The sequence below is a fragment of the Diospyros lotus genome, chromosome 2 (genome assembly GCF_014633365.1).
Source record: "Diospyros lotus cultivar Yz01 chromosome 2, ASM1463336v1, whole genome shotgun sequence".
Lineage (NCBI taxonomy): Eukaryota > Viridiplantae > Streptophyta > Magnoliopsida > Ericales > Ebenaceae > Diospyros > Diospyros lotus.
The window spans coordinates 36,631,536-36,687,133 of record NC_068339.1 but is presented as its reverse complement, the minus strand read 5'-3'; the positions used below and the strand labels follow the sequence as shown (position 1 = coordinate 36,687,133).

The following is a 55,598-nucleotide window of genomic DNA, read 5'->3' as shown; positions in this document are numbered from 1 at the left end:
CATCTAATCATACTTAAATAAGATAGCATGCTCTAATCATGTAAAATGATCCATAAAATACCTCATATAATTCTCCTGCATTTATATAAATCATACGTGTAATGCATAGTCAAATCTGGAGATTTTCGTGAAGCATATTCGGATATGGGGGCATTACTTAAAAAAAAAGAAGTTGGACAGTTTTGACATCCCTCAGTATTTTGGGCATAACTCTCTCATCTGAACTCCAATTGAGCTAATTCAAGATGATATGAAAATAAAATAGGAATATATACAACTTTCATGTTTTAAGTTTTGAGATATTCGGACTATAAAAAGGTCAACATTGAGCTGCAAAGTGAAAATAGAGTGTTGGAATTAACTGTAATTTTACTGTTCATCATCCTCTTGGCGGAACGGAATTTAAAACTCCGCTAACTTTGAAACCCTATCAAAAATAGTATCATCCCCAATGAAATAGGGGTAAACAAGACCCCTTGGACTGGTTACAACGAAGTTTAACCACAAAACGAGATCAAACAAAGCTTTTGATACAAAATGATATATTTATATATACATATGTATAACTGGAAAAACATAGCTATATGGATGAGGATACTTTCCTTTTCTTTCTTCTAATTTGCTGATAAACCACCTAAGCTTGCTTTTCCACCACATTTGCTTGCTAACTCTTGAAGAGACAAAGAAACAAAGACGCCCAAAAACTCTCTGTTTCCTACGCGTATTGCTTCCTCATCTCTATCTTAGATGAATACATACACATGGGCTCTTTGGGTGTAAATAATTCACATGCAATGATTCCAAAAGCAACAATCTCACGTGCTTAAAAGCATTCAGAAGCTGGAAGAAGGAACTTGACTGCCAACTCACGTGTACTACTCTCTGCCTCCACACAATTAAGCCAAATCACTTATATAATATAGCACTTACACCACATTGCCATCCAAATACATACACCACATAATTAACTCAATAACATAATTTATTTATTTAACAATCTCCACATATTACATAAATCACCATATACTCTTACACTAGATATCACAATATCTCTGTGGCATTACAGACCCTTTGATGGAAAAAGGAAGAATGTGATGCCTCAATAAGCACTTTAGCATGCAAGTGCCTTCACCTTTCCCAAGACAAGGTAAGTGTCCCTACTCTCCCTCCGGTAGTTGAAGAGGAATTTTCTCAACCTCTAACAGTAGGTGCTTCATATAACAGGGTGGTCTTGTAATTTCTCAATCAAGCCCCCCGTTAGCTTAGGTGTGGCCAAGCTAATTAGGGCAGTCCCCTAATTACTTGGTCAATCCCACTGTTAGCTTGGTTGTTAGTCATGATCTGAGTTAATCAAGATGCCCTTTGATTGTTTGGTTGGCCCCATCAACTTAGGTATGGTTAAGCTGATAGGGCTAGTCCCCTTATTGCTTGGTTGGCCCCTCGTTAGCTCGAGTCTGGTCAAGCTGATAGGGGTGGTCCCCTAATTACTCCATTGACCCTTCAGTAGCTTCAGTGCTAGACTTTAGTTGTTTGGTTTTATTTCCCCTCATTACTTCCTTTGTGTTAATATAGTTATGCACTCGACTCTAAATTTTTGCATTTATCTTTAAGGTGTCTTAGCCGAAGACTAGGTATACAGTCCTGGCCTCAGGCCATTCTAGAAAGTGATCATGGCTATACCTTACTCCAAGTCCTAGTTGCTCAAAGCTTTCTCATTGATAGTGACTACGGTCATTGTGGAATTGCAGGTGGTGCCTTAAATGGCATGAAAGTGCGCAAGGAACCTACTCTTCAACTACTCAAAATTAACATCCAAATGGTGAGTGAGGTTTGGATACCACCATGCCCAAGCATGCCCTTCCAAGGTGGTCTAGAAGGCCCTAGACTTCATATTTTTCAAAGAAGTCTAGATGAGCATGTGGGACATGAAGAGTTCCACATGGTCGATGGGATCAAAAGTTCCATTATAGGTTTGATTAATGGGATGTAGAATCATTTGGGAGGAACCTTTGGCTATGATAGCTTGGCTTAGAGGTTGGCTCGAGCTTTAAGCTCAAGGTTTTTCCTTACCCTTGTTTAGCTCTACAATCTCTCTTTCTAAAAGACAAAGCTCCCTCTCTTGGGGAGTCTCACCTTCTCAGGTGGGCATGAGCTAGAGTTCTTTCTTTTTGAGTGGTGTTGCTCTCGTTCTTTGTGATATGAGTGATTCTTTTGCTAGAAAGAATGATGTTCATCACATTAGGATGGATGACCGTCTTATCGATTGTGATCTTATTAGTGACATTCACCTTGTTAGCAAAGGAACTTGGTTAATAGATTGATAAGGTGTCACACTTGTCTTTTTATAGCTGGGTAAGATGATCAAGAGGTGGGTGGGTCTTCCAGGTTTTTCTAGCTTTGATTGTTGGGCTTAGGGTTATCTCCACCTTACTGGCTACTAGTAAGTTCATGCTTTGGTGCCATGACTACAAGTGAGTTGAGCTATTCAAAAACTAAACAATTTATGAGATTAAGAGATGAGTAATGGACCTTACAATGGATACTAAATTATGATGTTGGGATTGATCACCATAGTTTAACCTCGACTTAGATACCTGCATAAAGAGGCAAGGTTGGATCCCTTGGCGTAGCCTTTCATGTTCAACTTAATTAACCAAAAAGGCAAGTATGTAGAGTGATAGATGAGTTGAATAACTTTGCGTATAAGACTGAAACATTTATATAGGCTAGGTTGAGGGTTAGCTAAGTAGATATGGGTTGGGTGGGGACACATGTCCCTTCCCTACAGACTGTTAGTGTAGACACTTGTTAAGGAGAGATTGGGCTATTCTTAAGTGTAAATGGATAATTTTGCATCCCTTTAAGTGTTTTCTCAAATGGGTTCTAGCACAGGACATTGTTGAAACCTAACATTTTTATTATTTATTTTTTTGGGTAAAATGTACCCAAACTCCCTATGGTTTAACTTAATGATTGAGACACCTCCTATAGTTTGGAAATACTTCTAGAAGTCTCTATGGTTTACTTTTGTTACAAAGATACCTCTTCTGTTAGTTTTAAGTAGAGATGACATTAATGGAGGTATATTTTATCAATTTTTTTGCTAATCTATTTCCAATTATAATGAATAAAAATAAAAAAACAAAAGAGAAAATAAGTAAAAAGATGTAGCATTTGCTAGCAGCAAGAAGGGTTACTATTGACAATGCTGTTGTTTTGCCTTTTATGTTGTTTTGATGATGAAAAACATTTGTATTTTTATGGTAAAAATACTTTCTCACTTGGTGCTCCTAAATCTATTTATAAGTTCTATAAGCACCAACATGAAAATGAATTTCATCCAATGCCAAAAAACTTGTGTTAAATATCTTGACTGACATTTGGAAAATCAAGTTTTTTTGTTAAAAGAATTGTTTACTTTCGATGTATCAAAAATGGTTTTGAAGCCTTGAAAAATCAGAGCATTATTTTTCAAAAGCAAGGCCAAACTGTCAACCGCATTTAGCATTCAGTCAATTGTTTTGGGCCAAGCTATTGACCGGCCTTCTTAGGTTGTCGACCGACAAAAAGCATGCTCTCGGTAGTTTTTACTATACTGTCGACTGTTGACTATTTTAAGCTTCCTATTGACTGTTTCCTTGTTTTTATCTAACAGGTCAATTGTTTCATAGAACCTGTCGACCGTTTGTGTCGCACATCTCTCTGATGCCTAGTTTTGTAGGCTCCAACGGCTCTATAGTATGCCTATAAATACAACCAAATGGAGAACTTGAGAAGGCTAATGGATCTAGGAGCAAATTATCTTGAGCTTAAATTTGTATTCACAATTTGTTCTTTCATTTTTCTCTCAAAGAGTTAGATTATCATTTGTATTACTTTGTTTAAGATTTGTGTTTATTTTGAGAGATCTTATAACTAAAAGATTCATCTCTTATATTCTCTCTATTGTACATCTCTTATATTTCATAGCTTGATTTGCTAGAGAGCCTACTTGTATAAGTAAGAGGTTGATTTCTTAGTTTGTAAGCTAGAGAGCTTACTTGTGTAAGTAGGAGATTGTAATTCTTAATAATTTATGCTAGAGGGCCTACCAATTTTGGTAGGAGGTTTTAGTGAAGTGTTTGAAATCCTTAGTGAGGAGTTAAGGGAGTGGATTAGGCTTGGTTGAACTGAACCACTATAAATTCTTTGTGTCTTTTATCTTTCTTGATTTATATTCTTTAAGCATTGCATTTGTCATTTTATATGTCTTATGTTCTAACTCACTAAAACCTCATCTCAAACAAAAGATTTCAAGTTTAATAAAAATTTTCAAATATCTCAATTCACCCCCCTTCTTGGGTTGTGGTGCCATTCTTTGCTATATCTTTACCAACAACAAATGCTACGAGGGAGGTCTAGGACGAAAGACAAAGATTGTTTCTAGTGCCATTTTTGAAAACATTGATTATAGCTAAAAATTTCTTATCATTGTTATTATTGCTTTTTCATATTCTTCTCTCTCTCTCTCTCTCTCTCTCTCTCTCTCTCTCTCTCTCTCTCTCTCATTTAGTTTCTCCCTAGAACTTATCATTTTCGATGATGGGCAACAGAGACGATGGATTCCCAAGATTGATTTTGAAAACCCATTGATAGGTTTTGGAATCTAGTTCTAGATTTGAAAAATCAAAACCATCAATGGGTCATTTTTGGAGATGATGTTGGGTTTTGAGTAGGAACAAAATTGAAATCTAAATTGTTAAGGAAAACAAAGAAGATGAAATATAGTCATCGTATCGGTTAGTCCTCTTTCTTGTTTTTCTTTCCCATCATCATCTTCTCTCTCTCTTTCTCCAAACTAGAATCCACCAGAAATGGTCCCATTGCCAATAGGTATTACACCCATTGTCAAATAGGTTATAGAGTTTGGAAGCTATTCAAGGGTGGGTTATCGTTGGAACCTACCACTAAAGTGTTGTCGATGGTTGGTTATAACCATCATTGGCAACAGGTTGCAACTGACAATTAATTTTTATTATTATTGTTTTTATTTTGATTTAACTAAGGTTTATTTTAATTTTTTTAATCTAACGAAGTTAGTGACAGAAGGGGTCTCTTCGCCAAAAAATTAAACTAAATGAACTAGTACAAGCATTCCCAAGCCATAAGGGGTGTATTGGCTAATGACCCAAACTATAGGAGGTTTGGGTGCAGTTTACCCTTATTATATTGGTTTTTGTAATTGAATAGACGATTTAGTAAAATGTTAGTTAAATCTAACTTAATTTCAATTTAATTAATGTCATTTGTACCAAAACCTAATGAAGAGGGGTGCCTTGATAATAAAAATGTGTTGTGTAGCAGCCTATTCCCGAAAATCCCACTAGCATAGGAATCCGAGAGGAGGCCGCCAAAAGCATTAGCACAGATAAGAACTCAATTAAGGACATTTATATGATTTCATTCCCAATTTACTCACTAACAATAGGAGCCAAAATAACTCCTTTAACATGATTATTAGGGGTTAACTACCTAAACACTTCAAAATAAAAGGATAACAAAATAAAATACAGACTAAATCCTTTTCTATTTGCCCTCAAAACACACTCCATGAATCTTTTGGTTGGAACTACTCTATACACATAGGCATCCACAAGACTTAAACATCGCTAGGCTCACCACTTTCCTTGGCCTTACCTTTAATTATCTGGAATGACGCAAAATAAAACGGTGAGCCACAAGGCTTAGCAAGTATAAAATAAACTAAATGAAAATTATTGAGAATCGAGGGTATGAATAATAATAAATGAAATAGAATAGACTACTCACAACAAATACATAAATTCCATATCATGCCTCAACATATCATGTATTAATGCGATAACAATATCATATCATTCACTTGTGAACCATTGTCCACCTACGTATTGGTTTTTTCACTAGGTGAGCATTCTAAGCTGAAACCCCCTTGTGCTATGCAAGTGCCTACCGAGCTTGGTTTTGAATATCCTTTTCCCTTGCAAACTTAGTCCACCACACAAAATAATATGTTAGAGTTATGCCCCACAAGCCAATTATATTTACATGTAATTGATCGTACTTTACATTTTGATTCTTTAGGAACAATCAATTATTATTGCAAGACATTTATGTTTTTATTTATCATTGATGGTTGTCATTATTTATTGTAATCCATTCTTGACAAAGTCCATAGATCAAATAGGCTCATGAAATTTGGTCGTGCATTAAGATGACGATCACGAAACATATTTCTTACAAGCCTTGATCTTAAATGTTTCTAGTCATAAAGTTATTAGGATTGGACACTAATAACTCGGATAGACTAGCACATATGATGCATGCTCAATTAGGAGAATGTCTCATTTCATGGACATTGGTGTGGGGACACTAGTGCATATATGTGGGTACTTTTTATAAAAATAAGTACACTGAACTGACCTGCTACAGAATTTCTAATGGTTATTTTAATGTCGAATTGGAATTTCTGTGTTGCAATAGTGCAGATTGATCCTTAGACTTGAGACATCATGGTAGTCTTATATTTGACTGGTTACGCTTTGGTTCTTTTTGGATTCCAATGGAGTCATTAACAAATTATCATTGGGCGTAACCTTATCACATATGAAGGCTTATGAATGTCGAAATAGGATTAATCACTTATCGATAAGATGAGAAGATGTCCTATGTATTCCGATGATTTCATGACTGAGGAAATCCTTGGCCAAGGTAAGGTGGAAATCAAAACGTGTTTTGATTTCACCTATTAAGTCATAAATCTGGAATGGATACATAGTTATTGAACGATTAGGGTTCGTCATAAAACCATACCCTAAATTCAATCGGGACATAGATTAATGAAAGGATTTTACTGCACGGTATTTGCAATTGAAAAGGTCCATGTTTTTTTCATCATTGGCTAGGTATTCATGGCATGTTGCTAGACGTTAATCATGATATGTAGGGTTTTAGAATTAATTTGATTAATTCTAAAACTATTAATTAAAGAGTTTAATTAAAAAGCCCATAAGATGTGCTAATTAAGAAGCCCATAAGTTTAATTAAAGAGTTTAATTAATCTAATGAGTTGGGCCTTCATATAGCCCAATAGAGTTGGCCTACATCTAGCCCAATGGTGGACCTAAGAGGTCACACACTTAGGTCAAGCCCGTTCCACAATTTAAAAGAGAGATTCGGTCTAATATGATTATGGGCCAGGCCTAAATCGTTTAGGGGTTTTCCAAAGGCACAATTAGGATTTTTTAACTCTATAAATAAGCCACTTAAGAAGCTAGAAAAGAAGAAGAAAAAATTCGGATCTCTCAAAGGCGCCTAAGGTTACTAGCATTACTCGTGGCGTTCGTGGAAACGGCCGATCGTGTGGACTGACTTGGAGGAGTTCGTGTTTGCGACTCTACGGATCAATCAAGGCAGAATCGAAGCTTCACAGTTGCCCGGTTCCTAACATAATAGTCATGCTAAATCAATATCATGGACATGTGATCAACTTAATAGATACATATAAGATCATGCACTTATCAATTTCTCTAAGCTAACGCTCAACATGGTTCTAAATAATTCCATCACCATTTGGCAATAAGCAAATTCAACATGTATATATATATATATATAAAATCATGCACATCATAAGTATTACTCGCTTTATACTCATGGATTAATTTCCCCTCCCAAGACGACAATCAAAGTTATAATCAATGAGTGGACTTAACAATAATTAATATGAAGAGTGGAGAGTAGAATACAAGCATTTCAAGAAACAATGGTCGAACAATAGGTAGAATCAGTCAACAGATTGGGCGCCTCTGTTGACTGCTAAATCTCGCTTCAAGGATAGTTAATAGCCTTACCTTCAACGGTCAACAGGCAAGGCTATTTTTCCCCAAACGGTCAGTAGATGAGGAGCAATGATCGACAAATGAAGGCAACTATCGACAAATAGAACTAAAACCACCACATCAGTTGACAATTCAAGGCCTAACTATCGACCGACATAAGCTTATTCCCCACAACCCACTCAACGAGCCAAAATAGTCAACAGGCCCGACCCCAACTATCGACTGGTAGAGACTTGAAACGCAAAGAATGAGAACAAACCGAAGAGAATGCATACAAGAAACACCAACTCTTGCATTGCTCTAACCCTAATCAAGAAAACGACATTCCTTTGAAAATATAAGGTGAATCAAAACCCTATTAGGACTTCCAATAAGACTCATCAACACTTCTAAAAAAACCATAAGGTTTACTCAATATGAAAATGTAACCCACTTTGAGAGAAAGTAGGGTTTCAAAAACTAAAGCCCACAAATAAAGAAACTAAGATCACTTAATTGAAAAAAGAAAAAGAAAGGGTTTTGGACTTGCAGCTGAAAATGAGAGAGAAGAAGAACTTGCCTACGAAAAGAAGAAGGAGAAATGAACTTGCCTTGAGATTTTCCTTGGATGAATGATTCGAAGAAACAACCCGCTTGAGATCTGAAAATCCCCACCTTCTTGAAGCTCCAAAATCAGAAACAAAAATAAGGAAGAAAGAAAGAATGAGAGAAGAGTAAGAAGGAGAAGATGAAGAATGGAGGAGGAAGCTTGCACGCCAAGCTCAATTTGGCCACCTACTCCCCTATTTTTTTTCCTTTCCCATTTTACCCCCCACATTATACATTCTCATATATATGAATATATATATCCATATCCATTTATATAATTACAATTAATATAATATAAATGCATATATAATACATATATATATATATATACGGCAGCCCATATCCCAATTCCATCTTCCAAATTTTGACTTTTCCACCATTTCTCACAACCCCATTCTTTGACTTTTCAACCCACACACACACCATACTTTAGCTATTCAACACAACACTTCTCAATTATTTTGACTTTTCAACTTTATTCTACTTGACTTACACACACATAATTTTCCCTTCATACTTTTAACTCCCTTTAACATCACATAAAATATTTCAACACATTACTCAATTAATGACACAATATAACACACATGAAAATAATAACAAAATATTCTAGACTTGTTAACGAGTTGTTACAATTCCCCCCCCCCCCCAATCGAATTTCATCACCCAAATTCATACCTGATCAATCAAACAATTGAGGATAAAGGCACCTCATTTCTTCTTCTGACTCCCAAGTAACCTCATCTGAAGAATAACACTGTCGTTGGACCTTTACAAAATAAATAGATTGATTCCTCAACACCTTTTCTTTTCACTCCAAAATTCCAATGGGCAACTCCTCATACGATGCATCTTCCCCAACCTCAATAGTTTGATAATCAATGATATGCTGAGGATCCGGCACATACTTTCTTAACATTGATACATGGAAGACATTATGGACATTGTCGAGCTAAGAAGGCAAAGTTAATCGATAGGCTAAAGACCCAATCCGGTCTAATATCTCAAAAGGTCTAACATAATGTGGGCTAAGCTATCCTAGGACTCCAAATCTGCGTATGCCTTTCATAGGCATCACTCTTAACCACACATGGTCTCCAACGACAAACTTTAAGTCACGCCACTGTTTATCTGATTAACTTTTATGTCTATCTTGGGTTGCCTTCATTCAAGCCCTAATGGTTTGAATTTTCTTCGATGTTTGCTCAATGAATTTAGGTCCTAATAATACCCTGTCTCCATTCTCCTCCTAGCACATAGGCGATCTACACGGCCTACCATAAAGTGCCTCATAAGGTGGCATCCCAATGTTAGAATGTTAACTATTATTATATGCGAATTCCACTAATGGCAAATGATCATCCCAGTTGCCATGAAAGTCTAGGACGCACGCCCTCAACATATCCTCCAAAGTCTGAATGGTCCTCTCTATCTACCCATCAATCCGTGGATGAAATGCAGTGTTGAATTTCAATTTAGTCCCCAAGGTATCGCGTAACGTCTCCCAAAAATATGAAGTGAACCGGGGGTTACGATCTGATACAATGCTAAATGGAATGCCATGTAGCCTCACGATCTCTTCAATGTCTATCTTAGCCAGGTGATTCAGAGGAAAAGTCTTCTTGATTGGAAAAAAGTGGGCTGATTTCGTCAGCCTGTCCATTATGACCCATATTGCATCATAACCTTTAAGTGTTCTGGGCAAGCTCATCACAAAACCTATAGAAATATTATCCCATTTCCATTCTGGAATTGACAACGATTGCAATAAACCGGCTGGCTTCTAATATTTCGCCTTTACTTGCCAACACACCAAACCACGAGAAACAAATCTAGCCACATCTTTCTTCATGCCATCCCACCAAAACTGACGTCGAAGATCCTAATACATCTTCACTGTACCTGGATGAATAGTGCAACATGCCTTATGAGCTTCAACAAGAATCTCTTGCCTTATTCCCCCATCATCCGACACACAAATCCGTATCAATTAAATTCGATTACACCTTCATGTATGCATAGTACACAACAGGCCTTTTTTCAAAAGTAGAAATAGATAATGCACTCATATGCTCCAGTAGCATCCATTCATGCACTATCATAGTTGCGATTGATGCTTTTCGCCAACTCAACGCATCGGCCACATTAGCTTTCCCAAGGTGGTAAAGGATTTCACAATCATAATCTTTGAATAACTCCACCCATCATTGTTGCCTCATATTTAACTCCTTTTGGGAGAAGAGGTACTTCAAACTTTTGTGATCGATATAAATCTCTACTTTCTCACCATACAGATAATGCCTCTAGATCTTGAGTGCAAATACCACCACCGCCAACTCCAAGTCATAAATGGGGTAATTCATCTCATGTTTCTTCAACTATCTCGAGACATAGGCATTTACATGCTTGTCCTGCATTAATACACTTCCCAATCCTGTATAAGAGGCATTGTTGTATATTGTAAACTTCTTCCCAGTCCTCGAAATAGCCAACACATGGGTTGTAGTCAGCCTTTGCTACAATTCCTAGAAAGAATTTTCACATGCCTTATTGTACTCAAACTTTACCCCTTTTCGTCTCAATTTAGTCATGTGTGAAGATAAACACGCGAAACCCTCTATGAATTTTCAATAGTAGCTAGCAAGTCCTAGAAAGCTTCAGATACCAATCACTATAGTAGGCCTTAACCAGTCAACTACGACCTTGATCTTCTTGGGGTCAACTAAAATACTCTAACCAAAAACTGCATGTCCAAGGTTCTGCGTTCTACATTCTACACACTTATTTGAAAACTGACTTGAGCATTAAAGAGTCCACATGGGAGGTCACCCGCCCCTCTAACTAATTTCTTCCTCACAAGTCACTTGCTCCTTGCAAGTCACTAGCTCCTCACAAGTCATTCGTAGATCTTGATTGAGATACTCTCCTACACACAAAAAAAAAAAAAAAGATTGTTTTATAATGTATTTTGGTAACAACACTCTGTTAGGGTAACTTATATGATATAACCCCCATCGTGGCTTGGGGCTTGTGGCTTGTGGGACTGACAATTTGTGCGATTGTGTTATTAGCTAGTAATGTAGCCTCTTTATTTATATGACTCATTCTGTATCTCATAAGTTAACATGTCATAGTGAGGTGTGGATGTTTAACCACATTAGCTGCAAGTATGAGAAAAGGACAGGCTATAGTTGAGTAGTCAGCTCAAGAGGATCATAAACTTGATGAGGATAAGACTTCTCCATAAGGTAAATAATGCTTTAAGGACTACCATGGTGGAGTGGCTTATTCTACTTGTTTCTAGTTTCGATGTTCACAATTAAGGAAAACGATTATTTACAAACTTAATTTTTCAATCATTCCCATACTATTGGCTCAATGAAAGTAACGAGTCCTTAGTGATGGTTAGTCACTCGAATGAGCAAACCTCTATCGGCCAATGTACTAGAGTCATGGGCATGTCATATGATATAGCTTCCGTGGGTGATGGCTACTTTTTTATGAGTGAAAATATAAGTAATAATTTAAAATATTAGTATATATAATGCATATAATCTATATGCATACAAATTTGAACACGAGACGAAGAGTATTTTTATCATCATGTCTCAAATCTAATATTTGCACCAACTTAAATTGGATAAGTAAAATAGTATTAATCAAAATGAGTTGAGAACAAGAGCAAGGACTCGCGCATTGGGAACAAATTGTCACCTTTATAAAAGGTGAACAAGAATTTTGTTTTAAATTTTGGAAAAATCACAAAAGACCAACATGTTATTCATTATTTTCAACATGCACCATCATCCATCATCAATATCTATCTATCTGTCTTCTTTTTTCGTTTTCTACGTCTTCTTGGTCTCCGTATAACAATGATCTTCTTTTATCCTTTTCTTTTTCTTCCTGGGACCCACAACTAGAAATTATTGACGTTGGGGGCTGATTACGTGGCTTTAGTCCACGTGGTCATCCATGGTGTCAATGTCTAAAATATATATTTTAATCTTTATATTTATATATATATTTTTTAAATATTTAATTTTATTATTATTTTAATTACACTCAAAATTATATAATTTCAAATTAATTATACTTTTATATTTTTTATTATTTCAATTATATCCTTAAATTATATATTTGTCGAGGTGTGTAATTAAATCGAAATAATTAAAATAATAAAAAGTTTAATAGTGAAATTGATTCAAAATTATATAATTTAGTAATATAATGAAAATAAAAAATATTTAAATATTTAAATAAGAAAATAAAATATGTATTTGCCTATCACTTTTGCTTGGCATCATCAAGACGGATTCACACAACCCTTCGCAACGATGAAAAAGAAGCGAAGAAAGAAGACGCCACCAGGAAGAAGAGGAGGAGGAGGAGGTCATAAACAACCATTGGATTAAGTGGTTGGACAAAGAAGATAATTGTGTACACACTCAATAAAAAATATACTTTACATAGGTATTTTAAATAATATTTTTTCAATTAAAAAAATAATACGAAACACAAAAATAAATACAAAATATGACAACGAAGTCAAATGAAACATAATCAAACGAAGAATTATTTTAGCCCCTAGGCATTACTTAGCCTTTGTCTCGAAGAGAGAGAGAGAGAGAGAGTTGTGAAATTAAATCATTAAATTTGAATGTAAATTGATTTTTCATTAATTTTTTGGGAGAGTTTGTATCCGACTCAACTTTGTACAAATTATTATTTACTATTGTTGTGTCTAAAAAAATGAGTCTAAATACAAAATAAGTCCAAAAAGAAAAAGTCTAATAAAGGAAGTTTAGAAAACCTTTCTGACAAAAAAAGTTCCAAAGAGGTCACTCTCGAGGGCCTCTTGTGTACCTTCAAGAGACCCTCTTGTATGTGAGAATATGTCAATTCACTGTCTATATATTACTTAAACTATATTTCTCCTAATCCTATATATATATATATATATATTTATAAAAATTAACTTAGGAGGGCCAGAACAGAAGACACCCCATATCTCTAATCGTCTTCTATTTTAGAGATATTCTGGATACTAAAGGTTGATGTAAAACATAAGATTGAAAGAGTAAAATTTGTGCTTTTTTTCTTTTTTTCTCCTTTTATAATGCCATTAGGTTCTTTAACCTAACTGAAGAAAAGTCGGAACGAGTAAAATAGTACTAAGACACAAAAATAAGTGCAAAAATCACCAAAATCACAGGAAGCTTCAATAAAATACCATCAATGAAAGTTCCTTCCATGAAAAGTATTCAAAATGATTCCAACAAATGGAAAGCCGCCCAATTTTAGAGATCAATCACCCAGCAACCGTCCACGACACGTCATTCTCAAAGATCCAATGGCACACCTCTATGAGCCCAGGCCTGGACCCCAGCGCCGCGAATGCCCCATGACCTGGACTCCATGCTGACGTGTCAAGATGACATACGGCAACCCCTTCATTTATCTTCAACTTCGTCTCCACATCATCAATTTCCGCCACGTAGACCCGGACTTTTGGTACAGAGTGGCAGTAATAAAGTAGGGACGGGTACAAGCTCTGATGACACGACACTGATTTTGTCACTTCCCCACCGTTGATCTTCTCCACTTTCCCGATCATCACATCTCGGGTTGACCCGTTGACGCTTTGGGTTGTTCTAGCGATCACGTTGCTACCCAAGACGGAGGTGGCGAAGTCCATCATGTCCTCTGCCGAGCTGACGCACCGCTTGGTCTCTCCCCGGCTCGGCTGCCGCTCGCACTCCTGCAGCGCGTTCACTATCACGCGCTCCGCGGCCGAGTTGTTCGGGGCGTGGAAGATCCGCTTCAGCTCAGGTAGTTCCCGGGTTGAAAAAGGTAATTTGGACGAGATAGCCCGGGGCAGAAACGACCTTCTGGGCAATCTGTCCCGAATGTCGGGCATTTTCATAACGGTCCCTGTCTTCAGCATGGACTCCCGGAAGAATTTGCCCGGTTCCACCCAACTATTTACGGAAATGCCACTCGTGCTCGAGTTGCTGTACTGAGCAAAAGTGACGCCTTTACGGGCGTAGTCTTTGAATGTGTGGTTGAAGGCATAGATTTTAAATCCGATCGAGTGTCCAACCGATCCTTTGCCGTATTCTTTGAATGAATCGGTGCCTCCGTTGAATGTTTTTCCATAATTCGCGAAACTCTCCTTGGCCGAGTTTGAGTTCTTCGCATACGATTGGAAGGAATCACTACCGACATTGCCTCCATTTCTGTAGCTTGTGAAGCTGTCAATGGCAGAATTTCCTCCAACGCTATAGCCCTTGAAATTGTTGACAGGATTGTTTGCATTCGAAGTGTAAGCCTTGAATGTATCGTTTGCCGCGTTACCCATCTCGCCGTAGCCGGTGAATGTCGACCCCATAATGTTCGAAGTATCGCCATAGCTTCTGAACTCTGCCGGCACGCCATTGCCGTTCTTTCCGTAGTTTGTAAACCCTTGGCTTCCTGAGTTCGTGTCGTCCGTGTAGCTTGAGAACGAAAGCTTGTGATTGTTGCCGTCGGAATCATAGGAAGTGAACTGAAGGTTCGGGACGTTCACTCGAGGATGGTAGTTCGTGAACTCGCCGGAGCCGCCAGAGGCGCTGGACGCGTAGGAGGTGAAGTTGGCGGTAGCCAAATTGCCGTCATCGGCGTAGCTTGAGAACTTCTCGGCGTGGTCGGTGGAGCTCCGGCTGTAGCGGGTGAACGACCCGGCGGCGAAGTTGAGGCCATTGGAGTAGTTCTTGAAAGCGTCGACCCCGCCGAGGCGGGACGTTCCGTAGCCAGAAAAGTTCTTGTTGGAATAAAGAGCGAAGTCGGCGTCTCGGCCATGTGGGGACGAGTCAAAGAGGCAGAACAAGTTTGCGGCGGAGCAGAAGGAGGAGAGGCGGGAGGAGAGCGATTTCCGAGAGGCGAGGCCGGCGAAGAACGCCGCGTCCACGGCGGAGAGCGGGGAGGCTTTGGAAAGAAGGAAAGGCGGCGGTGGAAGGCCAGTGGAGATGCGTTTGTTCCAATACCGAAGGAGTGATGCTTTGGCTGTAAATGGGTTTTCTTTGCTGCCCAATAATGGAACCTGAAGCATCCATGCATTTACATATAAATGACAAATTAAGCAAACAAGTACATAAGCAGACAAATAACAATAGAAAGATCGATGGTGATAAATATCACTATAGGCCAAAGGAAACCAGAAGGAGGGGTTGTTATATATATGTTCTTACAGTTACACTGTTGGAAGATGAGAGGAATAAGAAGAACAAGACGATGAAGAGAATATTGACAACAATGGGCTTCATTTTCCCCCACAATATTCACCAGTACTAGTGGTTTAGGTTTTGAGTTTTGTCTCCGACTGTCTTGGCTATTTCAGGACTGGAGGCCATATATCATAATATATATATATATACATACATGTATGTATGTATGTATTGGGATGGGAGAAGGAAAAGCAATCTTCCTTGTTCTTTATCAATTCATGAAGCACTTAATTGGTCAAAAAGGTGAAATTGCTTACCCCGGGTGCTTTACACTCAGCCTGACAAGACGTGAGAGGAGGTTAATCATGGTGACCCAGCCGGCAGTGGCTAGACCTTAGCTCACCGCACACAAGGAGCCCCCCTCACTTTGAAGAGAGGTACCCCATATTGTTGCTTGCGAGACTCGATTCTTGGTCTTGATCCAAAATTCACTATGGAATACACTTTGTGCCTCCTTTCTTGACCAGCTGGGCTGCCCATGCAGGCGTGAAACACTTAATTGCCTTTGACAATTTGCATTTTCAAAAATAAATAAATAAAAATTCTAATGATGTTCAACCTTAATCAACATTTTTATTATTATTATTATTATTTTTGCTAGATTCCCTTAATCAACAATGTCTGGATATTGTAGTAGTACCAGCCCTGAAAGTTCCACTTTTGTGCATTGGATGAACCAAGTCTATGACATATGTTACATTTACAAAAGCCCCACTAATATATATTTTTAGTTTTTCAAGGATGGAGATTGTTATAATCATATTTCAGAAAAATTATTTTGGCCGGTTAGTTAAAAATGAAAAATAAACGGTTCACATATATATATATATATAACAAGTTGGGATGATAGCACTTCTTCTCCAGCAACAGCAGCACTCCTCCAATATGACAACCACACTTTATTTGTTTATCTCTCTTTAGAAATTTATAAAATGTTTATTATATATATGACCCGTGATATTTTTCATGTATAAAAACTAAAGTTGTGTGAAGTTATCATGTCCCAGAGAAGAACAGAACAAAATATAAACCAAGAACTTAGCCCAATATTTATTCCAAAATTTGATGTTGAAGGTTTTGGATTTGCGAACAGATTATTAGTGGAATTAAGGTTTTAAATCAAACACTTCAAATTTGTCAAGGTTTTGTTTGTCCTTTTCATCTTCAGAGGGTGGAAACCCAAAAATGCTGTCATTGCAGCCAAACAAGTCTTCTATCAGTGCGCAGCAAGAGAGGGTGGTTTCTTTTGTCCACAGGTTTACCCAATCCATGCAGCAGAAGACAAGGCGCAGAGCAGACCACTGCTGTGGAATAGATTCCAACAAGACACGAAGATCGAAGACCAAAAGCAGACAAAAATAAGGTAGAAATTCATTGGGTTCGAACATATTCTCATATACATATATATATATAACCAGCAGTATATTAAAGTACAAAACCCTAAGATATGCTTCTTTTTTAACTCTATTATATGGGCCTCCAACTCCAAGATACAGACGGACACTTGTCTAATAGTGCGTGTACATATATGTGTGCGCGCGCGTTAATTTTATACACAGCATTCTGCAAAGTGTAATAATGCATCTGAATTAAGTTCCTGGCTAGCTAGCAAACTGGTCCCAGTTCACCTGTTTATGGCCCATGCATCAAGTTCCAAGCTAGCGGTTAACTCATGATCCACAACATTTGCAGTTAATGGAACATTGGCAAAGTGACTGCAGAGTTTTCGATCGATGATGCACAATCGTGCATTTTTAAAAATATAATGATTTAGAATAATGGGGAGTCCAGAGTTAATGCAAAGTAGCTAGGGTGGTGAATTATAATTTATTCTTTGTCAATTTGTGGAAAGTGGGAAGAGTTGTCTTAGATGTCTCCAAGAACAAATAATAGTCGTAGAAACAGAGATAATTAAGAGTTAAACAGATATCAACTTGTGTTGGGTGTATCCTACACTTAGGATATTCTTTATACCCCAAGAACTCAATCATGCTAGGTTGTTTACTATTGTCTGATTTTGTTAGAGGTCTCTAATTTTTCAATTTTTCAAGAGAATGTTAATATGTGCAAGATTTTTTTTTTTTTTCTTTTAGCAATTTTGATCAAGCTTGACCCCATTCTATATCTCTTAAGATGTATTCTAGACAATCGACTCTTTATGAGAATTACTAAAGATGGTGTGGAGAATAAAAATATGGTCGTAATTTGTTTAAGTTAAAATAACATGAGTGAAGTGGAACTAATAATTATATTAGGAGTCTCATATTTTTTATGCTTAAATAACCTACTATCATAAAGAATCATACAACTCATATATGTACCTATTATATGCTTTTAAGTTATATTTTTTTGTGCAATGAGTGATACAATACTTGACATTTTAAAAGAAATTTTGAATATTTTTAAAGATATGAGAAAAGGGTAATTTTTTTTAATAATTTTGAAGAAAGCATAATCCATCAGAGATGTTTGATATTTTTAAAGAGTGTTGAGGTGAGAAAACCCTAAACCTTGGGGTTATAGTACAATTGTTCAAAATTTTAGAGGTAATAATGAAATCTTTCCAAACTTTAGGGGTTGAAATTCACAAACAAAACTGGAAGGGTTTTCATTCCATTTTTAGAAGTTTAAGGATTGGTCTGTAAAAAGGAATGAGAAAATGTTGGAGAAGTGCAATTTTTAGAACTTTCTTAAAATTACACAAGGGGTGATTAACTGCCACACTATCACATCGGTGATGGGACAACCAGCTAAGGCTAGGCCTAAGGTCAAATGTCATCATAGGCCAAGGGAGAGGCTTGGACTTGGGGGAGCAAAGGAAAAGGATTGGATGGTTCCAATGGTGTGACCGCCGCACACTACAAGAGAGAAATTTTGATCTATAAAAAAATGATTGGGTTGGCTGGGGCTGACCACGATAGGTTCAAATTGAATTTTTTTTAAAAAAAATAAATTAAAATCGTTTTATAGTTTTAATTTAAAAATGAAAATCAAAACTAAAAATTTACGATCTAATTTTAATTTTTAAAAATAAAAAATTAGAACTAGAATAGAAATCAAAATCAAAATCAAAATGGGTTCAAACGGTTAAAAAATAAATTAAATAAATATAAAATATATAATATAATGCATAATAATTAATATTTTTAAAAATAATTCTAATTAAAATAAGAAGATTACAAATTTAAATTATAAGTGAATTATGTAAAATTTAATTTTTTTAAAACTTTAAAAAGATACGTAAATAACTTAATTTATATAAATTAAGTTCAAGTTTTTCTTCCTTTTTTTTTATTTTATTAAAATGATTAGAATGGAAACTAGAAATGAAATAGTTGAGAATGAGAACCAAACCATTAAGGAAATGGTTTCAATTCCGATTCTAATTTTATCAAAAAGTGGAATCAGAATCTTCAATTTCAGAACTCTAACCAGATTTAGTTTTGACATAATTGAATTAAAATATGAAAAAAAATTAGGAAATAAATCTTGAGAAAATTTGTACATATGGAGGAATTTTGACACGATGGGCATTTTGAGCACAATTTTCAAGACACCACATTTCACCTAAAATTTATACAAAAATAGAGGTGAGTGGTTGACCTTAAAATCCTAATTTTTTCCACCTAAAATTTATACAAAAATAGAGGTGAGTGGTTGACCTTAAAATCCTAATTTTTTCCATAAATGTCGATAGGGGCATTATGGGATGCATTTACATAGAAAGAAAGAATGTGATGTGATTCATTCTTTTGATGTACGCTACATGTTGAGTCAGTGACACATCACATCACATCAACCCTAGCGTAAGAGGTTGTATAGTAAGGTGTCCTTACCATTAATTGCATCCCTAAACACCAAGGAAAAATGAAAGCCCATCATTTTGCATCCCCAACCATGAAAATCCTTTTACTAAATAATTCTAAACTTAATTCAGTATATTTCTAATATACTTTTGCAATTAAAAATATACCCATACAATTATGTTTCAAATTTAGACCTATTTTAATAACTTGAAACCATACTATTCTATTCATTCACAATCACAATTGTATTTAAAATCAAACTTTAATTAGATAAAGCAAACAAGTATATAACATAACATCTGATAAATTATCATCTCTTAATTCAAATCAAGTACTACATAACATTCACAATAGAGAAACCAAACACATTTATCAAAATGGTTTAGAGGTGTATCTCGTACATGCTATGCATGCAAACAAAAAATTGCATTTTAAATCTTGTTTCCCTAAGTTTTTTTTTTTAATTAAAATAAAAAAGAGTATTTTGAAATCCGCATTATTGACAGAGTTTCTCATAACTTTAAAATGATCTATTTTCCTAACTAAAGAATAGAAAAATATTTATATATAATTAAATATATATATATATATATATTACTAGGGCGAGAATGCTATATGCCATCCTTACCTCAGTTAATTAGGTTAAGGCTAATTTTTCCTGAATCCAAAGAGATCGCCCTAGTTGGGTTAAGGCTAATTAGGTTAATTAGGCTAATTAGCCTTAACCTAGTTGGGGCAAGGGTCAATATATAGTTGTTAACAGGATTAAGGCTAATTAGGTTAACAACTATTGACCCTTGCCCCAACTAGGGCGGTCTCTTTGGATTAAGGCTAATTAGGTTAATTCACCTAAAAAGAACGCCTAATTGAGCACTAAAGATTAAGGCTAATTAGGTTAAGCTAACAATTTGGTTCTACCACCCACCAAGCTAAAGATAGAATGCAGTAGAAATGTAAGATCCTTACTCTATTCACATGTGTCACTTTAGGAAAAGGTGAGTTTTTACTTGTTCTACACTTGTAAATGATTTGGGATGGCTTGTTCCCTTATCAATTGAAAAAAATGACATTTGATCTTTGAAATTTAATAGTTAATTTTGTATCTTAATTATTAAAAATTGTTAATTTAAGTTTTTATCATAGAAGAATATTGTTAATCCCTTAAGCTATGGTTACTCGAGAGGAAGGTGAATTGAGTGACAAATTTTTTTTTTAATTTTAATAAATATTCTTGATTAATGATTTTATTGGAGAATATATATATATCTGATAAATATAATAAATGATATTTGAGATTAATAATAAATATAAATCATAAAATATAATAAGAATAAATAAAATGAGATAGTAGGCAAATTTAAGTGGTTCGATAAGCTCAATAAGCCTATTTGATGATTAAAGCTTTGATTTTAGTTTCGAGATGGGGAAAATTCATTCGCAAGGGTAAATTGAGTAAATTTTATAATAATGCACGATTATATGATTGTGTTAATATGGCTTATGAGAATATGATACAAAAATTATTAATCAATTACGTGCGAGCATCCATGATCTTATGCGTATATTAAATGGGTTTCACGATTGTGATATTGAGTTAATGTATCACCATGGGTGAATAGTGGTAAGGAGATCTTTTATGCATATGATTATTTTTGTATGGAAATGTATGTGTTTTAAAACCTTGGGTTGAGCTATTTGAATGGGCCCCAAAGACCATGTTGGTCTTGGATTGAGGTAATCTTGAATGGACCCCAAGAATCACATGATAAGTATATGAGTGCATAGCTTTAGGTTGAGCTATTGAATGAGCCCCAAGGATTGGGCTGGTACTTGGGTTGAGCTAAAAATAGAATGGGCGTCAAGTGCCATAATGAGCTTTGTTGAGTGCATAGGCTTTAAGTAAAACTAAGTTTGAATGGGCCCCAAAGACTATGGTTTGTGTGACCTATGTATGTGTTCATAATTGTTGAAGTTCAAAAATGTGATTGTATGCTCACAATTGCATGTATGTGTTGCAATATGAAAGGGTAACGCATGATATAGTTTATGAATTGTTATATGTCTAGATGTATAATGTTTTTATTGCTTTATATTATACTTGTTAAGTTTTATGACTCACATTTACTTTTACATCATTTCAAATAAAGACAAAACCGTAATTGCGGACGAGGCACGCAAGGCCATAGTTGAAGGCAAGGCAAGTGGCGCCTGAGCCTGTGGTTTAGCGTGTGCGCCCGTCCAAAAACATCTTTGTCAAAATATATTTGAGTCCGTTTTGAGGGCATTTATTTTTCCATTAGAGATTTTGTTGCCCTTTATTTTGAATTATATGGACAGTAGAGCCCTAAATAGATTATTAAATACAAGATAATGTATTTATTTATTTGGTTCCTGTTGTTAATGAGCAAGATTGAAATTAAAATCATTTTGAATCATATTTGTATCAATTTTGTACTCTTTAATTTAATCACTTCCAATATGTGGATTTTTTTTTATTATTATTTAACAGATGAGGGAAGAAGGTCCGAGTGTCCCATAAAAAGCTTACCGTGGCATTTGACATCTCCATGGGATTTCCGAGAAATCTGCTCCATTTTCTATGTATATCTGCTCCACGTCCTATATGCCTGTGATTGTTGTCTATTTATGTACGGTTCATGATTTTAAGTGATGCTCTTGAGGACTAGTAAAAACAAAGCGGGTTTGTGCTGATCACTACATCAAAACTTGGACAAAATTCAGAATCCATCGCTTCACACAGCGTCTTGAGAATGCCAGCAATCAGAACAGAAGTTTCACGGAACTATCACCATAAGTTCGGAGGGCCAAACATACCTACAGAAAGGAACTATCGTGTTCTAATGTTATAGGCAGCTCTTCTTTGGATACATCTTACGACTCCTCGAGTTTATGCAGCCTGGTGCTTTCACTCTGGAATCATTTGCTCGCTGTCAACATCGCCTTCTTGCTCGATTGTCGGTTTTGATGGAGTTTGACCTGCCCCTGGAGCTTGCTTCTTCTTGATTCCGCTAACAATATCATCAATCCTAAGAAGCATGGAAGCAGCCTCAATGGCCGTTTTGAATGTCTGTGCTTTCACATTATAAGGATCCCAGATCTGAAAAGGCACATAATCACACTTTATAGGTGATACATGCTCCATTCTACTATGGCAAATGTATAAGCTTGAAAGAGAGAGAGAATTACCTTGCTCTCTTTCATGTCTGAAATTGCACCAGTGTTTCCATCTATACCAATCCACGCATTCTCCCCATTTGCATGCTAGGGTAGATCAGAAAATGTATTTTTCCATGAGTAATGAAGGAAGATACAAGCATAAAGACATATATAATCATACTTTAAAGGTGGTTCTGGTGGACAAAGGACCATTGTTTGGTCCATTTATGATCAGGAGATGATGAGTTCATAACCTTGACTATAGCAATGAGTGCGCTAAAATAACAGTAAACATCATTCCAGCAATATAAAGAAATAAGAAAATAAGGTGATGTCTCACCTTTCCCTGCAGCGCAGTCATTGTCCTGATCACGTTGACACCACAATTCTGTGCCAATGTCCGTGGAATAGCCTCAAAAGCTATTGCAGCGGCTTCATAAGGCCACTGTTTCAAGAAACAAGATGTTTTAAAGAAAATGATCAATCAGTATCAATACCTAGATATCTTGGAAGACAATTAGATTACTAGACTTACAAACCAAAATAAGTGACCAATTAAACTGATAATGCAAGCCAGGAAAACAATTACCTTTTCAATGCCTTCAATAGATTGACTCTTCTGCTTCAACGTAGCAGACACAGTTAACTCTGTAGCACCACCCCCTGGAACAAGTTTTGGATTCTTTATGATGTTTCTAGCAACAGACATAGCATCCTGTCAAAAATAGAAGATGTCTTCAGACCCCAAATTCCATACATAATAAGTGCATTGAGAATTGAATCAACATTGTACCTGCAAATTTCTTTCAACTTCATTTAAAAGATCCTTACTAGCACCCCGTAAAAGAACTGTGCATGCTTTTGGGTCTTTGCATTCAACAATAAATGCAAAGAACTCATCTCCAATCTTCTTCACCTCAAAAAGTCCAGCCCCAGTTCCCACATCTGATTCTTGAAGTTCATCCGGTCTATTTACAATGACCGCACCACAAGATTTAGCAATTCTGTTGTTGTCTGTTTTCCTTAATCTCCTTATTGCACTTACTCCAGCTTTACACAAATAATGGCAAGCCAGGTCACTAAGCCCTTTTTCAGTTATGACCAAGTCAGGTTTGAACTTCAGAATTTGCATGCAGAGATTCTCAATGTACTCTTCCTCTATCTTCAGGAGGACTCCCCAATCTTCTTCTCTGACCAGCTCTGCATTAGTTTGATTTTCCCCTTTCTTATACTCAAGAGGGCAATCAAGTAAAATAATGCGGGGGTTGATAATTTTTCTTCTCATTTTTCCAGGGGCAACAACATCTTTGTTAAACATAACACCTCTAAGGACCTTGGAATCCTCCAACTGGCCCCCAGGAACTTTCTCAACCTTTATGTACTTTTTGATGTCTACTTCACGGAATCCTTGACCAAGATCCACACCAACTGTTGTGGTGGCATCTAGTGCCAAATCCTAGAAGTTTCAACAGAAACAAAAGAACTGGTATTGAAAAAACTAATCATAATATAAAACGAACATAGAACATGGAAACTAGTAAAAAAGATACATATGCTATATGCCGATTGAAATAGACTAGCAACATTGTAGAAAGTAGGCAAATGATTGTAGAATAAATGAGAATGAGCCTCTTAACTTTCATAGTTATGCACAGTATTACACTCCCTATTAATAGGGATGAGAATTACACTTTAGGAAAACAACAAATAATGGAAAGATACACTATACACTGTAGAAGGAAACAAAAGATACAACACAAAAATTAAGAAATCTCTAAAACTGAACAGCTTTCTAAATATGGAGTATAGGATCAAGGCCGATTTCAGAAAGCTGACTTATCTCATTCCATACTTACTATCAATTATTCAACACTCCATCTCAAGCTGGTGAATGAATATCCATCATTCTCAACTTACTTGTAAGTTCTTGAAATTTTTTGATAGGCAATTCTTTTCTTAGTAAATCAGCTAGCTGATTTTCTGAAGAGACAAAAAGTATACAGATCACCTTAGCTTCTATCTTTTATTTGATAAAGTGACGATTAATCTCAACATGTTTAGTGAGATCATGTTGCACCGGATCATGTGCAATGCTGATTACTGATTGATTACCATGGATAGAAACCTTTAGATCATCTAGCACAATCTTCAACCAAAGTAACTCACATAAGCCAAGTTCCATTGCCCAAAACCCCGCCTCAGCACTAGACCTGACTACTACACTTTGTTTTTTACTCCTCCAAGACACCAAATTTCCTCCCCAAAACACACAGTAACCTATAGTAGACCTTCTATCCATAAGGGAGCCTCCATAATCAGCATCAATGTAGCCTAGGACCTCCAATTCCTTCCTTGATTTGAATAATAGACCCTTTCTCGGAGTTGCTTTAAAATAACACAGAATTCTTCTAACAGCTAGCATGTGTTCTTCAGTAGAATGATGCATGAATTGACGCACAAGGCTGACAACAAATGCTATGTCAAACTGGGTGTGAGATAGGTAGATTAATCTACCTACTAACCTTTGGTATCTCCCTCAATCAACCACTAGACTGTCAATGTGTCTGTCACCAAGCATCCTGATCTCTTCCAACAAATCCATGATGTATTTTCTTTGGGAAAGAAATATACCTTCCTTAGAGTAGGCAAGCTTTATCCCCAAGAAGCACCTAAGTCTGCCAAGGTCCTTAATGTACACACGGGCCAAATGCTCCTTTAATAATTTATGTTCACCACAATCATTTCTAGTGATAATTATGTCATCTACAAACACAAGTGAGGCTGTTAGTACCTTTCTTGAAATGCTTAATGAATAGAGTGTGATCCCTTCTTCTTTGCCAATACCCCATTTCTTTCATAGCTCTTGAGAACCGATCAAACCAAGCCATTGGAGATTGCTTTAGCCCATAAAGGGCTTTCTTTAATCTGCATCACCTCCATTAGTAAATCTTGGTAAAGGTTCCATAAAAACCTCTTCCTCTGGGTCACCATGCAAGAAGGCAGTTTTGACATCTAGCTACATCAATTCCCATCCATAACAGCTAGCCAAGGAGTAGAATCCTCACTGTAGTCATCTTAGCCACGGGTGCAAAAGTTTTCAAATAATCTATACCATAAGTTTGAGTGTAGCCATTGGCTACCAATCGAGCTTTGTACATTTCTAATGTTCCATCAGCATTACATTTCACATTAAACACCCTTCTGCACCCTACCGGTTGAACCCCCTTTGGTTTAGGCACCATTTCTCAAGTTTTATTCTTTTTCAAAGCCCTCATCTCTTCATGCATAGCTTGTACCCAATTTTGATCTTGTAATGCCTCTTCTATAGTTTTAGGAATAGCTATGGAATCAAGAGAGGTCAGAAAACTCTTGTGATTTGAGGACAGCCCGTGATAGAAAATGAATTGGGCTTAAAATAGGCTGTTGTGTGCAGCTCTTAAGCCCTTTTCTAATAGCAATTAGCAGATCCAAATCAGAATGTATAGGATTAGAATAATTAATGGATTGAGAACCATCAAAGAGCTAAGTGTGTTCCAAACCTGACTGAGGAATAGATGATGGGCCCTACTTAGCACATGGATTGGGTTGTTCCTTCCTCTTGTATACGAATGGTGAGCCCTTGAACCTAACAGGAGACATTTTGGTATAAATAGAGGGTGGAGAACCAAGAGATGTTTGTTGGTCTCCTATTTCTACTGTCTTTGATTTTAAGAGTAGGTAATGTTGAGAGATTAGGAGGAGAATGTGGCTGATATGGCTGAGACACTTCCATGATAGGTAAATCACGATCACCACTAGCTATAATCTCCCCCTTAGGACTAGAAGTAGAAGACGGGAAAAAAGACTGATTCTCCACAAATGTGACATCTTTAGACACAAGAATTTTCCAAGCAAGAAGGTGGTAGCACTTGTACCCTTTTTTGGTAGGAGAAGACCCCAAAAATACACATCTAAGGGCTCGGGGATCAAACTTGTCCCTATGATGTTTAGAGACATGAACAAAAGCTACAAACCCGAATACCTTAAGAGTAAGGGAGGTATGAAGATCAATTTCTAGGAAGTAGGAAGAAAGACACTAAAATGGGATAAGCTGGTTTAGGACTCTTAAGGGAACCTTATTGATTAAGTAGGTTGCAATCAACACTGCCTCACTCCAAAAAGATTTAGCAACTGAATGTTGATGCAAAAGTGCCCGAGCAACATTTAGGAGATGCCTCATCTTCCTCTCAACAACTCCATTTTGCTAAGGGGTTTCAACATACGAGGATTTATGAATAATTCTCTTGTTGGAAAAAGTGATTGAGAAGATGATTAAAATAGTCTTTTGCATTATCAATTCTGAATTTTTTGATAGAAACCCCAAATTGAGTGAAAATCATCCTATGAAACAAGGGTAGGATGGTGCTGATGGCTGCTTTGTCTTTGAGTAAATATACCCATGTCATTTTAGTGCAATCATCAATAAATGATACAAACCACTTAGCCCCAAAACAATTGGGAACTCTAGAAGGCCCCCATACATCAGAATGTACTAAGGAGAAAGGGAAAGTTTATTGCTAACAACATAAGGTACTCCATTGTGTTTAGATAACTCACACACATCACAATGAAAAGAATTGACATCAACACCTTTAAATAGATTTGGGAACATAGCCTTCAATAAAGTAAAAGGTGGGTGCCCTAATCTAAAATGCTAAAGCCATGCATGGGAGTGAGTAGAGGTGATCATACAGGAGTAAGGCCGGAATGGTCTCCTGCAGGTAGCTCTCTGCTTCTTTGTGGGTAGTATAACCCATTCAATGGCTTAGCAACACCAATCATCTTCCCTGTTATTAGATTCTAAAACACACAGCCATTAGGTGAGAAATTCACACTGCAATTAAGGCTTTGGGTAAGCTTGTCAACAAAAAGATTGGTGGAAAGGCTTGGTACATACAGGACATGTTGCGTAGGTAGAGATGGGTTCAAATGAACATTTCCTTGCCCAACTATAGGAATAGTTTGGCCATTAGCAACAATAATTTTTCTGGAGTCAGTTATTGGTTCATAGATTTCAAAAAATTTCAAATTACTTGGCATGTGTCAGTTGCTCCAGAATCTAAAATCCATAGTTCGTCCCTAGCTGTATATGAGGCAAGTGAAAGCTCAGAATTAAAGCACATACCTGCTTGAGTTAAGGAACATTCACCTTGGGGAGTTTTTAAGGAAATATTTCAGCTTCCAAATCTCTTTTGCATTCATACCTCCTAGGTCTAAGGAGGCTGTAGAGTCAACCATTTCAATTGTCTCATCTGTTTCTTTAGTGGAGAGAGAGGCTCTCCCCTGATTCTTTGGCTGCAAGTTCTTGAAGCCTCCAAGTTTGCTTAGTACTGCCTCCTTACCATGCAATTTGAAGCATGTATCTCTTGTATGTCTAGGCTTTTTGCAGTACAAGCACCAAAGCCCCTCATTTGCCTACTTTGATGAAGACTATTCTCTGCCTTGCAGAGGCTTCATCCATGTCCCCTGCACCTTATTAGTTACCATAGCTGATCCCTCAATGCCATGATCAGAAGACATGGCCGCCCTTCTATGTTCTTCACTTCTCACTATACAAAAGACCTCATGCAGTGATGGCATTTTTTCCTTGCTAAGTATTTAAGCCCTTGATTTGTACTATTGATTTTAGTCTTAATCTCATACACAACCGATGCATCTTGCACTTTGGAATAGGCCCTCTTCACGGTTTCACAGATTTCTCTAGCAGTAGATAAAAACATATAGTTTTTACTTACCTTTGGAAGCATGGCACTCCACAACCAAGACATCAACATCGAATCCTGCACATCCCAGGTAGCAAAGCTTGGATCCGTCGCCTTAGGGGCTGGTCCAGTGAGATGGGCTATCTTCCCTTGGTCCTTTAGAAAAGTCCTCACCAATTGGGGGACCACTGAAGATAGTTTCCACCATCCAATTTGTAGGAGTGGTGCATCCTTGGTAGTTCGTTGGTTAGAGCTCCACCGGCAGTCTGTTCAATAGGCGTTGCTTCTCTTGTAGACATAGGAGGGGCGGTTCCAGATATCTCTGACATTACAAGAGAGATATGGCACAAGAAAAGAACAAGGAAAAAACAGAGGAGGGATCGTGGCAATGAAGGCTCACAAGAGGAGGAAAAAAAAAACTGGTGCAATGAAGGCACACTAATAATTGGGGGTTTTAGGCTCTAATACCGTGTAGAAAGTAGGCTGATGATTGTAGAATAAACGAGAATACACCTCTAACTTTCATAGCTATGCACGGTATTACACTCCCTATTAATAGGGATGAGAATTACACTTTAGGAAAACAACAAAGAATAAAAAGATACACTATACACTGTACAAGAAAACAAAAGATACAACACAAAAATTAGGAAATCTCTAAAACTGAACAGCTTTCTAAATATGGAGAATAGGATCAAGGCTGATTTTAGAAAGCTGATTTATCTCATTCCATACTTCCGTGAATTATTCAACGAACATAAATCTCAAATGTGTTGCACAAGAAAAGAAGTGCAATTGCAAAAAGAAAACCTTGTGTGTAACTACTGATCAAAAAGAATTTTCTATTTAAACGATAAGAACTGGAATTTAAGCAACCCCAGACAAAAAACAAAACTTGTAGCTGATTGACAAAATACTCACAGCAATTAGATCCCCAAATCGACTAGTAAACTTCGTACCAATACAACTCTTCACTAACCCCAGCATTTTAGCACCTGCCAAATGAAGTGTTGTTATTTTGACAACAATTAGCAAATAACAAGAATGAAAGTTGAAAAAAAGACACCATCTTGTTTCTTAAACCATGCATAACACATTCTCTGGAGTTATATAGCATACTTGCATTTCAGCATTAAATATTTCATCTATAGCAATCCAAAATTATTGGTTTAAATTCGGGGGCCAAAAAAAAAAAAAATTTAAGAAGCAAAAATATTACTAGCAAAATCAAGAATGGGAAAAAAGCATAGAGATCTGTTGAATTGTTAACCACCCCATCTCATTTAAGAGCTTAAGCTGTTAGATATAGACTTAACTTTATATCTTTTTATATTATCATTTCATACTCTCAACAAGATCAAATGAAAGAAGCTTAAAACACCGCTGCAACTTACGATCATTCACATCCATAGGCATAGAAATCTTGTCAAGCACTGCAATAGCATCCTCAAGGGCTTTACTATAAGCTGCAAAAGCACATTAACATGGAGCTTATATATATATATATATACAGAGAGAGAGAGAGAGAACACAAATTTCACCAATTAAAAAAATACATTCAAATCAGAGTCATAATACCTCGGCAAATGACTGTAGGATGATACTTCTTGTCAATGAAAGCTTCAGCAACATGAAGCATCTCACCAGCTAGAACAAATTTCCACTTCAACAATCAGTTAAGGAATACAAGGATATGATCAAACACACAAAAATGAGTCAGACAAAATGTTCAAGACATCAGCAAAATCCTATATATAATTGTAGAGAAGCACGACTATATATGCAATGATGATTAAAATCAATCTGGGAATCTCGCTGTTAATGATTATATTTATCATCTGAATCCATTTAGGGAATAATTCATCTCAAGGGTACCTATACCTAACATGAAACTAACATATAAAGCAATACAGAATTATATCTCATTGAAAACATAAACTGGAGAACAAGTTCTAGACAGTGGGATACCAAGAACAATGACTGAGGTTGTTCCATCTCCTACTTCTTCATCTTGTGTACGGCTTAGTTCAATCATGGACTGTCATGTCACAGAAAAGAACAACAGTTAGATAATTAAAAATCTTCAAGCCAAAGAGAGAAGTAAAATAAATACAATTGTTGCGAGCACCAATACATTAGTCAGAACCTTAAGGTGGAAATAGTTTTTCCAGTGATCAGTTATTGAATTACACAAATTGGCAAAAGATAAAAAAAACAAATAGAAGAAACAAAACCAAATGAGCCCACAGTAACAAAGAAATGTGAAGTCGCATCATGAAAAGCTGGTTCAGTGAGCTCATTTAGCCAGCTTCCTTACAGAAGCTCACTCAACTAGAAGTGTGCTAGACAGAAGCATATTGGTGCAAATTCTCATGCTCACATAATGTCTGTCAGAAATTTAACAAATCCCTATGTGGCAAAATTGCTCCTATACTTCGTAATAGACCACTCGGATTTCCTTAACATCTTAAGAAGTGCAAATCTAAAACATGCAGAAAGGAGTTGGTATGGGGAACTAAGATCAATCTCCCTGTTGTGGAAATGAATGAGAGAATCTGCAGATGGTTACTCAAATTACTTTGAAGAGAGATTATCAAAAGAATTCTTGTTCAAATTCAGAGATAGTTTAACTATACATACATATTTATAACAGGGAGATTAATCAGATCAATTTGTTTTATCAATCAGCATAGAAGGAGGAGCTCAAATGGTTTGTTAAGAAAATTGAAGGCATGTGCAAAAGCCACCACAAGAATTGCTAAATAATAACATGGCCGTAGGTGTTTCTTTCTTGATGCTACCACCTGTGAGTTCAAGTGTTCAAGGAAGAGGCAAGCTCATCATACACAAACGTTAAATTCATCATATGGGTTTACACAAACGTTAAACTTTTTCTCACAGACACTGGTTTTGTGTATCTGTTGGAAGGAAAATCAGCTGATATAGGGAGGATGAAGAAAAAGCAATAATTGAGGAAAAAGTTTTCATTTATGTCAACTCATTGAGCAACTCTCCATTTCATGGTAAGGAATAACAAAACCAGTAGTGGAGATGAACATAGGTGGTTATTGGAGATGGTACTTAGAATGGATTAAGTTTTTTAAGTCAAAAACCAGGTAGGCCAATAAAAAGTTAAGTCCATTGTAGCATTAGCCCGCAGATTCAAGTTTGGAAAAAAGACGTTTAACTAGCAAAATAGCAACTACCAAATATGATTTATTTTATAGGGCCGTTCATTGAACAAGTTCTTGGAAACCCCATCCGTAGGAATTCCTGCATTCTAGAGAAGATGCGGTAGACAAGTTCAAAATTATAACATTTTTCAAAGGGCAATATGCACGCCATACCTTTGCAGCTGGATGAGCAAGATCCAACTCTCGCAGAATGGCATTCCCATCATTAGTAACTACAATACCTGCAGCCAACCAAACAGAAATTGAATGACAAATGAATAAAAGACAATTAATTAGAAAAAAGAAAAGAAAGAGTTATAAAATCTCATCAACTATGAAAATGGAAAGTATCTATATACAAATATATTACCATCCATGACAATCTGCAATTAGAAAATTTACTCAGAAACTACCCCCAAGAAAGGTATGAGATATGCATAGATTACAACAGGCCCAATACTTGAAAGTTCACTTTGGCAGAAGAGAATACAAATTTTCTGCCACTACAATCTAGCTTTCATGGAAGAATATTTTGACTATTGAACACTTGTAACTTGTGGAAGTTGCAACTTGAAACATGTGCGACACATTTAACATTTGAACCATTTTTGAAACTAAATATCCATTTGAATGTATAACAGTATATGGTTTGTCAGACAAGTATCTGAATGCAGAAATCCTTGGTAATAGGCACCTTAAAAGTAGCACCCAAGGTTGTTTGATGAAATCAGACGGAAGTACTTTGCTCTACTTGGATATTGTAGGATAATTGAGATGTGTTTTAAAACAATAACAACATGCCAAACCCTTATTATTGTCATGACCCAAAGAACAATAAAGGGGCAATATGGTAATAGACTAATAATAGTTGTTAGGAGATATTTTAGCAATTGATTAGGAGCACATGGGTGAGTTGTGTATGCTGTTAGGAGTCAGATATGCCTATATAAGGCTGCTGTAACCAGATGGGATTTTTCGTGCTTGAATTGATAAATGAAACTGAACAAACTTGGTTCCTAAGGTTATGGAACCTGAAGCGAGAGACTGATTTGGTGGAAATTAACTCATACTTGATTTCTCATGAAAGAGGAATTATATACAACTTTCTATGCTATCACTTCCTAACTTTTAGCAGATGATAAATAACATAATTGGAAAATATTTACAGGATAATCTACAAATTCTATCCCTATAATTTATCCTTCTCAGTTAGGAGTCTTATCTTGTTTTTCTCTTTTATTTCTTCTCCTTTATCTTGATGTGCCAGCCCACAATCGAAGCCCATATCTCCTGCAAATTTCTTCTTTGCTTTGTACTCTTTTCTACGTTGAGGTCCCCTCGGACCCTAGGACTCTCCAACATAAACTCTTATTTTTCTCTCTAAAATTCTCTCCCAATCTCCTTCTCGTATCTCTCTGTAACTCTCCCTCATTTATCTCTAATTTCTTCCCCCATTTCTGCCCAATTTCCCTCTCCAATCATTCTGTTCTTGGTTCTATTCAATTGAATCCTTTCGATTGCCAATCCAACCCTAGGCTAAACCCTAGTCCATGACAGTGGGGTGAACTACAAGAATTCTCTGGCTTTCCATTCATTTCAATCTATACTCATAGCTTCTATAACGCACATTTAATTTCAAACATAAGTGTCTATGACCAAGTTTGTTTTTGGTTTTCTCCTATCTCTTTAGATAAATTCTTGTTCCATTTCATCCACTCTCCTCCAACAAACCTCCATTGGTCTTCTCCTCACATGACCAATCCATCTTAATTGTATCTCACGCATCTTATTGTCAATTGGAACCACTCTGACTTTATTACAAATAACCTCATTTCTAATTTTATCTTTTCTTGTATGGCTGCACGTCCATCTTAGCCATCCTCATCTTTGTTACACTCATATGTTGCACACATTAGTGCTTTATAGCCACTATATGTGCTTTATTTGTAAAATTTTCCTTTTAGCTTTACTGGAATCTTACTATTACATAAAACATTATATGCATTTTCCCATTTTAATCACCCTAGCTTAATTCTATGAATACCATTCTAATTATCTGCCTATCTTTTTGGATGATTGATCCAAGATATCTAAGTTAACCTTTTCTTAGTATTAGTTGATCTTCCAGTTTTCTTATAGCATCATCTAGAATTGTATTTTTACTAAACTTACATTCCATATATCCAATTTTCATCTACGTAATATAAAACCTTTATATTCTAAAGTGTTTCTTCATATCTCAAGCTTAGCTTTCACGCATTCTTTTGTCCAATCCACCAACACAATGTTATCTGCAAATAATATACACCATTATACTCATGTATCTTTAGGTCAATTTTACCACTCATGTATCTCTAGATAAACCACCTAACATACTATTTTTTCTTCACTTTGTCTCAAATATATGAAGTTTGGTCTTGAGGAAAGCATTATAAAAACAGGACACTAACTGGGACCAAACGTTTGTAGTCATGAAGCTACCCTATTAAGTTCTCATTTCGTCTAATTTATTAGTTTCACTGAAATAAAGAACAAAGATCACTTAACAAAAAAGAAAAGAAAGAAAGAAAGAAAGAAATAACAAGGATCCACTCTGGGGAGAACGAGAAAGCACCTCCTGCAGCATCAAGTAGCATCTTCAACATGGATCGTGGACCCAAGGTAGTGCGAATTATGTCAGCCACAGCCTGCAATTGAGAGAATAAAAACAAAAAACAAACAGTGAAGTAGTGTATTCAACCAGAAAATCCAGAGATATAACAGAAATAAGCACTTAAAAAATTTAAAGCTTGTTGACACAACACAATCCTGCTATTACTAAATCCACATCTTGATTAAAAATAATCCAACACATCAAACTTGGAGATTTCAGGTCTCTGACAATTTATTGCACAGAATTTCTAAACGAGAACATAAGAAAAATCATGAATTGATAGGGATAGAGACTATGAGAAGATATCTATCTGCATGTCAAACAGAAGTCTTCTTTGGATTTTTGTTTAAAATTTTGAAAAAGAAACATAATTCAAAGACTAGTACGGCACATAATCCGTTAACCTATGTGTACATATACCATGATGCATCACCACAAAAATCAAATAAACAAAACTCCTCAGTGAATCCTTTTTCATATGGATCTCCACCATGTACTTTCCATCTCTTGCACTTTGGAGCTAAATGAAAAACAGTGTCAGGTATCTGGACTTAGCCTAGGGTTTTGTTATGGAATTTGGAAGAAATTGGAGGAGAAAGAGAATAGAAAGGGAGGGAGAAAGCAGAAGAACAGAGGGAGAATTCAGAGAGAACAGAGGGAGAGAGAGAATTTAAGAGGGAAAGAATCTATTATCATTCAACAATTGATGACAATCCTCTAACTGATAGCCTATTTATAGCTCTCTATCTTTCTTTCAGTTTTAGTTGTAATTGAAAGGTACAATATGAACTGCTACACTAGAGTACAATGCAGTAAATACATTAAACAACAACTACTATTATATTTACTATTATATCCTTGGGGTTGTGACAATATCCCCCCACTTTGAGAGATTTCTTGTCCCCAAGAATTACAACTATGTTGTTGTTTCTTCATCCAATCCCTATTTTCACTATCTGGTTCTTTTTTTTTTTTTTTTTTTTTTTTTAAGTATTTTCACTATCTGGTTCAGCCTTGGCCTTCTCTTATTCCCTTCTCTTTTCTCTTTCATTCTCTACCACAGCCTATATGGATAAATCTTGAAAAACCTCTGCAAGCATACCAATTTGTCATTAGCTCTCATGTGCTCATCAACTGGAGTATGAACAAATAAAGCAACAAGAGTTTTGTTCGTGACAGCAAAACTTTTAAGTTCTTCAGTTATTTCCCTTAGCTTTCCACCAATTACATATCTCCAAGTTTCCTTAAAACTTTGAATCTCTGCTAAAACCAAAACCAAAAACCGGTCTACATTATCTAAAACGACATATTATTCAGGATAAAAAAAATTCAAAAACAATAGTAAGATATTCTCCTACTGTAATTGTCTTAACCTTCTTGATGCCTAATTTAACCAAAGCTATGGACTCCTCAGCCTTCTCCGGGGCCAAAGGCAAAGGAACAATATTCTTAGGACCTTCTTTCTCAAAACCATTCCTCCCAAGGTTCCAATCCTGGACATCAGTCGGTCCTTCAGACAAGGGACTAGGCACTGGGGGTAATGCAATGGACTTTGCTTTCTCTGTCAATCCATTGAATAGTTTCTCATTTTCTCCAGTAACCTCTCAATAGATACATCATGATTTATTAGCTCTTCTTCTGGTTTCTTGCCAACTGTAATAGAATTCATTTCAACACTGCTTGTTTAGAAATTAATTGAGCAAGTTTCTCATTGCGAAAGGCAAGATCAATTTCAATCCCAAGAGAAACATTTACCTTTTTCTCAATCTCAAGAAGTTCTTAGTTAACTTCTTTCAATCCTAATGATTGATTGTCTGAATCAATCATCTCATGATCAAAACTTCTGAGATAGGCATCTTCTTCAAAAACTTCTCTTTTTATGAAATCGGGCTGTTTCTTTAGATCTACTTTTTGAGCATCCTAGACCTTATTGTTTTTATTTGAAGAATGAATTTCACTGCCAATATCATCACTGTTATTGTTGTCATCCTCGTTATCAGTACTTTCCGAATCAAAACACTCCTCCTGATCAAGATCGGAAGTAATCAAAGAATCATTTCTCCGCAATTTTGACTTATCCTGGTACTGCTTCACTTGAAAAAACTCCTGAAGCTGAATAACATCGTTCACAACATCCTTAATTTATTACTTCTTTCTTCCTTAGTTGAACTCTTTAGTTTATTAATGGAATACTGATTCCTTGGACAAGTAATGTATGGATCTCCAATTGTCACAGGGAGTCAGGGACTGGTCTTTTTCTTTGAATAATTGGATCAAAATATTCCTTAGAAAGTAATTCGACTGGAAGACTAAATTGATATCGTTTGGCCATCGTAATCATGAGTTTGTCCAGCTTTTGGTTGAGGTTAGCGAATTTTTCCTTGATTCATATATCCATCTCCATAGTTCAACTTCTTTGAAATTCACTTTGCTCGCCTTTAATAAGAATCGCCGGAATCACAACTGAAAATCGATCGACTCTAATACCAAATGTCAGGTATCTAGACTTAACCTAGGGTTTGTTATGGAATTTGGAAGAAATCAAGGGAGAAAGAATAGAAAGGGAGGGAGAAATCAAAAGCACAAAGGGAGAATTTAGAGAGAATAGAGAGGGGGAGAGAATTTGAGAGGGGAAGAATATGTTATCATTCAACAATTGATGACAATCCTCTAAGTGATTGCTTATTTATAGTTTCAATATCTTTTAGTTTTAGTTGTCACTAAAAGGTACAATATGAACTGCTACACTAGAGTACAATGCAGTAAATGCATTAAACTACAACTACTATTATATTTACTATTATATCCTTGGGGTCGTGACAAACAGATGACTGAAAGCCAGAGGTCATCAACTGTAATTTTTACCCACTAGAAGAAAATAGCCAAAACAGAAGATACTTATGCTTGGGAAGGTCGAGATGGATATGGACATCGTATTGGGAGGCCTACTATAACAACCCATAATTTTATCTCCTAATTTGGGAATAATTGAACAAATTTGGAGAAAACTTGGGTTGGAAGAAATAAGAAAATAGCTTGGGACTAGAAAATCCTTGAAATGGGCTTAAAACGAGTAAAAGTAACCCATTAGGTCAATTATGGGTTGAGGGAAGGCCTTGGTGAGTCATGGTTGGAAAAAGAGGGTAAAAGTGAAATTTTGGGGGAAATTTGGGCATGAAAAACCAAAATTTCGAATTTAAAGTGTAAAGGTTTCAAAACTGAATGGAATAGTTTCAAAACCGATATGGACAGGCAAGAAGTAAGTTTCGAAACCAAGGCTCCTAGCTTTGAAACTAATTTTTTGGAAGGGTCAGTTTTGAAACTAAGTCCCCCGAAACTGAAAAATCAGGTCACGTGGTCTAGACCGAAAACACAAGTGGAGGGTTGTTTCTTGGAATTTGGCCACAAAATTTAAACTAGCTCTACTATAATATTACCCACACCAGGTGGTGGATTGAAATTAATTGATCATTGATGAGCCAAAACTGGGATTAGCATGATTAAGCATTAGGATGAAATTTTGGGGCCAGGGTAAGTTGAAATCCAAACCTTGGGTTAAAACTTAACCAAAGGAGAACCCACTTTCATGGCATACCAGCCTTGGTGCTGAAAATAAAGAAAAGAGAGTGAGAACATGCAAGAGAACTAGAAATGGCAAGAACCAGCCAACTCCCATAACTGAAAAGGGGGACTACCAAATTGATTTTTTTCGGACTCTAAGAGGGTACAAAATCCCTCCTCAGGTCTGGAAAAGACTGAGAGCAAATCCCTTCAGCATCAAAGACAAAATTGCCCCTTGATATTTGGTCTTGAAGGTGGAAGGGAACCTAAAATGATCATTTGGTTGCCCTATAATAGCAAAAATCTGATTTCCCTCTTCATTTCTCTTCTTGAATGAGAGAGTGAAGTTATCGAGGAGAGTTTGAGGGATCTTGGAGCTTAAACACTGAGTGGGGTCCTTCCTCACTAAGGTAAAGAGCCTTACTCTATGCTTTTAATTAGATTTACCCTCATGAATGGCCCAGAAGATAAGTCTTGGACATCTTGTTGGGTTGTTAATGTCATTTAAAGGAGGAAAGCTCACTAATTTGAGGATATCCAGCTTTCAAACTCATTCTTTGTAAGTTCCCTTGACCCCATTTACTTGTTGCATAGCATAGGTCTCATGGCATGTGGTGGTGGTATGTGTGGCTACATTGTTGTTTACATTTTGATATCTATGTAATGGGGACATTTGGGCTATGCACTTGGAATCTAACGACGAGAATGCCCAAGGAGGGGCTACCCTCAATAAGAGATCAATGCTTGAACCTTCAAAGAGAACAGGCCAAAGAAGCCATCTCTTTGAAGTTTGGACATCCCTAGTCAAAAGACTTGAAAAGGCGGAGAGTAGGTTGGGGGTTTTTGCATTCCATGGCTTGTGTACTTGGAATAACAATTACACCCAATTTCTAGCTCTTATTGGTCTCTCACAAGTGATTTGCACACTTTGAATAACAAGCCAAGTATCCCATTTATAGACTAGTTTCCTTGTTCACCAAGGTTAAGCTTTCCTTGCTTAACAACTAACTAATAAATAAAATTACACACTAAACAGGAAGCCAATATTAGGAATAAGAAAAAATCTTCAAGATTAATTAGGATTTCTCGCTAAAAATCCCAACAGATATCTCTTTTGTTGTGAGTGTGGTTAGTCAATTTTTTACAGTCTCCATGTGATAGTCATTGGGATGCTTCTATTCGCATTTTCAGATATATCAAAGGCGCACCAGGTCAGGAATTGTTATATGAAGATAAGGGTCATACCCAGGTGATTGGGTATTTTGATGCCGATTGGGCAGGATCTCCCTCAGATAGACGCTCTACTTTCGGGTACTGTGTTCTAATTGGTGGCAATTTGGTATCTTGGAAGAATAAGAAGTAGGATGCGGTTGCTAGGTCTAGTGCCAAAGCAAAATACCATGGTATGGCTTTGGCAACATGTGAACTTATATGGTTGAAACAATTGCTTCAAGAATTAAAATATGGTGAGGTGATGTAAATGAAATTAATCTGCGATAATCAAGCCACCTTGCATATAGTCTCAAATCTTGTTTTTCACGAGGACCAAACACAAAAATTGACTGTCATTTCATTAGAAAAAAGATTTTATCCAGATGTATTGCCACTAGCTTTGTTAATTCAACTAATCAACTGGAAGACATCTTCATTAAGTCTCTTCGGGGTCCTCGTATTGGTTTCATTTGTAACAAGTTTAGTGCATATGACCTATATGCTCTAGCTTGAGAGGAAGTGTTGGACTATGTTAGAATAAATGTAATTAGTTGTCAATTAGCTTGTAATTAAGCCTTAATTTTAGCCTTAATTAGTGTATAGCCTTACTATAAATTTCAATAGGAGGAGGCTAGACCTCATACGATTATCTTCTCCTAAAAGGGTTTTCTCTCCTTTTTCTCTCTAGTTCAACAAGCACTATCACATCAAGTGGTTGGGGCAGCTTCAGGTTGAAAGGTAGTCATAATGGTGTTTTGGCAAAATAATAATGAAAATTCGTTGGAACTGAAAGCGAAAGCACACCTACACAAACAGGAAATATCTTCCACTACTGTCACTTACAGAATTAGTTTGAAAAGAAGCTGATCAGCAAAGTAATCTCTTATAGTCCTCATCAAAGTTCACTAAGTTTATGTTAATAGTTGAGCTTGAGAAGTCAAAAGAAAGTTTTTTGGGTAAAACTTACGATTGCAACAAATTGTGGATACCAGAATAGTCTGACCATCAGTAGGGAGGCTTTTACCAATGAATTAATGAAAAGCATTCCTAATTTTTTTTTTTTTATGAGAGAGCAGATAAGACTTATGGCTATTAGAGAATTCCTGAGGAGGAGAAGTAGCATATTAATAGTGACAGATTTGGGGTCTATATGTGGTCCATTCTGCCAGAAAGGAGAAAAGGGGGGAGAGAAAAGAAGCCAATTAATGCAATTTCTGTACAATCTCAATATCATTGACTGAGGCTTGTCTTCATGGTGGAGAATCCTCTGCCACTACTTTGTTTCGTTGAAATTTGGCATCTTTCCTATAATTTTCACATAAAACTGGGAGCTGATAGAACTTATGTACTCTAGCATGCAGATAGATTAATCCTAAAATCAACTAGCAATAGTAGTTGATGCTTTGCCACAAATATTTTCACACTCAAATATAACCATTAAAATGCATGTGTAACAACGAATTTTACAGGAGCATTTAGTTATTAAAAGCCTGTGGTGTTATTTCTGGAATGACATAAGACAAACACATATTTTCTGGCAATCTCTTGATTGACTCAAACGTGACATTAAAAGAATGTGGATGGAAATAACCAGCTAATAATCCATGAACAATCGAACCAACAAAGGACAACTTCCAGAAGTAAAAAGTATAGAAAGATGGGAATATCATACGGTACATTCAACCACCAAGTAGAAAGCTTAATGGCGAAAACTTTGTTGTTTGGAACTTCCTCCAGAAAGACAGATGTGACCTCTAAAAGGAAAAAAAAAAAAATCTAACTAGACATATTTTCACTTTATTGGGACATTGATAGGTCAGTGAAGCTAATATTTACCTTTGAAGCCTGGATATTTGCATGGTGTACCCGACTTCCAGATTCACGAGTCAAGGAATCCTCTGCACATTCCAACACATATAAACCACTTAATTACAGCATATCTACAAAGACTTAAGGTAAATATACTAATGTAGCTTAAAAGCTTTGATAACAATACCATACAACGCGTGTTTTTATAAGACAAGTTGGAATTAGATCCAAACCCTTAAACTTTAGGGAAAAGAATAAGTTTATGAAAACAATGAATTTATCAAATGATTCTAATATTGAATTTTTTAGTTGAAAACACAAAGTGGAATAAGTGAATGTCAAGACGAGTGCAATCTTTCTTATTGTCTACATGTGTTACATACACATTGGGAGTGGAAGGATTAGGATAATTATCTTATCTGAGGACATCTGGGCCCCATAATTCATATAATATTCCCAAAAAGAAAGCACAAGTTCTTTGAAGGCTTGTACGAAGGAACACAGAGAACAGATATTAGATACACAACAAATAGAAAGATTTAACCACCATGTGAATTTATTATGTGGATCTAGTAATGCTCCAAGAGGTTCCTGTACAAGCTGCTATAAAAATGTCGTACAGGAACAAGTTACCTCCAAAATGTTACAAGTTTATGTAGCATTACTAAAAAAAAAAAAAAAAGTCCTCAATTTGGTGCCAAAATATGTGGAGGTATACTGAGGTTTTTTTACTATTAGATATGAGGATGTTATAAGGCATTGTAAACTTGTATCTGGTATCTTTATTTGTTTTAATTCTTATCACACAAACTGTTGGTCAATAAAGCACCAACAGATATAAGCATAACAGATATGAGGATGTTATAATGGATCTTGCATCCATCCTTAAAAAATAAAAAATAGATAAAATTATAAATAAGTTTATCCATAATACGGTGGGAGTAGCTCTTATCGAAGATAAGCTGTGCGGAACAAGATTGAGACGGCTTGGTAATGTGACAAAAGAACAATACAGGCTCCTATGAGGAGAGTAGATGGAATCATGGAACGGGACAAGTCTTTAGAAAAAGAGGTAGAGAAAAGATTAAGGAAAACTTGGTGAAATACTCGTTAAGTATGATGAGTTGTAAGGCATTGTAGGAGACATGGCCACAAATAAAAATAATTGGAGAGCTAGGATTCACATAGCCCCACATAGTAGGATTAAGACTTGATATGTCGTTGTTTACCTAGTTGGTTACTTGATAAGCATGATAGTTTACAACGAGATAATCACACCATGACCAAACACACTATACTTCAACCATATTTCTACAATGAAAACAAGGAGTTTTTCAAAACTATCCAATTATCAACCATTAATCGCACTTCACTTCTCAAAGGACAACACTTCTAGAGAATACTAATAATTATACTACAACCTTGTTGGGCATGGAGAATATTTCCAACATCAATAAGGGTTCTTTCTTGAAATTATCCTAATATATGAACCATTAATTGCACTTCAGATATCAATGACACCACTTCCACAGAAATTAGTATAATTAAACTACAGTGTGAAAACAGAAAGAAAAAGTTTACAACAAAACATCTAGTTTATGGTAGTTTCATTCTCAATAACCTGTGATTCAAACCTAAACGCTAAATCAAGAACAGATCATTCATAGACTCTTTTTCCAGAATTCACAACCAAAGAATTAGAGCAAAGTTTGTACAGTTCCCCCATAATTCAATGGCAAACCCTAGTATAATTTAGGGCGTTTGTGTTTACTGAAAAATTTGTCACCCTCAAAAGCACAAAAATGAAAACATTTTGAGAAGCTTTTTCAACAAACACTCATGGAAAAACAGCACGTGATCCAAAATTCATATTGAATTTTATTCTCAGTTTTCAAAGATTCATGTTCATAAAAAAATGGAAATTTTTGATAAATGTACTTTCAAACATTTCAATGCTTTCAGTTTCAGCTAATCAAATGTTTCAGTGATCCAATCTAGATAAAATCAAAAGACAAGACCCTAACACCAAAACAACAAAAGGCAAGTGAAAAAACCTACCAAGTCCTCAGTTCTCTAATTTTTTTTATTGAAAAGCAGATTGGGTGCTCAAATAACCAGTTCTAGAACTATCTGAGGACACAAAAAGAAGATGCCTTTCAGGAGCAACTCCATTAAAGCCTTAGGTGTAAACACTTGGTAAAAAGCCTTCAAATATTCCATATGCTTACCATCCTAGCTTTCAAGTCTATTTTTTTCCTTCACTACTTTTCATTCCCAGGTATGGGAAAAGATGCTTATTTGTAACTCTAATATCAGCTTTCATCTCATTAGTAGTAATGTTGCTTCTATACCATATTGCTTTTATCATCACTCTCCTAATTGAGCACCATGGTGCCGGGGTTCAGATGCAACGTTCAGGATTTGGGAAACCAATTTGTTGCCAACTTATCTTAACTTAATCCAAGGTTATCCTCTGGAAAGACCACCGTTGTCAAAAGCATGCCTAGGCGACCCTGGGTGCAAGGCTTTTGGATGAGGGCCCCTCTGCACTGCTGAGGCAAGGCAACCTCTTTAAAGCGCATGCCTAGGCTCAAAGGTGTGCATGTTCTGTGTTTGGGGTCAATTTTGGTCTTTTTTATGTTTTCTGAGAGGTCTTAGCATGATTCATTACTTAAGAACCTATTGTTTGGTCAATATGAAAACATAATCACATAGATCGGTGAGAGACGATCAAGATGGTAGCCGGGAGTTCACTGGATGGCCCACACACCAACAGCCTTACTGGCAAGTGAATTTTCATGCCGGCAAGTTTCTGGCATGTGCAAGTGTGGGCCTATGTTTGGGAACCTGCTTTTCACTGGCTGTGTAGCCGGAGGCAGGCGAACTACCTCCAAGTACAATTCTTTCATTTTCTGTTATTGGTAGTGTTTTATTGAATTTTTTTGGGTTTCTTCATTGTTTACATGCTTTTTTTTCTTTATTTGTTATTTTTTATTTCTATTACGGGTATGTTGATGGAACTTGCTCGAGTTTGTTTCCTTTGTTTTTTTCCTTTGGCATGAAGTTTGTGTTTCATTAATTTAATTTTGTTAGAATTATTAGTATTATTGTATATATTGTAATTATTGTATGTGTATTTTATTTGTAATTAGATTAAGTCAGGTTAAGCCCGTAGGTGTTTAAGGCCCGTTATGCCTATTATAAATAACAAGCTAAGAGAGGCTAATCTCTTGGGTTTTTCTCTCATAATTATTTTTTCACATGGTATCAGAGCCACCGGTGAGAAAAACCCTAGTCGTCGCTGTGTATCTTTTTCCAACGACCTTCAAACCTTAGCCGTCACCCTAACCGTCATTGCCCACACCAGAACCCCACTATTCGACCACCACTTGTCAACACCGCCACCACATGCACCCATGTGCAATACAAAAACATCCTTACTGCCTATTAGCTAAGGACAAAACCTTATAACAGAAAACAAGAAAAGGAAATTACAATTATTGTATAATGCATGTGTTAGGAATCTATGCGCTTATGATAAGAAGATTAGCGTGCTATAAGAGAAAGAGATGAAGATATAGATGAAGCCGAGATGATACGGATAAAGAAGAAGAAGAGAGTTCCCAGATAATCAAAAAAATTATAGGAGATAAGATTGTGAAGATAAGTTACCTAAATAATAGAAATAATGTAAAGTAGTAGATGTATCTTAGAATGGGTATACCTTTATAGTGTTTGAAGCTAGGTAGAATTCTAACTTAAGTAGGAGACCTTTTGTATAAGAGATTGGCCTATGGTTCAATATATGATAACGTGGGATATTTTTCCTAAGTTCTCTTCAACCTAATAGTTTAGTTAGGTGTTAAATTCTGTTCAGCATGTAAACTCCTACTATTATATTTACTAATCTATCCTTGGGGTCATGACAATTCCCCCCTTCTTGAGAAGTTCTTGTCCCCAAGAATTTGCAGCAACTGGCACTACTTTTATCCAATACCAGCCTTCTCTATTTGTTTTATTCCCCTTTCTTTATTTCTCCTCCGAGGCCTCTTCTTCTTCATTCTTAGGTTTCCAAGATCAATCCCAGGCATAATTTGGCCAAGAATTTCAATAGGAAAGAATTCATCGAGTTCAACCCCAATACAACCACCCCCGATAATAGTTATCCAATCAAAGCTTGGTCTCCAATCTATGGACATGATCATTCACTTCCGGATTGACATAGCTAATAGCTGAACCTTGGAGTCCAATGGAAGGACTATCCATGTTAGTGACTTCTGTTAGTACTTCATTACCGTCCAATACAAGTAAGGAGAGCAAATCTACAGCCATAGTTGTTGTTATTGTATCCCCATTCAACCCACGACCATGCTCTGCTACAAAAATATCAACAACAGCCTTGAAATGCAGCAATGGAGGATTGTAGACTTGCCTTGAATACTCATACCAAGGTTGTCTATGAGCATTAACATTGGGAGTTGCTGCAACTTCAATTCCAGCCAACGATTTCTCAACAACTTACACCTGGCCTCCATCTCGACCTTTTTCCCTAACATGATTTATAGCTAGATTAGACTGTGCATCACCAGGATCATCAGCTTCTTGTTCTTGTAAAGTGTGGTCAACCCCAATCTCCTCATCCAATCTTCTTTCATTTTCGGAATCCTGAGTTTCCATTGACTTGTTCGCTTCATTTACAGCACCAACTTCCTTAATATTGGCTAATGTTTCCGTCAGAATCTCCTGATTACATGCGAATAATTCAGCAATTCCTTCTTCCTTGTGTTTTCTGGAATTTCTCTCTATATGAACTTCTCTTTCAACAATATCAAATTATCCCTTTGCCTTTGCTACCCTATCAATCTGTTCATTATAGATTCCCTTTGGATAATGCCATTCACCTTTAATATCATTTCTAATGTTGCACTTCTCCTTCGGCTACTCTATTTTTAGGAATTCCTCTTTGTTAAAACTCCCGTGATAATCATCGAAGAATTCAGCGAAAAAATTGTAGTGATACTTCTTAGTTAGTATCATCGCAAACTCCGGCAATTGCTCGTGTATCATACAACCGAATTCCCTGCTTGTATCATGCACCACACTTCTTGTTTCCTTGTCCAAGTGGCTGATTTCATTCTCAAACTTCTTTTCCCATGCATGAGGCTTCTAGCCAAACTCCTCGTGATGTTTACCTCCAACTAAAAATGCAACACTCTTCTACTACAATTGTGAGCTCATCTGCTTCATGTATGCACTGCTCCCAATGGCCTCACGAGCAGGTCGTCCCCCTGAAAATGCAACACCCTTCTGCTACAATTGAGACTCCAATGTCCTCATGCGTGCCCATGCGTGCACTACTCCCCATAGCAGACTTCTCACGAGCAGAACAACCCGAAGGCCAATAAACAGGACCTTGTACGTCCTCTGAAATTAGTAGTTGAGGGTCACTTGCTGGAATTTCGAATTTCGTCGAATCCACCAATCTCTAAAATAATCAATTCACCGAGGTTGCCTTCATATTCCGAATAGAGATCACAGCCAATAATCGATCGGAATGCACCCTAGATAGCCTGGACTGCTCGCTGTCAATTTCCGATCAACCTTGTTTCCTTCTGACTTAAATCTAAAACGCGAAAAATCCACTGCTCAATTACTTCATCATGGTTCACCACACTTCTGCTGCTCTGTCACGCTTCTGCAACTCAATGGTTGAGGATCACCGACTTAGGACTGCCTTTAAAACTCTACTCCCAATTGCTACGAGCTTTGCCGGAATTAGATACCGAAATTGCCGCACTTCTAAGCCGAGACCCAAACCTATTCCGCCACCTTCAAAGCCACCAAGAACTGGTCGGAGGACTCGCTTGACCTACTTTACCTCCCAATGACAAACAAGAATGGCCAAACTTCCACTGAACCGGCTTTGATCACCCTCAAGACCAATCGGCTAGTGCAATCGCTGGGTTCCTGCTCACCCAAACCTCTTCCCACTTCACGCCGTCCGTCCTCGTCAGAATTGGCACCTTCGTCTCACTCAATCCAAATCGATCAGCTAAACCCCTGCACTGTTCACTATCAACTTGCGAGGAATCGCCTGACCTATCAAGCAGCAACACCAACAACGCACCAGTCGAAAGGTTCCTTGTCTGTCCAATTCGCCAACTTCAGCGGATCTCCTGCACTAGTCGTTCACTCCAGTCGCAACCCTCCTGGCTGTCTGCATCACCACCTTCGACGGACTCCCACACCAATCGCAAATGCTCCTCCGTTCGCGTCGCCTCCGGTGCTACTTGAATTCACCAGAACGATGCATAACTTCTTAAACCGTTGCGCTTCGCTTCTCAATTTCGTACCGAGAGTTGTTTTGCTCTCTCAATTATGACTCATCCTTTAATTCCTCAAAATCTGATCAGAATCGCTACTTGCACTCACCTAGCTTGTGTCGTCTTCAATTCCACTGAGTCCTAATACCAACACTAATCACCATCTGCTTCACCCAATCACCGTCCAACACTCCAAGTCGGCCAATTGTCCGCCTATGATCGCAATGAATTGCCATTGATCATCAATCGCTCAATCACCATGCAGGCTGCAATCGCTTGGGTTATCTCCCAAGATTACAACCTACCTTGCTGCTGTTGGTTTCCAAAATCACCTTCAGATTTTGTGAATCAACTGCATTAGACAGCAGCCATCGACATCCAATGGACCTTAATTAGCAACGAAAACGACCGAGGAACGATGCTTTGATACCATTTGTCATGAACCTAAGGTTTAGCCTAGGATTGGATTAGAAATTGGAAGAATGAAGGGAGAATTTAGAAGAAGAATTGAGGAAATCAGAAGAACAGAAAGTGAGGGAGGGAATGATCGAGAGAGAGAGAATTTAGAGGAAGGAAAATCAGACTATTCAATATCAATTCAAGCATGACCTCTCATCCTCAGCTGAGGCTTATCTTATATATAGCCTACAGCCTCCCACATGCACCCATGTGCAATACAAAAACAGTCTAACTACCTATTAGCTAAGGACAAAACCTTATAACAGAAAACAAGAAAAGGAAATTACAATTATTATATAATACATGTAAACTCCTACTATTATATTTACTAATCTATCATTGGGGTCATGACAGAGGGTCCTCGTGAACAATGAGGGGGAAAGGGTGTATGCAAGTGAAGTCTTGTATGGTGCAGCCCATGATGATCAAAATCCGAGTTAAGCAAAGAAAGGGAAGGACAATCATCTTGTAGGCAATGAGCAAGGGAATAGAAAGGTTTAGAGTGATGCCTAGGATGGGTAAACGATAGAACTCGAGATAGGTACCAGTGAGGTATGGTCCGTATGGAAAAGTTTGGTTTTAAGGATACTTATGCACTGGTTTCAGTGCTAAGGAATAGGCTGGAAAATAGAAACCTCTTGTATAAGAAGAGGAGATGCACTCTTGTCCAGATGAATGGCATGGAGCCATGAAAATTTGGGGAGAAATGAAACTTAGACTTTAAGTGAAAGATCCCTTTAGGTTAAAGAGGTGGAGTGACTATTTGTGAATTAAGGAAGGTGCTGGAAATGGGGAAAAGGCTAGACAAATGGCCAATGGTTAAAACAGCGCATGAAGGCTTAATTTCAGGTCAAATAGGTATCACTAACAGCCATTATCCATGTGAAAATTAAGGGAAAATTGATCTTATAGAGTAGCCCAAGGGATTAGAGGCTAGAGGGAAAGGTAAGCAAGGTTGATTGCTTAGAAGGTCTCTCTATGAATGATAGTAATTCCCAAGGTGAAGAAATAAGAAATCTGATCCTTCTAGGATAAGTCCAAGGATTAAAATGGAGTACATAAGGGAGCTATGAGTATTTCAATGGTATGCCTAGTGAAATGTAAGGCATCTTCACCAGAAATTGTAAATGAAAGACTCTCAAGGTGTAGCTGAGAACTTAGGTCAGTGTTTGAGAGTGTAGGATAAAGGAGAAGCTGGAAATTCTAAGGCATAAAGGATGGAATAGAAATTGACAGCTTATGATAGCCTAGGTTATCCAAACCTAAGCATATCTTGATAGACTGATAGATAGAAGAGGCACAAGAGAGATGAGCAGTCCTTTGAGTTTGAAGCAAACATAAGAAGGAAAGACAATGGTAAAGCCTAAAGGCCGTTTTTGGGAGCTAGGAGTAAGTCTAGCAGTGTTAAGACCAATTCGGGTAAGGTGCACTGTTGTTGTGATGCTGTGTAAAAGTTTGGAACTCTAAGAAATGTCTAGGTAGAGAAAGTGAAATAGTCAATAGGCAGTCCACTTGGCTTAGATTCAGTCCCACCATGGAAAGGACCAATCATATTGATGTTAGGAAAGTTATTCATTAGGGAAATCCTTGAGAAGGAGGATCAATCCTAATAAGAGTTGCAAGTATTGGTAATGCAGCAGGAAGTATTATCCAAGGTGTTCCATTGTTGACATTTACAGTAGTGTTTTGATATTCTTAATGTTTGTTTGTTGTTTTTTGAGTGATCAGGTTGTGCAGCAATCCAGATTAGAGCAGGATGAGAGCAGGTTAAGTTCATCTATTGGAAGGCCAAGGCTTGCATGGATGAAGGTTTAAGTATACTCAAGATAATGGTGGAGAATTGTTAAAATGTTGTCTCGAGTATAGGATAAAAAGATCAGTGAAAGCAGTGCATTTGAATGCCAATGAAGAATTAAATAGGAGTTTACATCCTAATCTGTAATTAGTGATAGTTGGGGGGGGGGGGGTTAAACTGTAAATATGTTTGTCTTCATCGAGATATCCGCCTACTCTATAAATAAGATAGATAGGTGGACTGAAATAATCATTCAATTTCTTCTCTTTCTAAATACGAGAATTGTTGTGAGAGGAAAGACATGAAAATAGGGAAGTTCTTTGTAATCTCAGGTTGAAAGCAGTGTGTGTTCGTGTGATAGAAAAAGAGGAGAGAGTTTCTGTGGGCTTCTTATGTACTGATTCTGGACTAAAATTCTAGTGGATTGCTCTTGGACTGCGGCCGGATGTAGGACAGATTTTGATCAGTTAGAACTAGGATAAACCCTTGTCTCTTCTTGTGGTTTGGTTGTCTCTTTCCTTAATCTCTTTACTGTTTTTCGATTACAGTTTATTATTTCTGTTGTTTGGTTTTGATTTCGGGTTGAAGAGTGGCTGAATTCTTGTCTAAGAAAACTGATCCGGTGACCCTAGGATTAACACTGGTTAAGGATGGATACTTATTTTTGTATATGCTCTTTTGCGTGTCCCATTTCATAATTCTTTGGATGATTGTTATTAACCTATTTTATCTCTCCATCTTCTAGAAAGATCATTGTTTATTCTTCTGTTCAGGGTGTAACTCCTCGAGTCATTTTTTGTCCAGGGCTCACCGCTTAACGCAGTTTTATTATTCACCTTATCCTAAAAATAAAAAAATAAAAAATAAAAAGAAGAAGACAAGAGATATCAGCCTTCATATGGCATTCCAGGATAGCAAGTTATTGATCCTGTTATGCCATCATCTGCGCAATCCCAAATCTCAATTTAACTACCATCTCACATAGATTTTTAAGTTCACTTTATGGATTTCAACAAAGTCCATACCCTGCACCTCGTTCAGAACTAACGTCCCAAACAAGTTCCTAGATTTATACAAAATTATTTTCAACAGCTCCCACCCACTAGATCTTCTAGGCATCTCAAATCTCAACATCATCAAAAGCATTAATCCAACTACGTGGATTCAGGTACATGAATTCAGGCTCTCCAATCATCTCACGCATTAGGCTTAAATCTAAACGAAGAAAAAAAAAAAGGTTAACAGTGTCGGAAATCAGGACCAAAATCACCAACAAAATAGACAATGCGCCATCAAAAGCTCCGAGACGACATGACAATATCGAGTTGAGAGTAGAAATTTTAAGCAAATCAAACGAAACAGAGATCGGTTGCGAAGGATGAGAAGCTACTCACTGAGGACGAGAACCGGCCGCTGCATGGCTCTGAGAGATGAAAGCCAAAGCTAAATCGAGAGAGAGTCGGTTGGTGCTTAGGGCTTCTTTCAAATGGCTATTTTACCTGCCCCAGAGAGAAATGACAAGGACACAGAGAAAGCAACCACTGGAACGGAGGGAAAGCCCTAGACAAGTTGAGAGAGTTCCCTTCTCTTCCTTTCCTTGCCACGTAATGGTCTTGTCTGTATTATTATATTGTGTTGGTGCTGCGTTTCAAAAATTTTAGACAAGTTTGTTTGGTAAAGTTTAATTTTGCTTTTAAATTACAGTTAAATTTAAAAACAATAGATTAAGATGCTTAAAAATAATAGTAAATAACCCGAAAAGAAAAAACATTATAACAGAGCTTACATTCACTGCTTCCAAATTCCATTGGAGTTTAGGAAATATTAACATTTATTAGTAATTTTTTTAACTTTTAACATTTAAACTTTAAAATTTAACTTTTATTTGTAGCAAAGTCAAATTATCATGTCACGTTTTAAATCTAGGGAATAAAAAAATCCTTTAATAAAAACACTAATGCTAATCTAAATATTTAGAAAAGTAACCTGTAATTTAAAACTTGTCGACGTTCAATTTTAGCCGATCCCGATTCGTTTTTAGGCCGCAGTGAATAAGTCCAAAGTGCCCAGAAGAAGAAAAACAAAGATCTCGGACGTGAATTGACACCAGAATTTTTACGTAGTTTGGCCAGAACAATGCCTACTCCACGACCTGCCCTCTAATTATTTTCTCAGAATGGCGGTGTCTGATTATTCTTCCTGTCCCTCATGATATCTATGGTTCTTATTTATACTGAAGGACTTTTACAATTTAAATAACATATAAAAATATAAAGACTACATAATGGGGGACAAACTGCCCTTATCGTTTACATAAAACCAGGAGTGGAATCCCCATTACGAGGAGCATGGGCTGTTGCAGGTAAAGTAACTGGAGCCTACCTCTGACTTCTTAGCAGCTTTGCCACTTATGCGAGTAGGAGGTTTTGGGCTAGCGAGCTGGGTGATTCAGCGAACTGAAGAACATTGCCAGGAGCTCGTTAGCCGATTGCTGAGAGCTTCTTGGGAGCTCGCTTTACAACCTTTGAATTTCGATGGTGGCTGGACTTTCCTTGGCGAGGTCAGTCTGGGCCTTCTCGGCTTCGGGTGATTGGGCCGGCCTATCAACCTGAGTCTGGCCCAAATGGAGTGATACAGGAAATACATATAACATAAGCCCCCCAATTTGCGATGTGATCTTCGCGCTGGGAACTGACGTGTGCCAGCTGTTCTTCCATCCCTCCGACTTCTGCCCAATCACTTTGAATCTCGTCATTCCACGCAGCACGTCTTGCCTGTAGCGCATTTAGTGTGCACGTTCCCCCATTACTACGCATGATTGTGCATGTGGGACCCACAAGCTGTCGTGCGGCCGCTGGATGCAGGGCATGCGGTAAGTCGTCTTTTGATCCGACGATTAGGGTCCACCGGGCTATTAGTAAAAATGGTAGAGGGTGTCCCCCATTTCCCTCTTTCACGCTATTTTTGAAATCCTCTCCAGCCTTTGCCTTCTTGCTTTCACCTTCTTCTCTCGAGGCTTCCATTGCTACCGTGCTCTCAGACGCCGACTATTCTCGCCCGGCTCCAGCGTTTGGTAAGTCTGCTATGACTTCTTTTTCTTCTTTTCCGTTTTTTGTGGGGCCCTTCCATCTCCGGTTGGCCGTCGATGGTTTCTCTGGCCTTATCGATCCCGTCAGGTGTCGCCCTCCTCTTTTGGGGAAAAGACACGAGTCGGTTGGTTCGGTATTCACTGGACTTTCAGGCATAAGGACTTTAAGATTAGTTTCTCGTGGAATACCGGGCTTGCGGCTGCAGTCCCTCCGCCTTAGGCTGGCACCCCGTTGCAAAGCGCTCGGCCTGAAAGATTTAGGGGATGTTTTTAAGGTTTTTCTAAATTCTTAAGGTCTGGTTTGCGACTTGCGACCTGACTGTTCTTTCTTTTCCTTTGTAGATGTCTGACCAATACCGCAGAAATTCAGGTCAAAAGCCCTGCAACTATATCGTAGAAGAAAACGACACTTCGAACTCTGAAGATTGTCTTATCATGGAGGGTCAAGACTTTGAGGGTGCGAGCTCGCGATCTAATGAGGTCGTTGACGTGACTTCTTTTGAAGCCGACCTGGAGGTTCAAGATTAAGTCGCTGAGGGAAGTTCGGGACGTGAGGTCTTCAAAAAACTTCCATCTAAGGCCAAGTACCATGAGGTGGCGTCTTCCATTCGGGAGTTTCGCCTTCCCAAAAACTACCTCGTATATGTCCCTGCTTCGAGCTCCCACGCGGCCTACCCTCCATACAATTTCGTAGCCATTAGCCTCCAGCATCTTGAGTCTAGCCTTAGGTTCCCCGTAGCTCCATACCTTATTGCCCTCTTGAACGATGTTAAACTCGCCCCCTTTCAATTGACACCGAACTCTTACGCCCAACTAACCTCGCTAACCATTTTGTTTCTCGGGAACGGTCTTCCCCCGCCATCGCCGAAATTAGTTAGATTTCTTTTTTCCTTCAAGAATGCCAAGAACGGGCTATATTACTTGGCAGCCCGCCATTCGCAGTATAAAACCATCATTCCCCAAGGTAGGGCAAAGGGGGAAATCCAACGTGGGCGACTACAAGTCCAGTTGGTTTTTCGTTTCTTGTCCTTCGCTTTCGTTGCTCAACAATTTCAGCTTCGTACTCACTTCGGGTAAGGGCGCGCTTAGTTGACTTAGATCGCTTCACTTCATCTAATGTTTCTGACGTTTATTTTTGTCGTGCAGACCTCGAAGGCGGAAAACCACTGCTATCGGCGGAAGATGTCGAGGTTCTGGACAAGCTCGTTGCTGCGGGCTTGGATTCGGAGAGCTTCGAGATAACTGACAAGCTGCTCAGGAATCACCAGCTCGCCCCTTCCCTCGATATCGAGGTCATAAAAGGAGATCGTGTTGGGGTCCTTGGTGCGAAAGTCCTCCCGTCCGCCTTTCAGGAGCCCAATAGCCAAGCCGGAGGTATGGTGGATCTTGAGCTCGTCCAGCCAAAGAGGTCTAGGGCCAGACCAAGGGTCAATTCCTCCGCGACCCCGAGCTCGAGTTCGCAAGGGGTGAGGTCAGAGAAGTCGCGGCCACCGCCGCAGCCTCGACAACAACAACCCTCGCAACAACCCCAGCCTCAATAGCAAGGCCAGGGGCAGCCAAAGCAACGCCTCCTCCTTCCACCGGGGCAACAACAGTGCCCTTCACAACAATCGGGGCAACGAGCCTCCGCCTCTCAGGATCGCGACTTGAGAGGAGGTCGCGGAAAGAAGGTCGCGAGGGAAGTCCAAAGGGTCCCAGTTGCGTGTTCGAAAAGGAGACCCGACCAGCCTTGCATTAGGAGGACGACATGAGAAAAAAGGTTAGGGTTCTTGAAGGGGAGCCGGCCTTAGAGGACTTGCCGGGCGGGATCTTCATCGACCCCCTCTTGGATTCCATACCCACCCTCCTAGACGCAGCCACAAAGCCTTTGGATGACTCGAGGGTAAAGGGGGCCGCCCTCTATGAGTATATTGCTCGTCATAGTTTGGTGGTAAGTTACTTTTTTCCGTATCTCAATTTCTTGGCCGCCATCTTTCTTGAGCTAAACTCCCATTTTTCTTTTTTTTTTATAGCTTTCTCTCGCCTCCATGAAGCTCAAATAGCAGCACCTGGACTTCGACGCACAATTAGATGCGGTGAATACGACTTTCCAGGCTGACCTCGGCAAGCTTGATGAAGAGAAGAAAGCTTTAGAGGCCGAGCTCTTTTTCGTCCGAAATGAGGCTGAAGGCTCGGAGACGCGTCTGAGGGAGGCGGCGCGGAAAAATAAAGATCTTGATGAGGAGCTCCGTAGGTCAAAAAGTAAGTGGGAGTCTGCCAACTCGAAACTTGTTGGCGAGCTAAATAAAGCCAAGGAGCATTTGCGGGAAGTTCAAGATAAGTTGAAAACGGCTGAAATGGAGCGGAAGCAGGCTGACAACGAGCAGTCCGGTGTGAGGAGATCGCAAAAAAGACCATTGATGATATTAGGGCGGATGTGGGGGCTCGGATGGACTTAGCGCGCAAAGAGGCCAAGTCTGACACATGTTCGGCGTTCCTATACACTTTCTAGCTGAATCACCATGAGATGGATTTTTCCTTCTTTGGTGCGCAGGCCGTTAAAAAGGTGAAGAGATACGCGGCTGAAGCCGCAAGGACGTCGAGGCTGCCACTCCGCTCGATTCATCGGAGGTCATGGCGCCGGCTGCTGAGATCGAGCAATCTAGAGCTGTCGATCCTTAATCGGCCCAGTTTGCCAATATCCATCCGTCTGCTGAGGCCCAGCCTATGGAAGTGACCGCACCTTCTAGCTAGGACTCCTCTATGTATTATTATTTTTTTTTTTTTGTAATACGAGCTTGATCCAATAAAAAGGAGCATTTTCTGTACTTGTGTATGTTGCCTCAGATTTCTTCGTGAACTTAAGCTAATAAAACTTTTAAATTCTAACGAAGTCCTGGTATAATAACTCTTAAACCAATCTTCATAATATATCTTGAAAATAACTTCAACAAACTTCCGTATACCTTAGCTTGAAAGGTTGACTTAGAGAAAGTCTTCATGAATATAACTTGAGAACGAATCGTTCGACCATAGGTCTAGATAAATCCAAGGTATTCCCAGCTCGTAAGCTATCGTGCTTGAAGTAGCTCGTCAATGATCAACGCAAACACTTA

At 37.7% G+C, this 55,598-nt stretch overlaps 2 protein-coding genes across 2 annotated transcripts; both read right to left on the bottom strand.

Annotated features, from left to right (window-relative positions):
* Positions 1-13,545: 13,545 nt before the first annotated feature.
* LOC127794033 (polygalacturonase 1 beta-like protein 1) lies at positions 13,546-15,840 on the bottom strand. Its single transcript, XM_052324898.1, has 2 exons — positions 15,671-15,840; positions 13,546-15,522 (listed from the first exon to the last, which is right to left on the bottom strand). The coding sequence occupies exons 1-2, from the start codon at positions 15,743-15,745 to the stop codon at positions 13,753-13,755; spliced, it is 1,845 nt and encodes a 614-aa protein (XP_052180858.1). The 5' UTR covers positions 15,746-15,840; the 3' UTR covers positions 13,546-13,752.
* A 6,356-nt stretch (positions 15,841-22,196) lies between these two features.
* Positions 22,197-51,010, bottom strand: LOC127794862 (T-complex protein 1 subunit gamma-like). Its single transcript, XM_052326126.1, has 13 exons — positions 50,810-51,010; positions 40,866-40,927; positions 34,218-34,290; positions 31,778-31,845; positions 30,399-30,468; positions 30,009-30,077; positions 29,825-29,896; positions 29,352-29,425; positions 23,483-24,145; positions 23,279-23,404; positions 23,030-23,134; positions 22,720-22,794; positions 22,197-22,630 (listed from the first exon to the last, which is right to left on the bottom strand). Exons 1-13 carry the CDS (start codon positions 50,832-50,834, stop codon positions 22,439-22,441), a joined length of 1,674 nt encoding a protein of 557 aa, XP_052182086.1. The 5' UTR covers positions 50,835-51,010; the 3' UTR covers positions 22,197-22,438.
* Positions 51,011-55,598: the final 4,588 nt, after the last annotated feature.

What these genes read in the sequence shown, in the direction of transcription:
- LOC127794862 (XM_052326126.1), bottom strand. Translation starts at nt 50,834, where the DNA reads ATGCAGCGGCCGGTTCTCGTCCTCA. An exon ending in AAGTTGAAAGAAATTTGCAG is followed by an intron (nt 23,405 to 23,482) that starts GTACAATGTTGA and finishes TATTTTTGACAG; the next exon opens with GATGCTATGTCTGTTGCTAG. An exon ending in CAGACATGAAAGAGAGCAAG is followed by an intron (nt 22,631 to 22,719) that starts GTAATTCTCTCT and finishes GTGCCTTTTCAG; the next exon opens with ATCTGGGATCCTTATAATGT.
- LOC127794033 (XM_052324898.1), bottom strand. Translation starts at nt 15,745, where the DNA reads ATGAAGCCCATTGTTGTCAATATTCTCTTCATCGTCTTGTTCTTCTTA. An exon ending in CATCTTCCAACAGTGTAACT is followed by an intron (nt 15,523 to 15,670) that starts GTAAGAACATAT and finishes TGGATGCTTCAG; the next exon opens with GTTCCATTATTGGGCAGCAA.